At 42.9% G+C, this 71,645-nt stretch overlaps 1 protein-coding gene, 3 long non-coding RNA genes and 1 other non-coding gene across 6 annotated transcripts in view; 1 reads left to right on the top strand and 4 right to left on the bottom strand.

Moving 5' to 3' along the window:
• Positions 1-6,143, bottom strand: part of LOC134480054 (uncharacterized) — a 17,256-nt gene extending 11,113 nt beyond the window's left edge. The window contains exon 1 of the long non-coding RNA XR_010054187.1: positions 5,682-6,143. This is a non-coding gene — a long non-coding RNA (uncharacterized LOC134480054). The remainder of the gene's footprint in view (positions 1-5,681) is intronic.
• Positions 6,144-19,731: 13,588 nt separating this feature from the next.
• LOC134480169 (uncharacterized) lies at positions 19,732-23,275 on the bottom strand. Its single transcript, XR_010054390.1, has 2 exons — positions 20,497-23,275; positions 19,732-20,291 (listed from the first exon to the last, which is right to left on the bottom strand). It is a non-coding gene; the product is annotated as an uncharacterized LOC134480169 (long non-coding RNA).
• A 190-nt stretch (positions 23,276-23,465) lies between these two features.
• Tnfaip8l3 (TNF alpha induced protein 8 like 3) lies at positions 23,466-65,470 on the top strand. 2 transcript variants are annotated; one of them, NM_001399312.1, is made up of 2 exons: positions 23,466-23,614; positions 63,483-65,470. In NM_001399312.1, exons 1-2 carry the CDS (start codon positions 23,563-23,565, stop codon positions 64,043-64,045), a joined length of 615 nt encoding a protein of 204 aa, NP_001386241.1. In that variant the 5' UTR covers positions 23,466-23,562; the 3' UTR covers positions 64,046-65,470. The 2 variants fall into 2 exon arrangements, with proteins under 2 accessions (NP_001386241.1, XP_038938300.1); XM_039082372.2 differs by lacking the exon at positions 23,466-23,614 and adding an exon at positions 58,437-58,586.
• LOC120094479 (small nucleolar RNA SNORA48) lies at positions 49,824-49,964 on the bottom strand. Its single transcript, XR_005488788.1, has one exon. It is a non-coding gene; the product is annotated as a small nucleolar RNA SNORA48 (small nucleolar RNA).
• On the bottom strand, positions 54,828-58,436 carry LOC134480168 (uncharacterized). Its single transcript, XR_010054389.1, has 2 exons — positions 57,678-58,436; positions 54,828-55,070 (listed from the first exon to the last, which is right to left on the bottom strand). It is a non-coding gene; the product is annotated as an uncharacterized LOC134480168 (long non-coding RNA).
• Positions 65,471-71,645: the final 6,175 nt, after the last annotated feature.

The following is a 71,645-nucleotide window of genomic DNA, read 5'->3' as shown; positions in this document are numbered from 1 at the left end:
AATTGTCCTGGCAAACCTGTATGAGAACGAATATGGGTTATGTACAATGGATGATCTCTGTTTTGAATTACATGTTGTAGATGTATAAATAACAAAGTTGGCCAGAATCCAGTCTGGCATTACAGGGTAAGCTGAAGAAGGCATCAAGGTAAAGGGGGGCATGGAATTGGCAGCTGTGGGTGGCCAGAGCTGATTTGCCTTTGGCAGTTCTGTTAGTGATTACTTGGCCAAAGCTGCTTACTTTTGGCCATCTCTTTGCTATTCTGTGGCCAAAAGACAACTGACTTCTGGCAATTAACTTCTGCTGATAGCAGCAGGGGATTAAGGAAGAAAGGCTTAGTTACTTGGCTTTTTTCTCTCTGTCTCAATAGTCAGGTGAGAGGCTTGGAGTTCATTAACTCTACATGAACCAGAGAGACAAGAAAAGATAGACAGAAAAGAGAGAAAATTCAGGTATACACAATGTCATACATATTGGATTAAGCAGAGAAGGGCTGAATCACCTCTGTATTTTTGTTCTTAGTGTTTATACTTTCTCAGGATAATTGATCACATGGTTTTCTAAGCACTTTTACCTTTTACAAGTTCATAGTAAATTTAAGGCAAGTTCATGTCAGAGATTGACAATGAGTTACAGCAGAATTGTTTACATGTCTTTCCATTAAGACTAGTACCTGGCTAAACATTCATTCTCTGTTACTAGCTCCATAAGTTCATTATAAGTTTAAAGCAATAATTTTTATATTATAAATTATCAGTTTTGTCAAGAGACAAATCATCTGTCTAATGTCTCATTATTTTGGAATCTTGTATAGATAGACTACTCTATACTACTCTATACTATCTATACCTTCTACCTTTAGACTTTGTTTTATCTGAGACAAAGGCTCACTCCCTAGGAGCTGTGTAGATACCTTTTGAAGTGGCCAAGTCGGACCCAAAAATCTTGTGAAATTATTGTTACATCTGCCCTGGTATCCACTGTGCTTCAATCTCAATTCCATCTAATTGCATTTTCATATCATTTGTAGAAGCGTGCAAAAATATTTGTTTTCTAGTATCTTAAGAATCTCTTGTTCTATCCATCTGAGTAGCTAGTCTTAGAGCAGTACTCTGTCATATCAGGTATCAAATTATCTAGTTGTTCTCTAGAACAGTTTCCTTAGCTGACAGGGAAGAAATGGGTCGTGTTGTTTTCTGACAAGCCACAAGCAAAGCCCTTTAGGTTATTTTCTGATCGCAGGGAATTAACTCATACATGTCTGAATGCTCTACATTCATAATCCAATGTGGGCTCCTTCTGTATCTTTTACATATCCCAGGAATCCTTCTCTCTAGATTATAAGAAAATAATGGGTTGTAAGAAAATATCATGCTTAGTGACTGTTTGTCTAGAATCCTTTAGGAAATGACCTGGTTTCCCACAGCCAAATTATCTGACAATCTGAGCCCTCATAATTTTAGCAATTGTCTGTCCAATCATAAAGGAACTATAAAGATTGGATCAAATTAATATCATAGTTTTTAATTCATTCATAAATAGGCAAGGATCTTCCCTTTAAAGGTCTAATAGCCTTTTTACATTCAGCATTAGCTTTCTTGAAAGCTAAAGTCTCAATTACAATTTTTCTTGTATATGGGTCCAATATTATTTTATTCACAGCTGAAAAAAATCAGTAAATGATTCATCTGAGCCCGTTTATTTTTGTAAGTGATTCAGATAGTTTTCCCTGCTGTTCAACCTTGTCCGGAACATTTAAAGCCACTTTAAAGCAATAATGATATTGCTTTAAGGTGGCATCTATATTTGTAAATCAGCATAATGACCTTCACCTAACAACTGGTCCTTGACAGTATTAATACCTCTAGTTGTTCTATTGCATTGCTCCATAGCGAAGCCTCTTCTATCTATCATGTTAGTATCTGTAGTTGAGGGCCAGCCTAAGATAGCTGATATTAAATCTTTCCAATCTTTTAGGATTGTGTGGCCTGATCATTAAGTATTTGTTTCACATAAGGGGAACACATGCCATAAGTTACAATTGCTTCTTTAAACCTTTTGAGATCTAGCACGTCTATGGGCTCCCACCCAAGTTCTTCATAGTCTTGTGGGTTTCTCTCATCTGGAGCTAATTGCCTCACTGAATCAAGGGGAAATATTGTAGATCTTCTAATGGACCTGGACTACCTTTCTATAATCTCATCATAAGGTGGTGAAGTAGACTTTTGTGCCCTTAATTTTGCATGATTTTTTCCTCCTGAATATCTGGGCTGGACCTTTCAGCAAAGTTTATCTGACATATTTAATAGGATATTTCACCTGGCCTATGTGTCATTTCTTTTCAATTAGATCTTCGTCATGGTTCTGTGCCCTGGGTTCATCCTCTCAATTTTTCCACAGCTTGTTTGGCCTGACTCCCAGGATTTCCACCTAGCATTTTAGCTTCATTTTTTTATTTGAGAGTCTCACCCCACACTCTAGCCAGGAGCTTTCTACTAGCCTTCGTTCCCCACCTTCATTCTCATTGGTTTTACATGGTATTTTTTTCCCCTTTGGTTTTTGCCATAACCTTTCACATGGTAATTTTCACCTGGTATTTTAATCAGCGATTTTTCGCCTTAGTTCTTGCCCAGATTTCCTCATAGTCTTTTGTAATTTTATTTTTTTTTCCCCATATTTTTCTCCTGGATTTCCCTGACTTTTTTGCTCAACATTTTTACCTGGCATATTTACCAGAATCCACCTCTGCACAGTACACTTAGCCAAGATTCCCCCCGCCCCCATATTGTGCATATACATATTTGACTTGGATTAATTGCCTGAATTTGGGGGCCAACACTTTCACTCAGTAATTAAATTGACATTTTAACCAGGATATGGCACCCAGTCTTTCTGTTGTGATTTTGTTTAGAATTTACACAAATTATTGTTTCCATGATTTTCTCTCAGACTTTTCTCTTGGGTTATCGGCACTGAATTTATTCCCAGCATTTTTCTTCTGCAGTTTCAAAACAAGTCTTCATCAGCCTGTGCCCAGATCTGCCCAATAGCCCTTCCTCCTGTCTCTAGAGCCTGCATCTGTGTTCTGATATTTTCACCAAACCTCCTCACCCCACATTTTCCCCCATCGATTTTCACCAAGATGTTTGCTTTACTTTCTGCAAAGATTTTGCCCTCGATCTTTTGCCCATGATTTTACCCATGTTTAGGCCTGGATATCCACACAGGTTTTTTACACAGCACTTAATTAGCTCAGCATTTTGACTGTAGTTTTTGATCAAGTTTTAGAGCCGGGAGTTTTCTTCTAGCCTTTGGTCACTTTTGTGCCTATGTTTTATACCTGGATGTTTGTCCACTCAGCCTTTTCTGTCAGTATTTACCAGGAGGTTTCCCCTGCCTTTACTCTGGTCTTTAATGTAGATCAAGCTCCCAGGGATTTATTCATAGTTTTTGCCTGACCTTTTCTCCTAGATCATTGCCCCGCCCATTTTCCCATTTATTTTTAACCCACTATTTTCACCAGGATTTTCCACACATACGCTGTGTGCTGTTATTTCTCCTAGGATTTGGGCCTGAAATTGAGGCTTGGATTTTTTTTTCTCTGAATTTTTCTTCTGACATTTTCATATACTTTTTATTCCACATTTCTACCAGGATTGTTCACTGTGCTTTGTTGCCTGACTTTTTGCCGAGATTGTGCTCCCCAGATTTGGTACTTGTATTATTCTCTTCCCTGAGCTTTTATTCTAGATTGTTGACGCACTCTTTTCTACCACACTTTTCACACAGAATTATTATTCTGGGTTTACACCTGTTTTTCTTTTTCTAGACTTGTCTCTAAGACTTTGCATACAGATATTCTAAAGAGGCAGACAGACTCTGAGACAAGAATTCAAGTACAAGCAATTCGTCTGAGAGGTGACTCCTGGACAGTGTATAGGTATGGGGAGTGAGACAGGGAGAGGAAAGCAGAGAGTAAAGGGTTTTCTGTCACGCAGAAGTCGCTGGGTGTGTGAGTTCAATTCTGCTATGGTGCTCCAAGAGATGGTAGAGCATACATCATAGAGTTGTCCTAACATGGGGGCTGACTGATTTGAGGCTGTTGCTAGGAGTGATAACTCCCAGACATTTCCAGACTGTTCTCTGTGTGTGGTCTGAGGGTGTTCTGCTGGCTGACTGGATGTAGCACCTAGCTGCGGGTGGCAGGTGCTTACAGAGGGCAGCCTGCTGTTGTTACATCGAGCACAGAGGAACAGGGTGCTAGCAGCTGTGCCACCCTTGTGAGTGTATTCCTCTGCCTTTGCAACCCTTTCATTACTAATTCACTGTCCCAGAAATGGGAGGTAAAGCAAAATGGGAGGTAAAGTAAAAACTCTTGCTTGATTTTATAAACATGGCTTTGTCTAATCCCCAAAGCCCAATGGATAGTGTCTATTTATTGGCCTCTTAACGATTCTAAGATTTTCAGAATATATTAGACCAAAACATCTAACGGAAACTTTGTTACCCCAAATTTCCATATAATCACCAAGCAAAACTTGTAGGCACCAAGGTTCTAAAGCTACTAAGAACTACGAGAATTTAAGAGAGTATGAAACAGAAGTCTTCGAGATCTACACTTCATGTTCTTGTGCTTGCTTGTCTCCAGGAGGCTCTGGTGAATCAAGGTTCAGAACCTGCCAAGCTAAGTTGCAGGATGTTTGATTGCACCGTGAACCCTGAGATTGTCTTATTACTGGAAAAACCTGTTTCTATTTGTGGTGTGGCTTAGCCCTAGCACATGCTTTTAATCCAAGAGCTTTCTGTGTATTGAAAACAGGATTTCACACAGTCAACCATAGGCCAAGAGGAGGAGCACGTAACCAGATGACAGGGAGTGAATGAAATAACCATAGAGGGTAAGAGGAAGTCAGGAGGATGGACAGAGAGATACACAGGAAGTAAGAGAGGGACATTCTGTTTGAGGGGTTTGTGGGGTGGAGTAGAGAAGGAGACAGCATAGAGAAGGAGAGCTTGCTTTTTTTGGGGGGGTGGGGACATCAGCTGAGGAGGAAGGACAACTGGATCTTTCTCTGCCTCTCTGAGCTAGCAGGCTTTCACCCTAGCATCTGGCTCCTGTGTCTTTATTGATAATATTGAGTATTTGAGATTTGGTTTAAAAGCAGGATAGCTAGAGTGAAATTGCACAGGGCCCAGCCAGGTTGCAGATACTGTGAGGACTTACAAGTAGCCAGCCCCAATTCTCACCAGGTTTCTGTTTTATTTTTATCCTATTGAGAGAATATTCCTATCAGAGCCTCTGTTTCCCTCTATTCTTGTTGAAGAAAATAATTCATCCGTGCTTGTTAAAATGGTAAGGGAGAGTTTATTCAGGGCTGTGATAGGAGATTCAGGGAGGGCTCAACTCTAAACACAGGGACTGGTGGCAATTTATAGCCAAAGAGCTGAGGTGGGGCCTGGTGGACATGGAAAATTACTAAGAGGAAACATCAGTGGTCAGTAGACTCTTGCTAAGCCAACTCAACAGGATTTTTGCTGAAGGTAGGCCTGGGTGATCAGTCATCAAGGATAAAGTAATGTTTCTAGATCGACTAAAGCCTCCTTCTAGACTTGGCAAGGACAGACACAGACATGGAAGCCAGAGGCCCACACAATTAAAAGGAGGCTCAGAGGAACTCACGAGCAGTTTGGTCAAGGCGTCCTCATCCCGTGGCACAATGGTCCAGTCAGCACTGATAAAGCCACACACTTGGCTTTATTACCCTTCCGTCGACAACTTCAGAGTAAGCCCACCGACTTGGGGCTAAGAAGAGCTGAAAGAGACGCAGATCTCACGTGGTCCTTCTCCTAACTAGAACACCCTTCACATGCTTTCAGTCTCTTTGAGGCCTCTAAGAAGACACATTCACGATGAATACGCCAAGATGTGATTTGACAAAAAAAAAAAATTAAAAAAGCATTGTGATACAAAGGAAGAAGTGGGGGCAGACTCCCGCACTGGTTTCTATTTCTGTTGTGCTCTGCTTTTGTTTAGTAATAAGGGGGAGGAGACTGGACCACAGCACTCATGTGTAGCAAGAATTTCTAATTCCCAGGAACTAGAAAACAAAACAAGTTTAAATTCTTTTCAATTTTATTTCAGTTTTGCCCATGGACATCTGTGCTTTATGGGCTTGGAAACTACAATACATTGCTGGTTCTTTCCAATAATTTTCTTTTGAGAATTCCTCTGGTGGTGTGGAGGAAAGGGTCCGAAGCATGGTTTAAATCTCTTATGATAACACTTGCCCGAATCTGTGCGGCATACGGCTACTTCACTTTTTGTACTAAGATAACAGGAAGGAAAACCACTCCGATTTATCAGAAGGAAAGGCAGCTGCCAAAGCTTTAAAGGGGCGTAGGTTGCCCTGGTTCTGCTACCCACTGACCAACTGTGCAACAGAGGCAGTGACTTAACCTCTGAGCTTCTTGTTCCATGTTGCTAAGTACAACGCTTTGGTTTCTTGATCTTCATGGTCCTTTTATTTATTTTTTTATTGGATATTTTCTTTACTTACATTCCAAATGTTATCCCCTTCCCAATTTCTCCTCTGGAGTTCCCTATCCCTTCCCCCTCCCCCTGCTTCTCTGAGAGTGTTCCCACCCACCCATCCGCTCCCTCTCATCTCCCCGCCTTGGCTTTCCCCTACATGGGGGCATTGAGCCTTCACAGGGCCAAGAGCCTCTCCTCTCATTAATGCCCGCTAAGGCCATCCTCTGCTACATAGGCAGCTGGAGCCATGGGTCCCTCCATGTGTACTCATTAGTTTGGTGGTTTAGTCTCTGGGAGCTCTGGGGAATCTGGTTGGTTGATATTGTTTTTCTTCCTATGGGATTGCAAACCCCTTTCAGCTCCTTCAGTTCTTTCTCTAACTCCTCGATTAGGGACTCTGTTCTCAGTTCAGTGGTTGGCTGCGAGCACCTGCCTCTGTATTTGTCACTGGCAGAGCATGGTCCTTTTAAACCTTGAGTTTCTGGAGTCTGTCACAAAGTGGAGTCAGATGACTCTCATTATGTTCGCGCGCGCGCGTGCGCACACACACACACACACACACACACACACACACACACATATCCATCCATCCATTAGATAAACTTAACAGCTTCATGGCATCCCCTCACGAGTTTTTCTTCCTACACATTCCTTCTTTTGCCTTCTACATTTTCTTCACTACCTGAACTATGAAAAGAAAATAAACTCTTGGCTTTCCTCTGCCTGGCATTTCCGTTGCTCTGCACTGCTCCCTACCCTGTCTGTTGGGTTCCTCTTGGGACAGGGCCTCCTTCTTCCATTCCCAGGCCTCTTCCCCTGCTACTTTGTTTCCCTCCAACCAGACCCTTGACCTTCTCCTGAGTGCTCAAAACTCTTCTGTCCTTCCCAGTCCCTCCAGCTAAAATTCCCAGAGCAATGTCTGTCTTGCTGCTGCCACAGGCCCACTAAACCTTGAGATGCTCCGCCCCACATATTATATAGTACGGTGATTCTTAACCTTCCTAAGGCTGTGACCCTTTATTTCCCCATGTGACCCCACAACTATAAAATTATTTTCCTTGCAACCTTCTGACTGTAATCTTGCTACTGTTACAAGTCATAATGTGCTTTCTGACAGTCTTGGATAACCCCGTGAAAGAGTTGTTTAAACCCCCTAAAGGGATCGGGACCCACAGGCTGAGAACTGCTGTTAGAGTATGTCCAACCATAGCTTTCTCTTTAGACTCCCTGAAGGCTCATCCTGAGTCTGCCATCTGCCATGCTCACACTGTGTGCCCCATCTACCGGGTCAGGCACCGATCCGGACTCCCCGGTTCTCCTCTTTTCCAAACCCTCCCACTCCCAGGTAGCTGAGCTCTGGAATCCACTCTACGCTTCACTTCCTGTTCTCCTTTTTCAAGTCTGTCCCTAGATGATCTCACCTATCAGACTCCACAGCTTCCTCCAAACCTCTAGGCTTCCTCTTTCAGCTTGTCCGCCAACCTCTCCTGTCATGCTTTCACTTCCCTGCACATTTGTAATCCTGAGCCTGAATTCCTCGGTTCTCTGTTTTGTGTTTCGCAATCCTAGGTATTAAACCCATGACCTCGCACATGTCAGCAAAGTGTTCTGCTACTGATCCCCCCCCTTAAGTTCCCCACTATTTGGTCCTGCTATACGGAGATAACGAAGTAATAATGCCTTTGCCCAGTCCAGGTCTTCACTCGCTTAGAGGGCCAGCGAGATCTTCCTTCTTGGTTGAATTGTTCAGCTTTTCAAAGCAGCCCTCAGACTGACACCAGAGTTTTCTCTTCCTGAAATGTAGTTTGACAGTGTCACCTTCTGTCCCAAACCAACACCCACATTTCCCACGGGATGCTTCCTCCATTGGATTTTAATAGCTAATAGGGAAAAAAATTGAAAATTGATTTATCAAACACTGTGTTAAACAAAGTTCAGTGTGTTTCTTTACTGCAGATACCCAAGACAGGTTACCGACGTTTGAATGTCCACGGCATGTGAAGGTAGATTAGTTGTCGATTTCATTTACCCTTTAGAGCATTTGCACATTAGGAAAGATGCCAGACTAGCAGAGCTACTGACAGGAGCCAGGTCCCCAAATCACATGCAGAAGGGCTGTCCAGTATATATGATGCTCCAGTAAAAACACACGGACCATTAGACATGTGAGAATAAATTGTTGTGTTCAGACTGTAAGACTCAAAGTTATTGGTTATAGTATTTAGCCTATTTGTACAACCTAGAACGCATTCAGGTCAAGTTATGTGCCAAGAAATAAAAGACCATTTTCAGCCCAGCTCAGGGGTTTTAAGGATCGTGATAGGTCACATGGATGGCTGTAGTGAGAATTCTGGAATTTTGTTTTGTTTAAGAACACAGAAATATTATAAGAATTTGCTTTCATTTAAATCCCAGGTGAAAGGTATGGAGTGCTTCACATGATGATGATTTGCCTCGTCCTCAAGCAGGGGTGTGGTTTTGCCAGCTGCAGATAGTTTCTTCAGTTGTTTGATGTCTAGAATTCTGGAGACTTTTTAGAGGGCATATAAATTCTAGGGCCCCAAGGCAGTGTGGGTTGTTGGTGGGTTATTTGTTGGTTGTTGTTAATCATTGTCAGTTGTAGTTTGTTAAGTAGTTGTGTGCAAAGAAGAAACAAGGAGAAGAAGGAGGAGGAGGAGGAGAAGGAGGAGGAAGAGGAGGAGGAGAAGGAGAAGAGAAGGAGGAGAAGGAGAAGGAGAAGAGAAGGAGGAGGAGAAGAAGGAGAAGAGAAGGAGGAGGAGGAAGAGGAGAAGGAGGAGGAGGAGGAGGAGAAGAGAAGGAGGAGAAGGAGAAGGAGAAGAGAAGGAGGAGGAGAAGAAGGAGAAGAGAAGGAGGAGGAGGAAGAGGAGAAGGAGGAGGAGGAGGAGGAGGAGAAGAGAAGGAGGAGAAGGAGAAGAAGAAGAAGAAGAAGAAGAAGAAGAAGAAGAAGAAGAAGAAGAAGAAGAAGAAGAAGAAGAAGAAGAAGAAGAAGAAGAAGAAGAAGAAGATATCTGACAGCAAAGATCAAACTTGCCGCCAAGGAACTTGACAATGACACTCCTAATCAGCAGGAAGTAGTCTTAACAATTACTTTGCCCAATTTCTGACCCTTGACCTTATTCAGGGATCTTTTCCCCTTCCCCTCTATTCTTTCTTCTCTCCTATCTAGTGTTCGTGGATTGAAAGAGTGAGAGAAAGTGGGTGGAGAGGGGTAGAAGAAAGAAGAATGCACAAAGTACCTCTGTGATAAGCAGATGCTGTCTGATTTCGTTCTCATGGCCAGTAGGGTGTTACCACCGTCCCATTTCACATACAGAGAGAGTAAATCTTAGGAAGGCAAATAAGATACAGACAAGAGACTCAGAATTTGAATACAGGTCATTGGACTTCTGGGTCCTTGATATTAATCACATGAGGTTTCTATCTCCTACATCCAGGTAATATCATCAGAAAGGATGGGTTTCTGATACATGACTGATTATTATGTTAATAACATCTAGACAATTTACTTCCAGTGTTTTTATTTTGATAATTTTGGTTGTCAAAACTGGGAGGTAACTCTGGAATCTAGTAGTTGGCGACCAAATAGCCTATAGTACACTGGGTAACACCACAAGAAAAAGCTATCTGTTCACAATGCTATCATGCTGAGATTGAAATGCTTTGACTAAACATTTCATATATTTATGAGCTCCAATTATTAAAAAAAATCCACACTCTTGTTTAGAATAATAAGCATGCTTACTCATTTTATACTTTTTAAAATTTTAGTGCTTTATTTATACCTTTTACCCTGCTTTATACTTTAGTACCACCACCCCCACCCCCAAACAGGACAAAAAACACTAACCAGTGGCTTTGGTGATCAGAAGTGTCAAACCTTGGCCACTTCGGGAGGGAAACCAGCTCACAAGCATGGGCCACGGACAAAGAGCTTGGTTTGGCAGGACTTCAGAAACAGTATATGGTAGCAAAATAAATTCCCTTTAAATGAATGCCAGGGCTTTCTGGTTTCCTAGTAACATGATTTCCCTGAGATTTCTCCCATATTTGAATATTTAGCATCCTGACACGTATTTGACAGCAAAGCAACAAAAGAAATTTTTGGAAAAGACGTTAGAAGAGTTCTGTGGGGGGAGGAAAAGAAACCTAGAGAACATCTGGTCTGACATCTGCCCAGCCCTTCTGGTGTAGGACGCCCATATTCCAACATCATATGATGCAGAGATCCCACCATCTTGAGAGTCCAGAACGTTTCCCAAAATACCATTCTGTTCATCTTGTATTGACCTACAACTCCTGGGCACGGAGGCTGCTCTGAAATGTGGTTAGCATACCTAGTGAGGCTTCATTGGAGAAAATTAATTTTTCTTTGCCAACAAGTATCATCTACAAAGATCTTGGTTATTGGTGGGGCTTCCTCTTCTCAGTGCTGGGACGCTTCGGGCCTTGCCCATGCTGGCACAGTCTCTCATGTGCACATGTGCATTGGTTCTGCTGTGTCTGAAAGACGGTTTCCTTCGAGTCATCATCCACCACCGCTGGCTCTTAAATCTTCCCACCTCCTCTTCCACACGGAGCCCTGAGCGCTGAGGGTGGGTAGGATAAATATATCCCGTTTAGGATAGGCTGCTCCAAAGTCTCTCACTCTGCCCATTGTGGCTCTCTGCTTGAGTTCTCATCCATTGCAAGAAACACTTTGACGGTGGTTGAGTGTGGCACTGACCCGTGGGTATGGCAGGATGTCATTAGGAATCATTTCATTGCTGTGTTTCTTTAGTAAAACAATACCACTTAGTTTTCTGCGAGGCCTATGGCTTGACCAACTTACCAGTGTAGGGCATGGGTTCCATCTCATGGAGTGGACCTTAAATCTAATAAGAGAGTGACTTGTTGCTCTTGGGCACATTGGTGCCACTTATTGCAATAGCAATCTCTCAGACAGGTCACAGTTGTAGGTCAGTAGGGACATAGGCTGTAGTTAGGCACCAGCTCAACTTCTCCGTGTTCTGTCTTCAGCACTTTACCACCAGTTCACGGAGAATAACTGATAGTTTTGGCAGTAGCCTGAGATGTCTGAGTGTTTCTGTGGAACTGCCTTGGCCAACAATTCAACAAGATATAATCCCTTCCTGTTAATGGAGGTTTAGCTTGGTGGGGTAAGATGTGTAGATGGAGAATTGTCTCCCATTACCTTGTAATTCCATTTAGATTCTTCCTAAATGTATATATGTGAGGAGTCTTCTACAGTAGCAGGCTTCCATATTTCCCCTGAATAGCTCTCGGTGTTAGTTATCTATCTTCATATTCTCTTCCTCTATCTCCTTCTCCATTTAGTCCTCTTCTCCAGTTTTCCAGCCTCACCTCTTCATAAAAATATATTCCATTTTCCCTTGACGGACCCTCTCCTACCCTTTAGCCCCTGGGTAGGTACCTAACTTCTATTGTTATAAGGATTGTAGCGTGCACATTGAAGGCTTAAAAACTAGCATGTACCTATAAAAGAAAACGTGCAATATTTGTCTTTTGAGGTCTGGATTATCTTATTCGACTTGACATTTTTTTGTTCCAGCTCCATCCATTTTCCTGTGAATTTCATAGTTCCATTCTTCTGAACACAGCTCAATAATATTCCACTGTGTAAATGTACTGTATTTTCATTATCCAGTTATATGTTGATAGACTTCTAGGCTGTTTCCAATTTCTGACTATTATGAGTAGAGCAGCAATAAACATGGATGAACAAATGTCTCTGTAGCACAGAGTCTTTTGGGTTTGTGCCCAAGAGTGGTATAGCTTTGATCTGGGGGTAGATCTATTCCCAGCTTCCTGAGGAACTGACAGAATGATTTCCATACTGACTTTACAACTTTGCACTCCCACCGGCAATGGGTGTCCCCTTTCCCCACATCCTCACCAGCATGTGCTGTCAATTGTTTTATTGATCACCAGCCTGACAGGTGTAAAATGAAATTTTATAATAGTTCTGCTCAGTTTTTTTTTTCTTATGGATGACCTGTGGGATATTGAAGCCACCCACAATCACTCTGTAAGGGTCAATAGGTGATTTTAACTCTAGTAATGTTTATTTTATGAACTTGGGTGCCCTTGTGTTTGATACACAGATATTAAGAACTGCAATATTCTCTTGGTAGATTCCCCCCTGCTTTGGTAAATATGCAGTGTCCCTCCCTCTATCTCTTCTGATCAGTTTTGACTTGAAGTCTATTTTGTCAGGTATTAAAATGGCGTCGCCTGCTTGTTTCTTGGGTCCATTTATTTGGGATATCTTTCTCCATTTTTTTTTATCTTTAGGTGAGGGTTATCCTTGGTGGTAAGGTGTGTTTCTTGAGGAGTAGCGGAAGGTTAGATACTGTTTTCTAAAGTTCAATGGGTAGTAGAGAAGAATGGAAATAGTCTAGGAGGAAAGGCTGGTTCTTGGCTATAGTTCAAATTTTTTTTTGCAAGGAAACTAATAGTCTAATAATATTGAGAGTCACTCCAAAAGGGCCATATCAAAATAGCACAGACTAAGTGTCATAAACACCAAAACTTATTTTCTGGATGCCAGATTTCAAAATTAGAGAGCCAGAAGTCAGTTTGCTAGTCAAGCACCCCTTCTTTTAGCATGCGTATGGAAGGGAAGGCAGATATTGTTTGTCTCATTTATAAGTGCACGAATCCAGTCACAAGAGGTCCACTCTCACCAGGTATCATGGTGGGAATCAGCCGCATGGGAAGTCAAGGTAGGAGAGTCACTTGAGTCTGGGAGTTTAGACCAACCTGGGCCACATAGAAAGATATTCCTTCACGAGCACTGCTCCCAAAATTAACAAATGAAAACAATACCAGAATAAACTATTCTATTACACAGGAGCTAGAACTTCACATATACCTTGTTAGCGGAATATACAAATAATTAACCATAAGACTATGGCCATAGAGACGCCAGCATTCAGTGGGAAATGGTGTCGATCCCCAAATGTTTCCAAAATATCTGGAGTCTTTAATCAAATAGACAAATCGCCCATACATGTGATTTTCTCACTTTCTTTCCATTTTAATCTCGCGGCTAAAATTCTAGGCAGAGATTATGAAGTAGATATAAATAGACTGAGAGCATCATTATATGTAATTTGGAAAGTGTTTTGCTGGCACACATCTGCAAGCACTCCAGGAACACTTTCAAGCTGTGTTTACATGATATTAAACATCTGGATGAAAATTGAAAAAAATAATCAATTTGGATTGAAAACAAAACAGAAGTACAGATTTCAGTGTCCTGGCCCCTCGGATTGTGCATGCAGAGCAGATCTTCAAAGCCCAGTACTGAGATAATGGTGCCTAAGAAGGGCCACTGCAGTGGCCAAGGGGCAAAGGGGGCTTCCGAGGGGAAGCAGACTTTAAAAAGAGAAGTCTATTGTGCAGGCAAAGAAGGGATACAAGTGAAGGCTAATGTGAAGAACATGAGTCATAAAAATCCAAACTTCTGTTTAAATCTTGAAGGCAATGACTTCAATTGAACTGAAAATCCAGTAAATCCACAGTTTATTTTCACCCTTGCATGTAGAAAGCTTTCCTTAAAAAAAATATTTATTATAAAAAGTACACTATAGCTGTCCTCAGACACACCAGAAGAGGGCCTCAGATCTCATTACAGATGGTTGTGAGCCACCGTGTGGTTCCCTGGGATTTGAACTCAGGACCTCTGGAAGAGCAGTCAGCTCTCTTAATCACTGAGCCATCTCTCCAGCCCCTAGAAAGCTTTTCAAAACATGGAACTTTCTTTCAGTCCTCTTCTCTGGAGTAAATTTTACCTGGGTTGCTACTTTAGTTCAGTATGTCTCATACACTTGAGACTCAGTCGGCCTCTCTAATGAACTCAGACTGTTAATACACTTCTGTTACTACCTCTACTTGTCAAGGGCTCTCTTTTCCCTTTCTCCCATTCCTGGCTTTGTTCTTGTAACTTGTATTAGGATAGGCTCTGTTAGAAACAGGCAGTGAAATAAAGACCTGATAAGATGTTTCCTTCAGAGTTAATCCCAGTAGGTCCCAGTATGTTCTAGTATATTCCAGTATGCTCCAGTATGTCCCAGTACATCCTAGTATGCCCCAGTATGTCCCAGTACATCAGAGTATGCCCCAGTGTACCCAAGTACATCCCAGTATGTCAGAGTGTGACCCAGTATGTCCCAATACATCCCAGTATGTTGCAGCATGTCCCAGTACATTCCAGTGCAGGCTGCCATGGGCCAGGAAAGGGGAGGGCAGTAACCTTTCATGCACTAACAGAAGCCTTGTACTTTGAGGGCATCTGGAGCTCGTTGCCCTGGACTTTTATAAGACTCTGTAGAGTTGGACCTCACTGAGAGAGGACTCAAGTTTATTCCCCATCTTGCCCCGTGTTCTTTAAGAGGTCTTTCACTTCTACTTCCAGAGGCCTGAGGCTCCCTTCAGTAAGAAGAAAATCACCAAGGTTGCAGAAAGATGAGTGATAGGCCATGTAGGTGTGGGAAGGGATTATTATACCCAGCTCTGGTGCCCATCTACTCCCTTCTGTTCTCATGCCTAACAGTTTGGGAATAACGGAAGAAAACTAGACAATAAATGTGAGCTTCAGAGACTTATCAATGACATTTTTAAGGAGCTTAGGACCTTTTCTTCCTGATTTTCCTCTGGTTCTTGGCTATAGTTGCAATACATTTTGCAAGGAAACCAATAGTCCAAAAATATTGGGAGCCCCTCCAAAAAAGCCAATCAAAATAATTTTTTAAACAAAGTAAAAGGACACAAAATGGTACCTTATGTTAGGCAAGTTGTCCAGAAATTTGTATTGACTTCTTTCTGTTATTTCAGGTCATTGGAAATGGTAAGATATTCAAAGTATCAGAGTTTAGGTAGGTCTAAGTTTCCAAGAAAGATACACAAATGAAAGTGGTGAAACTGACTCATTGTCTTATGCTGGGACATGGCTCTCTGCTTGCAGAGCCTAACTGCGATCAGAGGATATATAAGGACCCAGGGTACAAAACATTCTGGGTTACAAACAAGATTGTATCCTCCCTCAATGTCTAGTGGAAGGGCATTTGATCAGAACTGACCCAGGATCATGTAGAGAATGTGGTCCTTAGAAATTTCATCTGAAGAAGTCTTGGACAGATAGGCAGCCTTTGAATTACATCCAATTCATGAAAAGTTAGAAGAAGACCAGGCTTTGGTTGGATGTCATGGGCTGGAATGAGACTGGTGGCAGTGATATTGGTGAAAAGGGGGATATTACAACTTGGCAATGTTTGTGCCTGTGGTCCCTGTCACTCAAGAGGCCAAGATGTGAGAATCATTTGAATCCAGTTAGGGTAACATGCAAGAATCCATCTTTTTAAAGTCAGGGTCAAGAGCTGTGAGGGGTTAGATAGAGGAAAGAAAAAGTAAACTTTAGAGACTCATGAAAGACTTAAAGTTAGAATTCAATAGATTGATATTAACAGCCAAAGGAGCAAATATAGGAATAATACAAACATAAGTGAACAAAGCTTATGCCACACATGTGGGAACTCAGAGCCTTCGGTCACAATGAGGATTTTTAAAAGGCAGATTGCTCAGACTGCAAGCCTGCAGCCTGTATCACACTGACCCTGCCCTCCACACGAGGGAAGAGGAAGACAACTGATTGTGCTCTTGGGTTTCCAGAGCTATCCTTTTTCTCTGCCTGTAATCCCCTTCCTTGGTAACTCTTGCTGACACACCACTGTATGAAGGGAGAAAGTGGGTGTCCTGTACACTTGTTTTCTGAGCAGACCCTTAATATTTGATCACTATATTAAATCAAATTTATCAAGAGGAATTGAAGTATGAATTACAGGAATGTGGAAGATGAACTGAGTTCCTAACTTCTCAACAATTATGTGCCTGAGACAAAATCCACACTAAGGAAAAGAACACAATTTGGAAGGCAAGAAGAACATGAGCCAACTGGAACTGTGGTGTCAAGCTTTGCTCTGGGGGAGGGCTAGTGCACTTGAACACGGTCACTGTGACTCAGATGTTATATTATACAATGCTATCCTGAAAAAGCCTTAATAAATCCTACCACTCATAAGTGTCTACATAACACAAAATTGGCAATGATCTAAAACCCAGCTAAGACTGATACTAACAGCCAAAGAAGCAAATTGCAGAAGCACCGAAAACCTGTATTCCATGGTTGTTACATATTTTGAAAAGCCTCTCTCTGTCTGTCTGTCTGTCTGTCTGTCTGTGTGTGTGTGTGTGTGTGTGTGTGTGTGTGTGAGAGAGAGAGAGAGAGAGAGAGAGAGAGAGAGAGAGAGAGAGAGAGAGAGAGAGGCTGTAGGTGCCTGTACAGGACAGAGAAAGGCATTGGTTCCCTTGGAGCTGAAGTTACAGGAGGTTGTGAGTCACCAGATAATGAATGCTGGGAACCAAATTCAGACGCTCTGCAGTACATGCACTTAACTCCTAACTCATCTCTCCAGTCCCAGATAATGTGCCGTAATGAAAATAAATGTGATATTCTTGGCTAAAGAAGGATTTTCCACGTTTGCTGTAGTGTTTGAGGCATGAAGATGTTCACATAGGCACCCAAGAAGCCAGGCAGTGTAGGGAGATTCTCAAGGGTCCTGCTCAAAGGTTATGATGTTAGCACGTGCCCTTTCTCAGAGTGATCAAAGGTTTATGGCAACCAGACATCGGACCCAGGTCTTAGACGATTCCTCCAGTAGGAGTATTCATGGGTTCGACCAGACACTTTGGCTTTGAATCAAAAGGGAGGGATCAAGGAAAGGACAATGCCAAAGGGAGACTTGAAGGAAAGTGTTGACTAGACTGAAGACAAGAATCGACAGTTCAAAAACCTGGGGAAAAGAGGAGAGGGAGGCGAGGAAGAGACAAGGAGATTGAAAAGAGGTTTTGGTTAACTCCTGCTTTTGGTGACAGGCTAACAGTTGAGGTGAACTGAGGGTAAAGATCAGTATTAGAGAAAGAGTTTTTGATATCAGCTGAAAGTTCATAGTAATACAAACAGGTAGAAGGACCACTAAGAAGAATATTATGGTGTGCCTTAAACCAGGTCAGGGACCTGGGTTCTAGTACCACCTGCCCCTAACTCTGGGCAAGGTCCTCTATACTTTCAGACATGATGGGGTTGGACTGAGTGGCCTCGAGCACCCTCTTTTCCTTTCTCCACCCCTATATCCAGCATAGACATTATGAAATGGGAGACTTACATAAATGAAGCCTTCCAGATTGGAACACGTATTTAGCTTTCCTAAGGATAAAATTTTTTTTTGAAGAGAAGAATAAAAGGTTCCACTCAACACTTGGCAAGCAACATTTGTTCTGTATAATAATTAGCAAGTAAGCATTATTTGTCATATAATTATAATAAAATTAAAAGGGAAATTTAGGGCACTCAGTTTTCCTTTCCATAGATCAGAGGGATGATTAACATAAACCACGGAGAACGGGTGCTGAAGGCGGATCCAGGGAGGGGATGCCAATTTCAGAAGAAGAGTTCTGCTCTAGAAAACCTCAGGAATTCTGAGTTCCGATCTCACCTGCCCCTCCAAGCACTTAGACATGCCGTTTCTCCTCTGCTTCAACTGGTATGAGTGCAGGGGACCAAATTCAGATCCCTCGTCAGAGCAATACATGTTTCTGGCCCCAGATAATATGTCTTCATGAAAATAAATGCGACATTCTTGGCTAGAAGAGGATTTTTCCACTTCTGTATTAGTGTTTGAAGTATGAATCCTACAGTAATTGCAGAAGAATCCTAAAGGTCTGGAACTGCAGCCTCCCACAGTATCCCTGCCTGTGACTATCCAGGAACCATTATTCTTATGTCTAGGTCCTAGTGAAGCCAAACCAGGAAACAATTTTATCTTCTTTAAAAGAAGGTAAAGGAATTCACGGAGCTGGTTACACAGGTAACAGAAGAGCGGAAGAGCGGAGAGGTTGTACAGAATTAGTGGGGCAACCTGAATGCTAGTTGCAGCAAGCAGCCGTTGCCACTCCGAGCTGGAAGGACATAAAACAGGGGATGCTCTGACAGCAGCCTAGGTGCTGAGGTCACTCAATAGAGATGGGGGTGGGGGGCTCACAGACAAGACATGGCTGCCATCAGTAAGCTGAGACTCAGGGACAGAGGGCTGGGAAGAGTGCCCTTGATACTCACTGCCCTGCCCCCACTCACTCCAAGTCTTCAACCAGCTAAAGCAAAACAAAACAAACAAAAATGAGAACCCACAAAAGCAGAATTCTGTATGGACAACAAAGGGAAAAATTTAAAAGACACGCCTTCTAGTTTGCTTTCGGTTACTGTGAGAAACACCACAGTTAAAAGCAGCGTGGGAGGAAAGGGTTACCTCATCTTATAGTCATGGCAGGAACTTCGGCAGGGCAGACACCTGAGGCAGAAACCATGGAAGAATCTGTGATTTCTGTCAGGCTCAAATCCAGCTACCAATCATGCACAGCCCTTGTCCCCTTACCCACTTTCCCAGGGATGGTACAACCCGGAGTGGACAAGTTAGCAGTCAAGAACATTCTCCACAGACATGCCCACAGGCCAATCTGTTGGAGGCTTCAATGGAAGCTTCTTTTTCTTATCTGCATAAAGATGCCAGCTAAGATCAGCATCACAGTGTACCAACTAGTAGAGTTATTGATGGGTTTTTAAATCTTCCTCCTTTGTACTTATATTTTCCCATTTTTCTATCATCAGAGTGCACCGCATTTGAAAAAAAGAAGTAGGAACCATAAAACCTTATATTTTGCTAGAAAGAAAGAAATGTGAAAAGCCCCTCCCTTCTTTCAAGGCCGTTTCCCAACCCCTTGTCCTGGTCGTTCAACACTGAACTACCTTTAAGCAGCCGCTCCTATGGAGTCATGATGGTTCTGAATGTCAGAAGCTGCCTTTCTGCCTACCTTGAAGTAAGTTATTAGTAATGAGGCTGTCGTGAACAGCCCCTCATCTTCTGGGTCAAAGCCACCTCAGCCCAGAGAAGAGCACACTTGAATCTGCAGTCAGAGCACTGCAAACCACCTTCCTCAAAGCCTCCCTCCCTTCTGCTGTCAAGAGGTTTGCAGACACTCCCTTTCCATCCCACAAGAGGAGACAGGCAAATGAATCATAGCTCTGGCTCAGACCAAAGGAGTATTATTTCCTTAGCAGAAATGAATCAATTTTATTTTCTGTTTCTTGACGCCTCACAGATAGATATACTTTGCCCAACAGATACACAATTTCTATAAAAACTTAAGAATGTTGTTTGCTGAAGTTAAAAAAAAAAGGCCAATGGAAGTTAGACATTCTCCTGTCGTAAGAGCTGCCAGCCTCCAACGATGTAGTGGAAACAGTGAGAAGGTGGTTTGTGAAGTTCTGACTCTAGACTCAAGTCTGCAGAGTAATGCTATTCTTCTCAAAATACACAAAGGCTCTGCTGGAACCCATTTTTCCTTTCAGTTCCCAAACATTTTTTTAAAAAGAAAAAAAAGTGCCAGGATGGATTTGTAAAGAGAGGACTCACCTTGGATTTCATTGTCTTCATGGGGTGATGGTCATGAGATATTGTTTTAAGGGCTTCCTTCTCTAACACTGGTTTCCCATCTGGAGGCACAGATAATGTGTATTCTATTAACATTTCTCTTTAGACGCCTATGCCTGCAATCAGTTTCCTTTGTCTTGTCCCGTGACAACAGATTGCATTCCATAGGAAGCTAGAATGGAGAGGTTATTTAGTTTGGATCTCTCCCTTCCATTGTTTAACTGCACATACACTATTCCACTCTACATCTGTCTCATTATGCAGAAACAGGAGCCTGGGAACAGCTAACTGAATGGGGATTGCTACTTAAAGCAATCTTGGGGACTTTTCAAGAAACTTTGATCGGTTCTTCCTTCTCTGCCCCCATGAACACTTACCTCTGAGCTCAAATAAGCTGGTATTCAGAAGAGGTCTGGTGATGGATGGACATGTGTGTGTTTGGAATATGTGTCCTCAGGACTGTTGATCTCAGCACAAGAAGGTTCCTGGTTAATTTTGTTGCTGTTAGACATTGATTGTATCAGCATAACACTCATAAAGCACCAGTCCTTGAAACTTAGACAAACAGAAACAAAAACACCAAGTATAAGAAAACAAAGTCTAAGGCACAGAAAACAACGTACATTGCTGTTGTTGAATTTAGATTAGGTATTTAGAGATGCAAGGGTTGTGTGTGAGAGGGGGTGGGGTGGGGGAAGAGAATGAGACAAGGGGGGGGCTCTGTGATGCTAGAGACTGACAGCATCTTAAACATGCTGGGCAGACAGTCTGTTACTAAGCCACATACTCCCCATCCTCAACGCCTTTCAGCCTAATGCACTCTGTCATGTGACATCATGATCATTGCCATTTTCCTCTGTGACATGGCTACAGCAAACTTTAAGAAATTATTTTCCCATTTATTTTTTTGAGGCAGGATCTCACCTTGCAGCACAGTCTGACCTGGAACTCACTATGCAGCCCATGCTGGCCTTGAACTTGTGGCCAGCAGACCTGTCTCAGCCTCCCCATGCTGGAATTGTGGGCATGAGCTTTCAGCTCTAACGCAGCAAACATTTTAAATGACACAGTTGTTTCTTTCCTGAACATTAACTTGCACCCAATTTTGCATTCTCTTTTCCTTTTTATTTTTTTTTAAATAGGGTTTTATTTTTATCCATTTGTTTCTAGATGAGATCTACTAGACCAAATGATTCATGTTTTTTTCCTTTTTCTTTTAAAGATTTATTTATTTATTTATATGAATACACTGTAGCTGTCTTCAGACACTCCAGAAGAGGGCATCAGATCCTATTACAGATGGTTGTGAACCGCCATGTAGTTGGGTTGTTGGGATTTGAACTGGAAGAGCAGTCAGTGCTCTTACCACTGAGCTATCTCTCCAGTCCTTTAAAAAAAAAAAACAAAAACAAAAAAAACAAACATTAACAATGTGCCTACATTGGGCAGATTGCTTCCATACTCACTACTTTTATTCTTTCACAGGGGACTGTGAGGGAGATGCTAACACAGGAGGAGAGAGAGGTTGGGCCATTTGCCCAAGAACACACATTTTATATAGGGTTTTGTTGTTGTCGTTGTTGTTTGTTTTTTGTTTGCTTGCTTTTTAGCATTTCTTCAAATAAAACTTTTATCGCCAAAGCCAATGAGTTTGGTCTTCCAGAAAGCTTTCTCCTAGAATAAAAAGAAAAGCTTTAATAATGTTCTGTGAGGTCTACATCTCACGGAACAAGGTAGCCATGAGCCAGATGAGGAGTCACAGCACTTCTGTAACACTGGACTAGAGCAGTTGTCCACTCTAGGCAGCTTCGATGTCTGTCCTCTCTCATGAACTTACTGACCTGAGCCCCAGATTCTGGCCTTGTGCAATGGGGTTAACCTTAGGCTGAATCTATACAGTAGCCACAGCTCAGCTATGTTTCCAACCTTCAAGACGCAGTTTCAAATGGTTCGACCTAACGCATCTCTGGGTCTTAGTTCAGACAAAATGAGTGCTCAGAGGATACACTGGGAATCTCACACCTTTAGGTGGGCGTTCTCTTCCTGATTTATTTTCTCTCAAGTCAATAGTTTGCGATTGCTGTGGGAAGTTTATAGTCATGAGAAGCAGGCTTGCGGCTACGTGAATTTTAAAGCTTCTAATAGAGGAATACAATGAAAGTCCATGCATACTCAGAAATCAACAGCGACTGATTTCCCGCTGGGTGCTTCTCCTTCCTGGATTGGCCCCTTGATTAGTTAATAAATTACTTTTGTAAAAAAGAAAATGAAAGAGGATGTTGAGAACCTTTAGTGCTTTGCATTTAGTCTCATCAGCAAGAAACGGTTCCTCTCCAGCTCCCAGGCCAGAGGAGGACATCAGATGTCCAGAATCCCTTACTCCCTTCTGATAGGACCTCTCATTGAACCTGGAGCTAGGCTGACAGCCAGCAGGTCCCAGAAATCCTCCTGTGGCTGCTCTGCACGGGGTTTGCAGGCACCTGTGGGGACCATGCAGAGCTTTTTAATTCAATTCCCCCATGCTGGAACACCAAGCGTTCTTACCCACTAAGCCATCTCCCCAGAAAAGAAAACGTTTTCAGAATCAATTCATGCCTCTCGAGCTGGAGGCAAAACTTGGCTCGGCAGCTTGATTGGCAGGGCGGGTCCAGCCTTCCAGTCCAAATCAGGCTGGGCGCTCACCCAGCTCTCAGAACCAGCTCCACAAGCCACGCCCACACGGAGAAGAGTCTGAACAGCGGGAGTTATCACTACCTGACTAGTTGTTTACTTCCTCACCAGGCGACAGGCCTGGTGCTTGTTCCCTCACGAGCGAACCGGCGTTATACTTCCCACAAAATTCCTGCAAGACTATTCGCTCCCCTCCCTACGCGAGGCAACAGACACAGATTTCTTTCAAGGCATCTAAGTGGTGAAGTTGAACTTGTACAGCCTCACAACCTTAAACCTAACAGTACACCTTGGTTTTTTTTTTCCCAGTGGGCAGAGAGGTGCACTTTCACTTAGGCAATCTTGCAAACTTTGCCACACCCAAAGAAGGGGCGTCCTGGCTTCCAAGACCAGCACCACCACACCAGGCTCCCCAGTCCAGGGCTCTGGGTATAGAGGAACCCAGGCTACTTATCCCCAGCCAGGAGCACTGGACACTCCTCCTCTCCCTCCCTCACACCCTACCCGCCACCAGCCCCAGCCCCCCCCCCGCTCCCCCCCACACCCGGGCTCTACCCTCGCGTGCAAGCACTGGCGGGCGGCGGGCGGGCCACTGGAGCGGGCTTGGCCTCTTCGGAGCCGCCCCCTGGCCCTAGTGTCTGGCCACACACTGCCCACTCTGCACCGCCCGGGCTCCAGACTCTTTGCAGCCCATACCGTGTGTGCCGCGTCCACCAGAGTCGGGAGCGCCCGGCAGGCGGGCGGTGGTGGATGCGCGGGTGGCAGCCCACAGTATGGATTCAGATTCTGGAGAGCAGAGCGAGGGCGAGCCCGGGACTGCTGCAGGTAGCGAGGGGGTAACCCTGCCGGGAGGGCTGGGGTTGGAGAGGAGGGGAGGCCAGCGCAGAGTATTTCTCAGAGCTGTGGGGCAGAAGGCCGGTCCCCAGATGCCCGAACCCTTCCACACCGAGACTGGGGACTGGTTTGGGGACGTCCTCCCACCCCTCTGCACTTAGGTGCGTCGGAGAGACAGGAGGGACATTTTGCCCAAGGATCGCACAGTGGCAGGGTCTCCAGCGGAGGCCTTGGGACGCACTGCAAGGTGGGGGTGGGGGAGAGGAGAGCTTGAGAGATCTGCGTCTTGTAATTTTCAGTGGAAAACGAACTGAAGTAACTTCCCATGTGTTGCCTAGTCTGCCATCCTGACAAACGCTTCAGAGTCGGTGGGAAGAAGACTCGTGGGTAGATCAGGGCTCCTGACTGAGCTCATGTCTGAGGTTCCCGGAAAGTGCTCCGCAAGGCAAGCCAGGGCAGAAGTGCTAACCCATCCCTGTGGTGTGGTTAGCGGAGGAGGGGTTCCAAAGTGACACGCAGAACTGGTCTTCCCCTTTAAGAGGTGCTACCGGCTTTCCATAATCAATAGTAATGGAAGCGATAGGATAAGAGGATGCTTATTTAGAGAAATGAATGTCCTTCTCTGCCACTCCCCGTACTGAGCAACAGGAGGAAGCTGCCACAACCACAACCCTAGGTCAAATTTCCTTCATGCTCAGCCCACCTCCACCAGCGCGCTTCGCCCTCAGGCCCCTCCCTGTGATCCAGGTTCCACTCACTTTCTATCTGCAATCATAGTTCTGTGCGCCCAGCACAGCCCTTAAAGTTTGCTTGCTACACAGACCGTGACTGTCTGCTGGGAGTCTCCTAGCACAAGCCGGTACACAGTCAGGTCTTCACATTTCCGAAGGGCACACCCGAGTGCCAACAGTGGGGACCAATTGATGATGGAAGATCTATTAGACTAGGTGCTGGTGTAGGGAACTCAAGTTCAAGAATTGGGGAAGGATATCATCTACCCAAATGGGTTTTGTTGGTGTTTGTTTTTACTTTACTTTAAAAAAAATCTCCATTTTGCAGAGGTCCAGACTCCCTGGGACTTAGCTCTCCCAGCTGCAGGCGGCTGTGGTCCTCACTTTGAGTGGGTAGGCTTCCTGGGGTAAGGTAGGCAGCAAGGGAGGTCCCTGTATGTGAGGACCTGTATGCGTGGCTCCTACTTGGTGTAGTGTGTGGGTGCAGATGCTCTTCATAACCACGGTCCTTTTGCATGCCTATGTGTTTCTGTGACTGTAAGGCACCAAGATTTCACTTCATGGGTGGCTTTCGGATCTTCTTTAGCCATGTAATCCAATAGGCGTCTCCAGTAGGTATCGGCGTGTATCCAAGTCTATCTCCAAAGCTTGGGGTAGATGGACACCAGACACATTGTCACTGACACTTTAGAAATCTCAGTTACATTGCCATGACTCACGGGCTTATTCTGTAGGTGAAGTCGAGGAAATTGAGGGGAAAGGGTAGAAAGGTAATGAGACTCCCTAAAAGGAGGTGGGAGCAGGAGAAATTCCGGGGTCCTCAGTACTTAAAGGCAAGAGGACAGAAGGAATATGTATACATATATCCAAGTGTGCCCACCCCACCCCCCAGCCTGCTTCAGCTCTGAATGTCACTGCCTGTCCAAGTGACTGACAGTCCGTGTGAGCCGCACAGCTCACAGCACAGCACACATTGTCACTCAGGTCAGGTGCGCCTGGAAGAGCAGGGCAGCCAGCGCTCACAAGCTGTCGCGTTTGTTTGCACCTTACTGTTGTCTGCAGTCATCCCTTCTTTCCTGTGTGCTCAAGTCTCACGACTTGAACATTTATTTTAATGTCATGAGCCATTATGCTAAGTGGCATTTAGTCTCACTCATTATTTTCAGTCGGAAAGTGTTCCCCTTAGTGGCGGAGCTTCAGAATTAGCGCCTGTCTCTCCATCTTGCTCGACTTGCATCCTGTCAAACGGAAGCTGTTGTTGCGGATGCAGAGACAATTTAAAAGGCAGACATTTATCCATAGAGGCTGTCCTTTGTCCTTACAAGAAACTCACATTCTTCTGCAGACCTGTACCTCCTCCAGGTGAGTGAGTCTGCCGCAGAGAAAGGCAGAGGAGTAAACACTCTGGGGCAGACACACTTGCTTGCTTTGTAAGGCCTGTACGTAGGATGGGCCTTCATAAGGCTAGGAAAATAAACTCTAGGACGAGGAGGACCTTCGTGTCTCATTCAGGGGCAGGTAACTTCACTTTCCAACCATAGCACTACCAAGACCAAGTAAATAACACCTGGAATGTGTTCTCGGTCATTTCAGTAAATGGAAGCTGTTACTATCACCTGAAATCTCTAGAAATATAACCTGGGTTTTCTTTAGGAATCCTAGGAAATAATGGGTCCTAGTGCTTTGTAGAGTAAAAATTGCAAGGCGTAAGGTGTTAGAAGTCAATATATATGTCATGATTACACTGAGTAGCAGGTGATGTCATGATTACACTGAGTAGCTGGTGAGATTTTTCAGTTGTCTCCCTTTCTGCTTACCTGGGAATGCCCAGAGTGAGTCTTAGTGTACATCGATTCTCAACTTCGTTGACCTTTGACCTCATCAAGATGGGGGCATCACAGCCTCCTGCTTCCCTCATCCTCTCCAAGGCTCTAGGGGAATTATGAAAGACACTGGACCCCTCAGCCAGTCCTCCTGCCAGTGTGGTAATGGGAGATCCCATGTGGAGTGCTACTCCACGTGGAAAAGAAGTGGCAGTCTCCTCCCAGTGCTGCTCCCAATCCTAAACTTCTTCCCACCATCCAGGAGGCAGGAGATGCTCCTGTCCCTTTTGTACTTGCCCATCATGGTCACCTGTTGGCAAGGAGTGGGGCAGTTCCCTTGATTTTTCCTGTTTTGAGAGACTCTGCCAATGGTCTTCCATTTTATGTGGATCTCTCATTGAGCAACCAGCACCCTGGGCAGGGGAGGGCTCTGGAGGAGAGGTTTGGGATGATATTTGTAGAAATCTTCTTGCTTTTCCTCCCGGGAGGCATGAGCTGATGCTTCTCTGTCATTCTGCTATCAGCATCTCACCTCCCTTTCTGTCATTTTATGGCTCCTTCTGTGGTTAGGAAAGCAGCAGAGTTTATGGAACACTGGATTCACTCCAGAGACCCAACTTGGCAGACTTCCACTTGGCAAATCTATCGTCCACCTCTTGGAAATCCTAGGGCTTGATATATTAATTCTAAAGTGAATGAGAAACGTTCCTAAGAAGCAACAGGGGATTAGCATTAGTTAGATCACTTTTTTTTCCTTTCTGACTTAGAAGACCAAGAGAGTCTGTCTACTCAGCTGAAGGCAAAAGATCTCCTTGAACCAACAGCTCTCTGGTCCAGGAAAGACAGGCTGACTGTAGCTGTGGAGGTGCTGCAGAAAAGCTCTTCTGGGTGATGGAGTTTGTGCATGAGGGAGTTGCTTCTAGAGAAAAGAAATGGTAGCCCTGACCGCCATTCCTGTTTCCTTGTATCCTAAGCTTGGTCCATCAAATAACTGATACCAGGAGGAGACAGACAGACACTCCAGAAGCTAGAGAGTTTGAGCAGAGGTACAGGTAAACTGGGGAGAGTACTCAGGAAATAAAAAGAGTCAATGTGGGGCAGGCTAACTATAAGAAGATCTTGAAAACTTGGGAAAGGGGTATCCCATGATTGTTGGACAGCAACAGAAAACCATCACCAGAAACCACATCCTGCAGAGACAAAGAAATGCAGAGATCACTGAGACTCAGAGCCCCTGCTTTCAGGGTGTGACCACAGCACTGAGGAGGCGGTGCACGAGTGCAGAGGAAGGGTGCAAATGACATTTCAGAGACAGAGGCAGAAGCTAGTTACAGATCGCACCAAGGCCATGGGAGGAGCAGGAAGGAAGGCAGCAGAGAGTGTGGAGCCAGAAGGAGACCAGAACAGCTGAGTGGAGCTGTCCAGGAGGCAGGGAAGCGCTGGGGACTGATCCCGGACCACACTCACGGTCTCAGAACTGTGTCCCTTCAGGCACCTGACACTGATGTTTTCTTTAATTATCTTTTCTTCACTGGCTCTGAGGGAAACATTTAGACTTCGCAGGTTTGTTTTGTGAGTTTTAGGGGTCTGCTGAGTCCCGTCGTTAGGTTGGGACTTGCTGATGGATTGATGATGGTGACCTGGCTGACTGAAGGTAGGAGTGGTCCGGGCAAGCCATACCATTTGGCTATTATTCAGGTTCCTTTCCTTCTTCCTGATTTGAAGCTTGAACTGGCTACTGTCCTGCCCATGCCATGAGCTGTAGCTGTTTGATGATCAGGAACTTGTCTTCTGGTTCTTCATCTTCTCGGACTCCATGGATGTAGCTTTAAATATAGACGTCCGAGCATCTGGAGGATCTCCCTGGGAACTTGACACTGATGGCCAGGTCAGGGGCCGAAGCCCACCCTATAAAGCAGAACTGGCAGGTGTGCTGTCTTCTGCTCTGTTTGCCATTTCTGACAATTTCTGCGCTGTCCTGGACTTGGTTAGAAATTATGAGGAATTGTGAAGAGAGATAACAGAGCCTGTTCTGTCCTCTAGGATTTGGCATTACACAGGGGGAGCAGGTTAGAGACAGTGCTAGCTATGGTGCACCAGGATGCTAGACCTCCCTTCTTGGGATGGCATCCCTGTCTCTTTTGTATTCTTCCTTAGCACTGGACACGATAGTCCGAATCTCATGATGGTTCTTATCCTGGGCTATTGCATTTGTGAGCTTCCTAAAGCTCATGTATATCATCCACCCCCACACCACTTATGTGCCTTACGCCCAGTGGCAGGTTGCTGGATGAGTGGGTAGATGGAGGTGTGTATGTATGTAGGGTAGATGGAGGTGTGTATGTAGGGTAGGTGGAGGTGTGTATGTAGGGTAGGTGGAGGTGTATATGTAGGGTAGATGGAGGTGTATATGCGAGCCTGGGCAGATAAGATGGTTCTCCAGGAAGCAGACTCTGAGGTAGAACTTGGCAGGAGGAGGATCACTCTGCTTTTGTTTTTGTGTTTGAACTTCTCTCAGGATCAATATCTGTAGAAGAAGAGGCACAGGGAAGGGCAGGAAGCAGCTGTTTGCAGTCATGTCAGGTAGAGGAAACACTTGCTGCAAGCTGAATCTGAAACTGGGCAACCTCAGCAGTATGTAGTGTGGGATTTGGAACGTGGGACAACACTGTTGGCTCTCGTGGGAAGGTTCTGAAACAGTGTCTGTGACCATGCACATATAACATTTCCTGCATTATTGTTCTCTTTAAGAAAATATAGTACTTGGGCTGGAGAGATGGCTCAGTGTTAAGAGCACTGACTGCTCTTCCAGAGGACCTGAGTTCAATTCCCAGCAACCACATGGTGGCTCACAATCATCTGTAATGGGATCTGATGCCCTCTTCTGGTGTGTCTGAAGACAGTGACAGTGTACTCATATATAATAAATAAATAAATCTTAAACAAAAATTATTAAAGAAAAAGAAAATATAGTACCTGGTTTTATCATTTACCAGTCAAATGTAATTATTGTCACCTTCTCCATTAGTGCTGTCTCTAATGGGTTCATTCTCTGACATAGCTACCACTAACTTCCACTTTAATCCACATTTAAATCTCTCTCTCTCTCTCTCTCTCTCTCTCTCTCTCTCTGTGTGTGTGTGTGTGTGTGTGTGTGTGTGTGTGTGTGTGTGTGTGTTTGGAGACAGGGTTTCTTCGTGTGTCCTTGGCTGTTTAGATCTCTAGAAAGATACTCTATAAATAATTTTGTTTAGTTTTTCAGTTACTTGGCCTCTAATTTATATAAAATGTCTGGGTAGGTGGGTGTTTTCAGTGTATTCTGTGTAAGTATATAAAAAAAAAACAGGGTTGCGGGTGTATCGAGGTGGTAGAGTGCTTTCCTAGCATGGATAAATACCTGAGTTTGATTCCCAACAGCATAAAGAAGAAAGAAGAGAAAGGGAGGTAGAGAAGGAAAAGAAAAAGGAGAGAATTTAAAGAATAAACTTCACATAACAACCCCTCCGTGGACAAAAAAAAAAAAAAAAAAAAAAAAACCATATAAGATGAACCCTCCCCCCCATTTATGTTGAGGCATAAAAAAATGCTACTTTCATTTTACATCAGAAATGTTCTTTTTGGTTAAATGCTTACTGGGTTTCTTAGACATCATTACTTGGAAATAAATTTGAGCGTGTTCATGGAAAATCTACCCATGTGCAGACTGTAAAACTGGAAGGTTTGGCAGCACAGAGAGTGCTGGACACACCCTAATAGAAACCAGGACTTCGTAATTCAGTTCTCTGGGAAGAAAAAGAGACACTTTGGTGGTGTCCAATATTGCTTAAACTAGAGAAACCACAGAGGCAGCCACTGGCTGCTAGATTCTGTTTCAACAGTAAAATACGTTTTCTGTGAACCATTCTAGCCCTCAAAGAAGAATTTTAGTAATGATACACAGCTTTGGGGAGACCTCCAGCTTATTTTTCTTCATGTGATAGAGACATCCACTTTATGTATGAGACAGAAACTGCTTTTCATGGCGGGTTCATGCGCGTGTTCTGTGCTCCCTAACTTGGGGCCTACAGTTCAACTGGAAATAGGGCGTAGAGGAAGGGAAGGTGGTAGCGGGCTGTTTCTGCACCAGTTCTTTGCTGATACCTTTGGATCTTGCTTCCTTGGTTTCTAGTGGATAAAATTAAGAAAGGCAGTGAGGAAAGACTGGGATTAGAGACTCTATGTTAAGAGAAACAAGGGCCTTAAGTGGTAAAGCAAAAGGGGAGACGGTTAGATGTTTGTTTTGATCACCCAAAGTTCAGCCCTAAGAATGGTACTTCATTTTTAAAATTTTACATTAAGTCCTTATAATGTCTTAACGTTAGTTATTCCCATGGCATTGAATGTTTTATTAACCATGCTTCTGGGTTAAATGCTGGAAATAGCCTAATTTTCTAGGCAAGGAAATAGAGACACAGAACATAAGTAACTTCCTCAAGATAGTGCATCTTGTGAGTGAGCAGAAATGGAGTCAGCCTAAGTCTAAAACCTGTTCTCTTGTACAGGTAAACCATGTGTTAGGTTGATGGATGTCACTAGGCTGCTTTGCATATCCCACTCGATTCCCTTGGTTCTCAGAACCCTGACAACTAGACTTCCCCTGTCAGTTAGGGCACCATTTGTGTGTGCTTGTTTCGAGGAAGTAATCTCCAGACGATTTCACCTTAACGACGTTGCTGTCAGATTAGTGACAGATCGTTTTTAAGCCTAGCTAACCGGCACTGATTGTCACAGTAAAGCAAAGGTTCCACTTCAGTGGTGATGGCCTCTTGTTAATCACATCTGATTCTTCAGTCTCTGCTGACAAGAAACCACAGGCTTCCAATTCACAGTTATCCTAGGAACAGCCCTGGTAGTCTTTGCTTCCCTCTCAGACATCGCAGCCCAGGCCTCCATTGTCTGCTGCTCTGCTCTCTGCATTCTCCTCCAAGTTCCCACAGCAGGTCGCCAAGCTCTGAGAACTCCCAGCCCAGAGTTCCAAGTACTTAAAGAGCATCTTAGTCAGGTCTTTCGTGACAATACCCTACATTCCGGATAGCAACATCTACTCTAGTTTGCTCTCTGACGCTGTGATCAACACCATAATTAAGAGAAACTTATGGAAGAGAGGTTTGGTTGTAGCTTATAGGTTAGTGTTTGTCCTTGAGGGAAGCCAAGACAGGAGCTGGAGGCAGGAGTTTGAAGAGAAGCCACCGAGGAATGCTGCTTACTGGTTTGCTTCCAAGCTCATTTTGGTTACCTTTGGGCCCACATGCCCAGAGATAGTACCACTCACAGTAGGAAGGGCCCTCCCACATCAATTAGCAATCAAGAAAATTCTCAATAGTCTTGCCTGCAGGCCGGTCTGATGAGAATTCTTCAAGGGTGATTCTTGAAAAACTAACCCCGCCCCTTCCCTTTCCTCTATTGGGTTTTCTATTCCAGGCATATCTGCAGAAGACTGACAACCCTAGCCCACACCTACACTTTGTTGAGCATCTTCTTCCTCTGAGTCAGGCTCATTCCCCCTTCTCACTTAGGGGCACCCTACATGTAACCCTTGGATTATTACGTTTTTATTTCTTGAGGAGTATTATCATCCAGTGACATGGTTGTCACAAAGGTTAATTAGCTTTGAGCTTCAATAGCTGTCAGCTTCAAGAGAAAACAATTTAGCATCCCCTAGTTCTCCAGTTATGTCTTCCCTTTCTTGAGATTGATTTTTTTTTAAAGAATTAAATTTGTTGTAAGGAAACTGGGAAATGAGTTCCCTTATGTTAGACGTCTCTGTCTTTGGGATTTAGCTTCATACTTTACTGAATCAAGCCCATCAAGAAGGCAGGGAGAGTTACTTTACTTTATACAAGGCCAACTTTTAGAGAGCCCAGAGTGGTATGTGGTAGAAATTAAACCTCAAGCGCCTTAACTCTCTGACTAAATCTTCTGTGATCCAGATCCTCCTGCACCCTTCCTTAATTGTTAGCATTGTTTTCCTTTTGATGCCCCTTTCCTGCCCATGTCCCCCAGGGCACGGCTGTTGCTTCGCTCTTTTGACAAAACCCTTCCCTTTAGGAAGTCCCACTCAGTCATATAGCACAAAGCTACAACCGTGTTGTTTACAGTCAACAGACACTGTCAGGATGGTTACAGTATCCAGAGCACAAATTGTGCAGCATAATCGGACGACCCCAAAGAAAGAACATGGGAGACAAAACTCAAATAGCCAACCAAAACAAACAGCTTCAACATTCAGTCCAACGATTACTGAATTTTTGAGTACACGGTGAGTACACAGGACCCACGCAACAGCTACACATCAAACACTTGATGATTACACATGGTGCAACACTCTTCAGCTCTCTTTTTCCTGACAGTTTAATTCTTTTTTATTAATTAGCTTATTCATACATTATTCACCTCTCAAGAAAAATTAGTCTGAAGAATATTTAATGATATAGAGAAGAATCTACATTATTGCACTTCTCGAAGAAAGTTGAATAATCTACGACCTCAGTTTTGCTGTGTTCATAGCATGTGTGAACATACAGGCATATGCACACATCTATAGACGCAGCCATTCGTGAGATGAGTGAGATACAGAGCAGCCCACTCACATACACTTAAACAGCTTTTTAAACACAAAAACAAACAAACCATTATATGCGATTACATTTATCATAAATCTTTCTTTTAGGTACACTTCCTGTGGATTTTCCCTCGCTAAATCCATGTAACTTTCCACAGGAGTTGTTCTTGAAAAGCAACAACTGGGAGCTGGCGGTGACGAAGCTCAGAACAGCACTTCTGTGACCCAAATGTGACCCACCACCCCCTTACGTGGCTCTTCCTTCTCACTTTCCCACAATCTTGTTCCTTCCTGCTTCCTCCCTGGACTCTGACGTCTTCCTGTTTCTTCCCTCTCAGTATTTCTCAGTGATCACTGGTTGGAGTGAACCCACCCCTGCCCTCAGCCCTCTTCCTCCCACAGTTTCCCAGCTGGGCTCTGGACCGTGATAGGACCTGCTGGGACCCCACTCACTTGGCTTTCTTGAAGCACAACCTTGCAGTATTTTGCTGGCCAGCAGTGTAGACATCTGGCATCCCTGACTCCCATTCCCCACCCCACCCCCGCCTTACTCTTTCTGTATATTTGACTTCTACCCTAATTATGATTGACTTTTATCTTTAATCTTTTGGTTTACGTGTTTTGCTTTTGTATTTTATTACTTCTAAAATGAGGGGAGAAAAAAGAACGCTTAAAATTCAGTATTACGGGGTTGGGGATTTAGTTCAGCGGTAGAGCGCTTGCCTAGCGAGCGCAAGGCCCTGGGTTCGGTCCCCAGCCCCAAAAAAAAAAAAAAAAGAAAAAAAAAAATTCAGTATTACAAGATCACATTAGCTTCTTGGCTTGTCACCCCCACCATTCATCTATCGTTCTAATGACAAATTCAGCATGGAGGTGTTGCGTGGCAGTGAGTATAGAAATAGTATCTGTTTCTGAAGCAGTTAGATGGAAATCTGATTGAGGGGTTTCTTGTGCCTCTGAAGCTTGAGAAGAAGAGGCCACATGGTAGGCCCACATTCTTTATTCCTTCTGTCTCCTCACCTGACTGCAGCCTACCAAACCTATCAGGCAGCTGATAGGAAAAAGCAATACTCACACTTCCCAGCATCGTTAAAACAGCTTTAAATTTCTCTCAATCCCTGTTGAGGATTAGTATTCATTATTTGCCAAGATCTTTGGCTATACTTAATTTGTTGGTTTATGTTACAAAAATGGCTTATTCTGTGCATATTCAAATACAAAATTATAATGGACAACATACAGAACTATCTTCTCCACACAGAGAAACTCATTTAGTTTGCAAGTGGAAAGCCAACACATTCCATTACTTAGTTCCCTGCTTAATAAGAAGCTGACTTGGGGGGGTTGGGGATTTAGCTCAGTGGTAGAGTGCTTTCCTAGCTGGCACAAGGCCCTGGGTTTGGTCCCCAGCTCCGAATAAAAGAAAAAAGAAAAAAAAAAAGAAGCTGACTTGGGACTGGGATGTAGCCCATGAATAAGAATACTTGCTTAGTATTGGTTGGTTAGCCCCGGGTAGAATCCCCAGTTGTTATTTGAGAAGATGTTTCCTGAGGAGACTCAACACACATTCCTACTAACCTCAAATAGGGAGCCATGATTGATAATACTAAAGTTCAACTTGGTAAACCTATGATCTTTATTGGGGTTACTTACAGGATATGGATGAGGGGTAACTTGCAGGGGCAGAAATGACTCAAAGACAGCTGCGTCACCAGAGCCCACCCCAGCACAGGTGACAGGTCATAAAAGCTGGGACCTTGGAGCACACTGCACAGCTGAAGGCAGCTCAGCAGATTGGAGACTGTCCTTTCCAGGTGCATCAGTTGGTCTGAGCTTCTTCTGGGAACTTTAGCTGGTCTTTTTCAGAATGCTTGCCTAGTCTCAGAAGCTTTGCACTGTGAATTGCCTGAGAGTGACTTACAACAGCTATTTTATTCCCGGAAGGGAGGGGATCTAGTGAACCTGGTCAGTTTTAGGGACTTCCTGAGCTATTTTGAGTTGTTTAATTTCTGGCTTAAGGAGCTTCCCTTCAGGTTGAAATGTTTGGATCCTGAAGGAAACTGCTTCACAACCCCAGTGCATGCATACATACAACAACATCAATAATAACAATAACAATAATAATCAGGAGTAATTATTTTGCTATTTGTAAGTGACTATAACCAACATGACTTTTTAAAGCAAGAGATCAGAAAATATAAGGGAAAAAATGACTGAGATGAATGTAAAACTCCTACAGAAGAAGTTGTCGTGCTGAGAATAACACACAGCTCCTCCTGAGAGCAGCAGCATGTAAATTCACAACTATTCCCGAACACCTCCACTTCAGGCTTTCTTCTCTTTCCCTTGTTGCAGGATAGGCTAAGGTTCGCAGGTGGGCATAGAGATTTGTGTCCAATCATTCTTGGTGTTTTGTTTTGCTATTAAGAAGAAACTCTCTGGGCTGAGGATAGAGCTTACATGTAGAGAATTACCTACTATGCATGAAGTCCATGATTAAAAAGAAAAGCAGAGAGAGAGAGAGAGAGAGAGAGAGAGAGAGAGAGAGAGAGAGAGAGAAAGGGAAGGAGGAGGGAGGGAGGGAAGGAAGGATGGAGGGAGGGAAAACTCTAATAATGATCTCTGGGAATGAATTTTTAGCTAAACCACTGAAAACAGGCAACTGTGAGTGTTCATCTACGGGTAGGACAGCTATAGCAGCCTCTCCCCAAGATTCAGGGAACACTGAGGAAGAGCAGACAGAGACTGTAAAAGCTAGACAATAGGAGGGGTGCTGGGAACTGCTGTCCCCTGGATATGACAGGGATGGTACACACACGAACTCACAGCAGTGGGCATCTTGTGTTAGAACAAGCGAGGTAAAGATTCCAGCATGGTCAGAGGAAACCTCCTGATGCCCCACCCTTACCTGAAAAGATGCTGACAGTTGATGACTGCTGGGGGTGGAAGAGTCACTTTTCTTTAGGAATATGGCCACTGGCAGGTTCCTATGTCGCAGTGGAGAACTTCATCACTGACTCAGAGAGGTTTTTATTTTTAAAGGACATACCATTGAGAGGATGCTATGGGGGTGTTTGTGCTAGCACTTAGGAGGCTGTAACAGGAGAATATCTTGAGTCCAGGAGTTTAAAATCAACCTGGACGATACAGTAAGAAACTATCTAAATAAGAAGGATTCTTAAGGGATTGAGGATATGGCTGTTAGAAGATTTGCTTAGATGGCTCAGTGGTTTAGAGCACTGATTGCTCTTCCAGAGGTTCTGAGTTCAATTCCCAGCAACCACATGGTGGCTCACAACCATCTGTAATGAGATCTGGTGCCCTCTTCTGGTGTGTCTGAAGATAGCTATATGTACTTATAGAAATAAAAATTAATAAAAATTTTAAAAAACGCATCCCCCACTCTCCCTCTCCTAAAAAAAAAAAAAGATTTGCTTAGTGTGTGCAAACCTCCTCTGTCTGTGCCTCTCATATACTCATAGCTGTCAGTTCTTCATAATCTGGTGAGAATGGTGGAAATGTGGGTAAAATCAAGGCTGGAAAAAGACTGAGTATGTGCTTCTATAGTTGTGAAGTTGGGGGTATGTGGTAGCGGATGGAGGATTCCTACAGGGCTCATTCTCCTTAGGGTCACTTGGCCTACAGCCTGTGTGCTAGTTGCTGACAGTTTCTTAGTTCCTTTCACTTAATGGATATCTATTTACCAAGTCTAAAACTTGCTGAAAAGTTTCCACTCACTTATATCTCCCTGGTCCCAGTCTTCTGCTCCATTCCATCTCTTCTCTCTCTCTCTCTCTCTCTCTCTCTCTCTCTCTCTCTCTCTCTCTCTCTCTCTCCCTCTCTCTCCCTCTCTCTTTCTGTGTGTGTGTCCCTTCCTCTATTTTCTTCTGCTTCTTCTCCTTCTCTTCCTCCTCCTTTTCCTTCTTCTCTTCTCCCCTCCTACCTTTCTTTCTTTCCTCTCACTTTGTCTTTTTCGCATTTAGTGTGTGTGTGTGTGTGTGTGTGTGTGTGTGTGTGTGCTTGTACATGCTATGACACACATATGGAAGTCAGAGGACAACTTCACAGAAGTTGGTTCTTTCCTTCCACCACGTGAGTTCCAGTAGTTGAACTCAGGTAATCAGGCTTGACAACAAATGCTGTTACCAAATGAACCATCTGGTCACCCCTCCGCACTTCATCACCTACCCCACCACCACCACCACCACCCCCACACTCACACACACACACTTCCTTTTCTCTTTCTTATTTGCACTGCTCCTCCATTCTCTTCAGAAAAAGGGGGGCTTCCCATGGCTATCAACCAGCCCTGGCATATCAAGTTGCATCAAGACTAGGCACATGCTCTCCTACTGAGGCTAGCCTAGGCAGCCAAGTAGGAGGAAAGGGTCCCAAAGGCAGGCAACAGAGTCAGAGACAGCCCTGGCTCCCACTGTTAGAAGTCTCACTTGAAGACCAAGCTACACATCCATAACACATGTGCAGAGGGCCTAGGTCATGCAGGCTCCCTGGTTGGTGGTTCAGTCTCTGTGAGCACCTAAGGGCCCAGGTTAGTTGATTCTGTAAGTTTTCTTGTGGTGTTCTTGACTCCTCTGGTTCATACACTCCTTCTACAGGATTCCCCCAAGCTCCGCCTAATGTTTGCTGTGGGTCTCTGCATCTGTTTCCATCAGTTGCTTGGTGAAGCCTCTCTGATGATAATTACAGTAGGCTCCTATCTGCAAGTATAGCAGAATGCCATTAGCATGTGTGGGGTGGGCTCCTTCTCTTGGTATAGGTCTCAAACTGGACCAATTATTTTTGGTCACTCCCTCAGTTTCTGCTCTATCTCTTTACCCCTGTACATCTTGTAGGCAGGAGAAATTGTAGGTTGAAGGTTTTAGGTCTAGGTTTTATGGCTGGGTTGATGTCCTTCGTGGTGAAGAGAATCTCGTTATGTCTTCTAGGCTGGCTGGCTTTCTTTTTTTTTTTTTTTTTTTTGTTTTGTTTTGTTTTTTTTTTTTTTTTTGGTTCTTTTTTTCGGGGCTGGGGACTGAACCCAGGGCCTTGCGCTTCCTAGGTAAGCGCTCTACCACTGAGCTAAATCCCCAGCCCCGGCTGGCTGGCTTTCAAGTTGTGATCCTTTACACACTTGAGATAGCTAAATTTGATAGAGTTCTGGACCCAGTTAAGTCATTCATCCAATGTGAAGTTGGAATAAAGTCATTGTGTTAGATCTCAGAAACAAAGGAATTTTCCATGGTAGCTTCATGTGGAGCTACCAGATCTTAGGGATCAACCAACTGGGTCCATAGGCCCCTAAAATTTCTACCTCTTTTGTGTTTTTAAATTTAAATGGTTACAGTTTAAATGCTTGTTTAAAAACATGCTTATATTTGATATTCTACCTTTTGATGCTTTATTCTATGGCATTTGACAGTGTTTGTTAATGTCTATCCTGAACTAAGTGCCTATCGTGCTTTGAAAGCAATACAACTCCCACAGGCTCGTGGACTGAATGTTTGGTCTGGAGCTGGTAGCCCTATTTTGGGGGATTCTGGAAATGTTAGGAGGTGAGACACACCATCAAGGTTGGGTCCTTGGGTTTATCTTGTTTTGTCCCTTTCTTTCCTGTTCATTTCCTCTCTGCACTTAGATGAACAGCCTGTTTCTTTACCCTGTGCACACTTCCTGCTGCCATGATATTCTTCCCACGTTCATGGGGTTAAGCAACTGTGGACTAATCCTCTGAGCATCCTTGGGTTTTCTCTGACAGGGATTTTGTCACAGATGAAAAAAAGTAACAAATGCAGCACTCTACTGGATCAGGAAGTAAATTAAAAAAGAGAAGCCATGAATCCAAGAACTAAGGCACAGAGTCAAGAAGAGGTGAAGGAGGAGGGAAACATCAGGCATGAAGGAAAGTGTGCTCAGAACTTAGCAGTAGAGGGATATTCAAGAGAATAGTAGAAGTGGTCAAGTAGTTGATTTATATAACCTACTGAGAAAGAGTTTGTATCTCTCAGTAACTGGGGGAGTGTTTTAGCTCTAGCTTGATACGGAATTAAACAAAAATAGACAAGCTATCTTAACTCCTTGGGAAAACAGATGAGTAAGAAAGGAAATGCAGTCATAGAAATCATAGAGCATCCTGAACAAGCTATGAATGTTATCTATCATAATAACACAGCTGCCAAAGTATGATTAACCAAATACTGACAGAGAACCAAACTAGAAGGTAGACGGAAAAACAAATGGGGAAGACAATGGAATTTCCACCCTCTGTACTAGGAGGTTAAAATGAAATAAAACCAAAAACTAAAAGTATAAGCATATAAATAGTGGAGGCCATTAGTCATGAAAACAGCAGAAACAGCTTGAACTGTTTTGTCTCTAAGGAGCCAGCATCAGAGATGGGTGAGAAGATATTTCATTTTTGTTATAAGTTTTATAGATAGGTTTGATTTTGAAATGATGAACTTGCATTACTTTGAAATAAAAAAACCAACATAGCTTATTAGCCTAGGGAATAGTGTGGCAGCCACAACCCGTACACTGGATAGGGGCACAAAGCAGGGACTTTAGACCTCTGGAGGAGGAAGTAGATTTTAGTATCTCGAGTGTATGCTAGCTCCAGGTTATCATTGGCATTCTTAGCATGAATTCTAATACATTTCAGAATTGAGAGACACTCATTCATCTAACGGTAGTTTTCTATATTTCAAGTCCAGACTGTGACTGTTGTGTCTCAAGATTTCTGGTCTCAAGGAGTTTAGATTGGTAGGAGTAAAAGTTGTTCATCTAGGTGGCTGATTATTAATGATGATTAATGCCTAAAAGGTACCAAGAGTATGCTTAAAGGCAGAGAACTGGAAGAAAAGGTTTTCTCTGGAGTCTGAAGTCCTTCAAGCAGAGCCCTTGAGGTTGAAGAGGAATTGGTCTGAGAAGGCGGTAAGGTGTCCTAAAACAGGCGACAGATTGAGCAGAGTCATAGAGGGGGGCTTTGGTATGAAAGATCATGGTATAGCTGAGACGGGTGTAATGTCAGCCCAAAATAACAAAACATTGGCAAGAATGTGGGAAATTATGAATTCTCATATACTGACAGTGGGGACGTAAATTACTATAGACACTACGGAAAAGTTTATGGGCATTCCTTTAAAAATAAAAAAAGAAAGGAGGTGGAGAAATGGCTTATGGGTTAAGAACATTGACTTCTCTTCCAGAAGACCAGCATTCATTTCTAGTACCCACATGGTAGCTCAAAACTGTCTATAATTCCAGCTCCAAGGAATCCCAACACTGTATACTTTATGCATAGGCATACATCCAGGCAAGACACCCAAACATAAAAAATAGTCTAAAAGCAGATCCACCACCTGATCCAGCTATCTAACTTCTACATATAGATCCAAATGAAATGAAGTCAGCACCCCCAAAATACCTGGATGCTCATGGTTTTTACAACAGTGAGATAAGAGTCAGCATAGGTGCCCATCCTTCAACTGCTTAAAGAAGAAAATGCTCTCTCTCTGTGTCTCTCTGTCTCTCTGTCTCTGTCTCTCTGTCTCTCTCTCACATGTGTATGAATATGTATGTGTTATATGATGTATATGTAGTAATTTCCAGCCATAGAGAACAATAGAACCCCGTCACAAGCAGCAGAAGAGATGGAACTGGAGCACATCATGTGAAGTGAAATAAGCTACAAAAGGCGAGGCCACCTGCCGTGTCTCGCACGTGGATATCGGGTCTCCCTGAATGTAGACTGTTGATTGCTAGAAGCTGTGAGGCAGAGTCTGGATGAAACAAGCTTGAATTTGATCAGCACATGCTGTACATATGTACTAAACCACCACCCTGACTACCATCAAATGCACAATTAATAAAAAAAGAAAGAAAAACAGAAAACTGGCTATAGCAATTGCGCTGTATTTGACAATTTTATTTTTAAAAGGCCATTAGTAGCACTGGTTAGAGCAATTACCATTGAATTTGGATTGAAAGTGAGGAAATACAAGACCACTCCTCTGTGGGTGTCTTCCTGTGCTGGTCCAGCCACTATGTAATTTTTGAGGTTTAAGTTTATTAAATGTTTTCCATGTGTCAAGGATACCCCTCTTGAAACTGCCCGGGAACAAAGGCCAGTGGGAATTCTCTGACTAGGCCTTGTGCAGAGTAATTTGTTCAGGGGAGTGTGCAAGAGGGTACCCGGACTTGGGCAGACCTGTGAGAAGATGCACAGTGTGGTTGTGACGAGTCTGGAGAAAACAGGAATTTGCATTTAGGGAAGATAGGTATGCATCATCTAATGGGGAGCAGGAGGAACTGGAGCTGAAGTTTCTACAGAGCCCTGTGGACAGGCTGGCACAGTGGTAGTCTGTGGCTGAGTCTGCGGGTACTGAGGCTGACACAGGAAGGGGCTTTCGGACAGATCCTGCCAACTTCTTCTTCTTCTTCTTCTTCTTCTTCTTCTGTGGTTGGCATACACAGAGGTCTGCTGGGGAAGTCAAGAGCCTCAGAAAATAAACAGAAGAAGGCCTTCTGTAGAGACGCCAGAGAAGAGACACGGCTCTCAGAGAAGAAGGCTCTGAGATAAATCTCCCGGGGTTTTTTAAGGAGGGGCAACATCCCATTTCTAAAGACAGCAAGAAAAGGGAGAATCTGGACAGCATTGAGTGAAGGATGACTGTGACCCACTCCACAGGTGACACTCATCCTTAGTGTATGTCCATTGGTGGGTTTTGTGGATGACATTTTCAATTTCTGCTTCTAAAGGGGATCTCTATTAAACTGAGAACACCAATCACAAGTCTGCTCCCTTATTTAACCGACTAAAAAACCATGGAGATGAGGAGATTGTCACCCAGGAGAATTCGGGAGACTTGACAGAAGGACAGGAAGCCAGCTCTCCTTTCTTTCCTGACACTGCTCCTGAGTCAGATCAAGTCTCTGTTTTCCCCATGTTTGAGGAGTGACACTCCTGGCATTGTGACCCACAGGACAGTTGATCTGTGTCCTGGAAAGATGACCTGGTAATTCAGCTTGCATTCCTTTCAGTGGTCCAACTTTGTGTTTCTTTAAAGTATGCATATTATATTCTGGACCATTTACTGTCCTAGATACAAATGGAGGGAGGGTTTGGATTAGAGAGGCAGCCTCAAAGGATGGATACTTCTGATGAACTTCCAGGAAGACAGGCCTCTACCAGCACAGAAGTATGAGTGGACGAGCCCTTGTTCAAGTATACAAAGCCCAGGATCACAACCTCGGACCCCACAGTGTCCACTGTGAACTGTGCTCCCCACCCCCTGTGCTGTTAATCCACAAGCCCGATGTTCACTGTGGTGATCCTGAATATTCCAATGTGGCTTGACTCCCGGTTCCAATTTTATTACATCATATTCATGAAGGGTCTCATAAGCAATATGTCACCAGTGTCCCTTTCCTGCTCCATAGTCAGTTTTTGGTGGAAACAAAATTCTTAAAAAAACAAGCAAACAAACAAAAACAAAACAAAACTAGATAGAACATTAAGAAAGACGCATTGCTCTCTGCCAAATGGTCTCCCTTCTGGCTTTTCCTTTGGGTGCCTCAACTTCTCTAGCTCATTTTACAGGTGTGTGTGTGTGTGTGTGTGTGTGTGTGTGTGTGTTTATATGTTGCTGAATTAATCAGATTACAGTGCCTTTCAGGATCTTCAATTCTATAAACCTAAATTCCCACCACCTCAGGCTATACCTTACTTTCTCTGGAGTTGGTTCCAGAAAAATGTCAAATACTAAGTTTACTAACAAAATCCGTAAGCATATTGTGAATTTACTGGTAATACTCATAAGCATGAGAGCGGGTAAGGCTTCTCATGGGAACGCAAATATATTTATGTTTAAAACTGCTGTGATTGTTGTGTATTATGAGATCAACAGACACGCAGAAAGTGCTTGCTGAAAGTGGGTGCGCAATTTTACTTAAAAAGCACAAAACCTTGGAAATAAGGAGCAGAATGAAGATTCTTTTTCCTGGTGTTGTCTATCAGACACCCAACGAGGGGAACATGGAATTGGGGGGTAACCCAGAGCCATCCATGGTCACTCAAAATGGCTCCAGAATAAACTCATGTTCCCTTTAAAACCAGAGCTGTGTTCTGTGTGTCCCTGATTGTGGTGGCGCACACAGGACTTGAGAATCATCCACTTTTCCCTGGAGGAACCAACTGAACGGAAGATGGGTGTCTGCACGGACCCGTTCACTCCAGACCACCCAGTGTCATTTCCTCAAGTGGACTGGTGATGAACTCCTTCCCGGGCTTAGAGAGTTCTTGGTTTGGGTGAAGTTCCATCGGTTTATTCCGAGCTGATTATCAAGGACTCTACTTTAACAAGTACTTTCTTGGTCTGTTGCTAACATATTTGGTTTATGAAATCTGTTTTGTTTGCTTTTAAAACATTTTGGTGTAGGCATTTGGTTTGGTTTGGTTTGATTTGGTTTGATTGCTTGCTTTAAAAGCATTTTTATCTCTAAAAGCATTTTTATCAGTATTTTATTTGCTTTTGGAACTTCGAAGGCATTTTGATGTTTGCGTTGTTTGTCTTGGTTTTCATTGTCTTTCAAAAGTTTTGATGTATTATCCTTTAACCTTGCCTCCCTACATTCCTCCTCAAACGCCTAATTCTGCTTTTTTTTTTTTTTTTTATTGCTTCTCTTCTGACTTTGCTGAGCTTTTAGCCCAGGAGTTTTATGACACCTGATAATAAAGTCTCAAAAGAGAAGAGGCCCCTGTTCCTTCTACCCAAAGGTGTTCCATTATCAGGGGTAGCACCCCATGATATACCACAGACTCATAGGGAAACCCAACTAACATACTACATTCCTGAGTTTGAAGGAACTGTATAGCTTGCCCGGGAAGACACCTATGTCACCATTGTCTTGAGCCCCTCATGTTTGTGTACCCAAGAAGGACATTGGAACAGGAAGCCCGTTTTTTCTGAGGTGTCCACACAAGTGGCGATTCCTCAGTAGGGAATGGAGAAACAAGGGTCTTTTAGATCTTCACAGTCTTTTTCCAAATTATTAGGTATGGTCTAAGCAACAATTGTTGTCTTGTGGAAAACCCTTGTATGCAAATCAGTCCTAAAAGGCCCTTCAGGCTTAAAGCCAAAAATCAGTTTGGTGTGCACTGAGGTCCCTACAGTTTAGGGAACTCCTCAGACTGTTAAAGATAATGAAATGAATCTCTGTCTGTGTCACCTCAACAATATTCATGGAGTTTTGTCCTCAGTCCTACCTTCGGTGTGTTCCCCTCTGTTCATTGACTGGTGGATCCTGCTAAATGTGAGTTCTGTATCCCCTTGCTTCTGCTGTTCTACAAGAAAACCGCTTAACATCTGAGAGACACTGACACCACAGTTAGGTAAATCCTAGACCCATCCATACTCTGCCCTTGGGTCATACATAGTAACCCATGCCTTTTCTGAAGAGCAGCTTCATAAAGCCTGATTTCCACTCAGTTCACTTTTATAAGGAGCCCAAAGAGACCATTGTCATTGTGTCTGCCAAACTATCAGACTGTTAAAAGAATGGGCCCTAAAGATTGGCGTGTTTCTCCAGAACTGCATTCTGGGAACAGGAAAGAGCGCAGTCAGAGGGATGACATGTCTTTCTGAAGAAGATTCTAAACCATTCTAACATTCTAAGTTAGGAAACTTAGTATTTGGTGGAAACAAAATTCTTAAAAAAAACAAACAAACAAAAAACAAACAAACAAAAAAAACAAAAACAAAAACAAAAAGCGAAACAAAACAAAACTAGGTAGAACATTAATTGCTCTCTGCCAAGTGGTCTCCTCCTGGCTTTTCCTTTGCGTGCCTCAACTTCTCCAGCTCATTTTACAGGTGTGTGTGTGTGTGTGTGTGTGTGTGTGTGTGTGTGTGTGTGTAACTGTGGTTGCTGAATTAATCAGATTACAGTGCCTTTCAGGACCTTCAGTTCTATGAGCTTAAATTCCCACCACCTATACCTTACTTGTTACAAGCGGCTTGTTAGACCACCTCACTGGTGAGACTAAAATCCAGGTATCAATGAGTCAATGATGGGTATAAATGTTCCTTGACAAGGAATGCTCGAATGGGCATATCCTCCGACCTCTATTTAAACTTTTTCTTACTTCAGGGCCTTAAGGGTAGACTTGAGAAAGGTTTGCTGGATCATTGTGACTCTTTCTCAATGTGATCACATTGAGTAAATCTTTTTCTCCTGCTACTATTAATTTTTCTCTTTTAATTGGCATTTAGTGGAAAAGTGGCCAGATCTGCTTGGCACAAGTTGTGATCTCCAAATTATCTGCTAGAAATCTGATTGTGGCACAATTAAAATAAAAAACTACTCCCCCTCCTAAGCTAAAGAAGGAGTTTACCTTAAGGCTATAGACAAACTTCACCTTTCAGTCTCCTCTGTTACTAAGCCTTTCTCACATCTTAAAAAAAATAAGATAAACTTTCTGTTTCTTTTTCTAAAATTGGTATATCTGATTTCATGTAATTGTGTCATGTGTCTGTGATAATTGTTTTAGTATATTTTGGATTGTTTTCATATATTGTTTGTATCAAACAGTTTTTATTGAATATTTTTCTATTTACATTTTAAATGTTATCCCCTTTCCTGGTTTCCCATCCACAAACCCCTTATCCCATTCCCCCTCTCCCTTCTTCTCTGAGGGTGTTCCTCAACCCATCCACCCACCCCTTCCTGCCTCCCCACCCTGACATTCCCCTACACTGAGGGATCAAGCCTTGGCAGGGCTTCTCCTCCCACTGGTGCTCAACAAGGCCATCCTCTGCTACATATGCAGCTGGAGCCATGAGTCTGTTCACGTGTACTCTTTAGATGGTGGTTTAGTCCCTGGAAGCTCTGGTTGGTTGGCATTGTTGTTCTTATGGGGTTTCAAACCCTTTCAGCTCCTTCAGTCCTTTCTCTAACTCCTCCAATGGGGACCCCATTCTCAGTTCAATAGTTGGCTGCGACCATCCACCTCTGTGTTTGTCATGCTCTGGCAGAGCCTCTTAGGAGACAGCTCTATCAGGCTCCTGTCGCATGCACTTCTTGGCATTAGCAATAGTGTCTGGGATTGGTGGCTGTATGTGTATGGGCTGGATCCCCAGGTCATCTCTGGATGGTCTTTCCTTCAGTCTCTGCTCCAAACTTTGTCTCTGTGTTTCCTTCTATGAATATTTTTGTTCCCTTTTCTAAGAAGGACTAAAGCATCCACACTTTGGTCATTCTTCTTCTTGAGCTTCATGTGGTCTGTGGATTGAATCTTGGGTAATCCGAGCTTTAGGGCTAATACCCACTTATCAATGAGTGCATACCATGTGTGTTTTTCTGTGATTGGGTTACCTCACTCAGGATGATATTTTCTAGTTCCATCCATTTGCCTATTAATTTCATAAAGTCATTGTTTTTAATAGCTGAGTAATATTCCATTGTGTAGATGTACCACATTTTCTGTATCCATTCCTCTGTTGAAGGACATCTGGGTTCTTTCCAGCTTCTGGCTATTATAAATAAGGCTGCTATGAACATAGTGGAGCATGTGTCCTTGTTATATGTTGGAGCATCTTTTAAGTATATACCCAAGAGAGGTACAGTTGGGTCCTCAGGTAGTACTATGTCCAATTTTCTGAGGAATCTCCAGACTGATTTCCAGAGTGGTTGTACCAGTTTGCATTCCCACCAACAATGGAAGAGTGTTCCTCTTTCTTCACATCCTTGCCAGCATCTGTTGTCACCTGAGTTTTTGATCTTAGCCATTTTGACTGGTGTGAGGTGGAATCTCAGGGTTGTTTTGATTTGCATTTCCCTTATGACTAAAGATGTTGAACATTTCTTTAGGTGCTTCTCAGCCATTCGATAATCCTCAGCTGAGAACTCTTTGGTTAGCTCTGTACCCCATTTTTAATAGGATTATTTGACTCTCTGGAATCTAGCTTCTTGAGTTCTTTGTATATATTGGATATTAGCCCTCTATCAGTTGTAGGATTGGTAAAGATCTTTTCCCAATCTGTTGGTTGCTGTTTTGTCCTATTGACAGTGTCCTTTTTCTTACAGAAGCTTTGCAATTTTATGAGGTCCCATTTGTCGATTCTTGATCTTAGAGCATAAGCCATTGGTGTTCTGTTCAGGAAATTTTTCCCAGTGCCATGTGTTTGAGGCTCTTCCCCACTTTTTCTTCTATTAGTTTGAGTGTATCTGTTTTTATGTGGAGGTCCTTAATCCCCTTGGACTTGAGTTTTGTACAGGGTGATAAGAATGGATCAATTTGCATTCTTCTATATGCTGACCCCCAATTGAACCAGCAATTTGTAAATTCATTTGGAATAACAAAAAACCCAAGATAGGGAAAACTATCCTCAACAATAAAAGAACTTCTGGGGGAATCGCCATCCCTGACCTCAAGCAGTATTACAGAGCAATAGTGATAAACAATGTATGGTATTGGTACAGAGACAGACAGATAGACCAAATGGAATAGAATTGAAGACCCAGATAAACCCACACACTTATGGTTACTGGATCTTTGACAAAGGAGCTAAAACCATCCAGTGGGAAAAATATAGCATTATCAACAAAGTTTCTTTTATTTTTTAAACACTGTGGACACTTCGGTTCTCTTCTTAAATTCATTTTTGTTATGTGCTAAAATTATTTTTGGTATGCCCAACTAAAATGCACATGCATGCAGTTTCAAATTTCAATACTATGATTATGTATTAGGAGCTGATAAATACACACTATTTGTACATTTGAGTACTCTAAATATCTTAAAATTGATTAAAATAATACTTTTGGAATCTTAAATAACATATATATATGGAGTTCCTTCCAAAACAGATCTTTGCTTTGTTTCTATAATGGTATATAGTTTTTAAATTTTTTAAAACTTTTTATAGATTCCTTGTGAGTTTTGCATCATGTACCCCAGTCCTGTTCATCTCTCTATCCCCTCATATCCACCTTTTGCCCTTGCAATCTAGCCCCAAAAATAAAACACCCAGAAATAAACAAATGACAAACAAAATTCAAGCATAAAAATAAATCTCGGGGCTGGGGATTTAGCTCAGTGGTTAGAGCGCTTACCTAGGAAGCGCAAGGCCCTGGGTTCGGTCCCCAGCTCCGAAAAAAAAAAAAAAAAAGAACCAAAAAAAAAAATAAATCTCATGGTGGAAGTTGTAGTGTGTCACAGTGTGTCCCACAGCCTATCCCTCTGTCCACACATCATCACTTGCAAATGTTCATGGCCGTGAGGCATCAGTGTGGCCCCAGATCTCTGGCTTTGTGACACCATCAAGATTGTATCTTCACGGGACTCCTCCAGGTCATCTCATTGCTGCCCTGTGTCAGAGAGAGCCTGCAGCCCTGGATCAGCAGGACTGGCCCCTTCGTGCATTCCAACTATTCGCAGATGACACAGATGTTGGAGGAGGCCATCTTAGAGCCCTGGACCCAGGCCTGGGTGGCATCTGAGCTAGGCAATGTGCGGAATTTCCAGCGTTGCCCCAGGTGGGCCACCCAATGCCACCGTCTGCGGGAGGCACAGTCAGCTCTTTTGCTTTCATGACCTTGGAGCCTGCTTGCCTGCACCCATGCCTCCAGAGCCCGCTCCACTGTGCTGCCCAATCAAGGTGCGGGACCAGCGAGGGGCTGGGCAGGTCTCCAGCTCTTACATCCCAAGGGCTGGCTCACCACTAGGCCAGCTCCACTGCACTGACCAGGCGAGGCGCAGGACCTATTTTCCATTGTGCTACAACCAGTGAAGGGCAGGACCAGCTCTCCAGGTTTTATGACCCTCGGGCCAACTCTCCAGGCTACTGCAGGTGGTGAGGAGGGGGAGGGGGAGAACAACACTCTCCAACCCCACCCGCACCCATGCCACCTCACCCAACAAGTGATGGGGCCGGCTCTCTAGTGCCCTCACCCTTGGGGCTGATTCACTCACTTGTGTCCACTCCACCAGGGCCAGCCTTACTGCGCTGCCCAGACAAGGTATAGGGCCCACTCTCGTAAGTCCAGCAACTGGCTGTTGCTCACCCGTCCTCATGACCCTGGGCCAGTTCTCTCGACTGCTTCAGGTGGTGGTGGGTGGGAGGAGAACATTCTCCCCACATCCACACCACCTCACAGCAGAGGAGTGACAGGGCTAGCTCTCCCACGTTCTTTCCCTTGGGGTTGGCTCACTTGATGGCCTCCACCATCAAGGTCTGGTGTGCTGTCCAGTCGAGATGCAGGGCCCACTCTTCCAAGTGTTGGAGCTGGTGAGGGGCAAGACTAGCTCTCCTGAGCTCATGACAGAAGTGGGGACATCACCTCTGTGCCTGTGCCACCCCACAGCAGATGACTGGTGGAGCAACTCTCCCATGTTCAGGCCACTAGGCTGGCTCACCCATTCCCCTGGCACCAGGGTCAGCTCCTCTGTGCTGCCTGGACCAGGCACAGGGCAGGCTCTCCTGAGTGCTGCCAGCAGTGAGAGATGGGGCCAGCTCTCCAGGGTGCCACATTCAGACTGATAGAGTGAGCAAGGGGTGAGCTAAGCATAGCCCCTGGATATCCCCATGGGATATCAGGGAGTGTCCACATCCTCTAGAGGTTACTATAAGCCACAGATATCAACACTGATCCTGGCCACTGACCCAGACACAGCCTTCATCTGGGGCTGGGACAGGTTGGCCACTCACAAGGGTGACTACCCTCGAGTCTCCAGTTCCAACTTTCTTCATAAAGCTGAAGGTTTTCCACTTCTCTTTCTCTCCCATCTGACCACCGTATACTTGTGCATTGTGGTGGCTCCTGCTGTATGCAGGCTGGGTACAAAGTTGGTGGGTCCCTGGGTGACATTCTCCATCCGTGCTGTACGGCTTGGCAGCACATGGGTGCCTATGGCCCGCCTGTGTGCCGTGTGCAGGAGGGCAGGTCTGTGAGTGGCACTGCGGTTGGCAGCCTCTGTCTTCCTCCTCTTACACTACGCTGCCTGTATTTGATTTGATTTGATTTGATTTGATTTGGTTGATTTCGTTTTCTGAGTCCTAGACATAAGACAGCTTTGGCCACCAAGCCAGGCATCAGGCTAGGATGAACGAAGGATGCTATCCGCTCTGCCGTCCCCTGACTGACAGAAGAACAACACCAAGGTGTCTCTTTGCCCATTGCCAGGGGTAAAAGAATTCTTAACATACAACTTAAATGTAAGGTTTTCATTATTATTGGTCTATATATAAATTAGTAGAGATACATGTTTACTGAAGATCTCTGTGCTTTATCCTTTTTACAAGGAACATCAGAAAAGTTCTAGCACAATTATGATAAAATATTGGCTTATTAAAACATATCTTATGCAATATGTACTGTCTCCATTTGGTTGTTTTCTTTTTACATAATGTATATATTGCCAAATTGGCTTATAAGTAAGTGCTTATGTAAGCTAACTCGGTTCAGCTTCAGTTTGGCTCGCAGTAAACTAAAATTAAAAAAAATAATATAATAATGAGACAAGACAAACATATATTTAATCAATGTGACATATAGGTAAAACAAATAAAGGTGGATGGTCCTCAGCCAATTAGCTTTTAATGGCAAGATGTACACAATCTTACAATTCTGGTCAAGATGTTCCCCTTGACCTTTATCCCAATTCTGGTTCTACAACAATGGTCCCTATTGACTGAGGGTATAAATTAATCTTAAGAGGTGATTAATCCTACTACGGGATATGTTTTTCCTATTAGATAATTGTCCTCCCTTGAGATACTAAAGTCTTTATTACAAAAATTAAGAAATGTAGCTTATGTCTGCACACACACACACACACACACACACACACACACACACACATGCACACACGCATGTTTTAGGAACTTTAAGGATTTTTTTTTCAGGAACTGGTATTTATTATCAAAGTCATATTCGATGTCAACAAGATGTCCAACTACAAAAAAAAAAATTGCGCACATTGCAATCTCAATGCAAACAATCAAATGGAACCCCAATCATTAAAACATTAATTCAAATTACCTCAAAAAGCAACTGAATTTTAAAAACATCTTTATATAGCCAGCCAACAAATTAAAATAGTTAACAAGAAAAAAATACAAATCAGAAGTCTGGTATTGATGTTTAAAAAAGGCAACTGCGTAAGCGTTTCTATCATTCGAACATCAGTCTCTAATCCCCTGAGCTTCTTGCCATTCATCACCCCCGCAGGCTCTCTCAGCCACCCGGGAGACTCAAGCTTGAGCACACCCCACCCCTTGGACACGTGGCCACATTAGTTGAATTAGCCTTTAGCATCTACCATGTAAAAATCAAATGGGAGATTCTCACAAATATCTGGCAGGCCGTCCTGGCTACACCAGGTGCACGTCCTCCAGCTCTGGCCAAAGGAACCCACGAAGCTTCCTCCAAAGGTTCAGGTTCCATTTCAATGGCTCCGTCAAAACCAGCACCGCCAGCACCCATGGCCAGGCGCATTCGCTCAATGCTGGGCCCACGGCAGGGCTCAGATATTCCAGGCTGTTGGCGCCCATTCGTTCCAGGACTGTGTGCTCCAGACTGTTGGCTCCCATGCACTCAAGACCCATGCGCTCCAGGTTGTTGGTGCCCACGCGCTCCAGGCCGGTGGCAGTCAGTGCTCTTAACCGCTGAGCCATCTCTCCAGCCCCAAGCTTTTATAACTTACATCTTTAGCAAGTAACTAATTTAAATTTGTTTAAGAAAACAAGAACTATTTATGTGCTTTACCTGTGTTTATAATTAGTATATAGCTAAGATGTCATACTTTTCATGTTTCAGATATAGCCTCCTGACCTTTCATTTAAGATTACCTCATTAAAATTGTTTTCTAAATTTTGTAATAATAATGTTAAGGTTAAAGTATGCTGTAATCAGTTGTGTGAAAATAAAGATTGTTATAACTAAGCTAAAAATAATGTGAAGACTATAAAATTTCTGAAGGTTAATTCAATACTCTGAGATAAAATTAATGCTTGCTTTTTTACGATAGTCTTTTTTAAGTAACAAATTGTTCCTAGTCTCTTTTTACTAAATGAACATTTAAGAGTTGTTATTAAATATGTTTTCTTAATGAACAAAGCTGTTGATGTGTGTGTGTATGTACAGACATATGCATATGCAGATATATGCAGATATATATACATTTGTAAAATCCATTTGTTAGATTTTGTCTATTAAATAAGCCAATAACACATAGTGTTTGTTATAAAGGACTTTTAACTATGATAACTAGTGTTTAAATTAGTTGTAGAGACTTATTCCAAATATAAAAATCAGATGATTTAATCATCTATAAAAAAGAACATCACTTCAAAGACTCCTTTCTGATTTAAAGACAAGGACTGTGCCCCACACGCTAACCCACCCCTGCAGGCTATAAACTTTGCTCTATCACCTCAGAGCACACTCTGTGCACTTGGGAAATGCTGGCTGCGCTCACCTCCGGCACCGCAGACAGCCGAGGACTAAACAATGCCTCACCATTTCTGTTTCTGAAGTAGTTTTATAATTAGATTTTTAAAAATTGTTCATGGCATCCAATATTCCACCTGGTTTATTTCTAATTGATAAAATGCTAGTCCTGGCTTTAGCGATGCTACAAATGCAAATGTCATGTCCTTTCATCAAAGCTTTTCTCCATGGCTGTTTGCTCACCCTAAACCCCACTATGCTATACGAAACAAATGTTTGAAAGATTCGAGGTTTTTCACTGTCTTTATATTTCGGTATAACTTGGGTAAAACAAAGAGTCTAGCTATTAAGTTAAACTTTAACTCCATTTACTCCAGCTAGAGATACCCAAAGAGTTCGGTTAATTTCTGTTCAATATTATTAGACTAACATCAATGTCTAGTCTAATAATATTCATGATGTTTTATACCTTATGTACTAGTGTTTCTTGATTTTAATTAGTATCTAGTATGTTTTATAATATAATTATCCTGGCTTAAAAATTAATTAAATATTTTTTATTTAAGTAATAAAAGACAATACTACAGTGACCTCTTCAAAAGTTCTCATTTCTAGCCCTTTAGATATAAGTAAGAGTGATTACAAGTAACTGTAACTATAGGGCTATGTAATAGTCAATCTCATTGCAAATATACACATTTTGGGATTTTTTTAGACCTTTGGTTTATCTGTGGACTTCATCCCATTGTGCTAAACTGTGTTCTTGACTGCTTAGACTTAGGTATGGTAATCTGTCAGTGTTATGTCAGATACAGAGGATATGAAAATAATTCATCTCTAAATCCTCATGGTCCAAGGGTTTCTTTCTTAATGGCGTTTACCAGCTATGCTCTCCCCTGAAGGCTGCTGTCCTGCCCACAACTCAGCCTCACCAACTTCGCATTCTAGGGATGAGCTTCCAGCTATGAGACTTATAATATCAAATAAATAAAATGTAGCCCCTGAGTGCATAAAGGGCACTGTCCAACAAGGGGAACTATGAACAAATTCTCCTAAAAAGGAGCTGTGTCTGCATAGAATGGCTGAGTAGAACGTCAGTTCTGTGGAGAGACTGAAATGTTGTAGATCCAAAGACTAGTTAGCTTAGCTTGGGTTCATTTTAACCCTCCAGAACAGCCATTCCTGACCCACCTCTGGGTTATAACTGAATTTGTGATTAATAGATTAAGACCTTTTATAAAAGGTCTACTAGCTTCCATAAATCCAAAAGTTAAGGATGCCATCGGACAGCATCTTGGGCCCATAGGAAAGGTTTCCTCATCTTGCTAGACACCAGTCTGTCTGATGTACCCACCAATGTATTTCAAACTTGTCTTGATTTATGACTTATTTTGCTCCTAAAGGCTATAAAAACTCTTACAACAACCACGGCAGGCATCATAGTTGATGGAAAAGGTTTAGAGGTAATCCTTTTGAAGTTAGGAGTGAGACAGAAATGCCAAATAATTATTTCCCAAGATTGCACTAGGTAGTCCCACCATTGTAAAAACACAAAAACAATAAAACAACAAACAAACAAGGAAACGTGAGGTAGGGGACGACGAATGTGCATAGGTAAATCAGCTACCTTACGATACCGAGGAGATGCCACAGAAAATCGACTAGAGCTGTCAGCAGAGCCCAGCAAGCCTAATAACTGGGAGGAGTGGGGTAGAGGAGTGGGGTGGACTCATGCCTTTGATGTGGAAACTTCATATCCATTATTTTCTTACCATTTGGCCAGATTTTCTCTGTCGTCTGATCATGCTTATAAAACATTTGCACATTTTTTTCTCTTTGATACAACTTACAGTTCACTTCTTGACTCTTCTGTGTGAGTCGGTGCACGTGTGCAGAGGCAGAGAACAACTTCCTAGTTCTCATCCCCCACGTGGCTTCTGGAGGACGAAACTCCGGCCATTAGTGTGCACAGCTCATTGACCCTTCCTTGCAGTTACTAAATGGCTGTTGATGACTGGGTTCTTCTGTACTCATCACCTCTGTAATTAGCTCTAATAGATTCTATGCATTTGAGCAAGTGATTTGAAAGTTCATACTGGAGAGGAAAAGAATGGCCAAGAGAGTTTCTAAGCAGAATAAAATAGAATAATTACCCACGGTATTAGCGATTGAGATGTGGTGTTGTTATTGAAATGGACGAACAGACTAAAGGGTAAATTAAAAAAAATTCAGAAGTATATCCATTAAATGTGGAAGTTTGATATGGAAACAAAAAAGAGGCCTGAGAGGTCAGTAACAGAAAGGATGTGCTATTTAGCCAATAAATAAATAAATAAATAAATAAATAAATAAATAAATAGTGTAGAGGAAAGTTATCCAAACCTCATATAATATGCACATATATTTTCCAGATGGGTTGAAGACCTAAATGTGAAAAGCAACGTTCTCAAAAATATGAGACTTTTGTTACACCATGGGAGGGAAGAATTTTTTAAATTCAGATTTAAAAAGCTCAAGGAAATTACTGGCCAATGTATGTTAAAGTTTAAACCTTCTGTATACCGCAATGAGAGAATGGTAAAGCTGTCCGCTGAGAGCAATGCGTGTTGAAACAAAACACCATTGTTTTTTACCATTCAGATGGACAAGAAAATTAAATGTGGGCTATTGATGAGGAAGCTTAACCCCAGGAACTCACTACTGCTGGGAGTGAAAATTGGTGCAGTTTCCTTGGAGACCAGTTGGCAGCACTTCCACTGGGACTTGGCGGGCATGTTCTAGATGTCGAATCTGGCAGGCTGCTGTGTGTCCACAGGAAACGTGATGAATTTCAATGTCCGGCACTAGGAATGATGTAGATATGTTCATACTAGGCAAATCTTGAAAGCATGGTGTTGAATGAAATGCTTCTGACAGGTTTATGTGACACCTTTTGTGAAAAGTTTAAAATCACTCATCTATAAAAACCAGAGATCAGATAAACACATCAGCATCTGAAGTCAATTAGATTAGAGAAGAGAGAAGCAGGAGGGAAGTTGAACAACGAGAATGTCACCTCCCTCTGTCTTGGAGGGCAAAAAATTAAGAACTGCTCCCGAGCTGGTTACGCTTGCCTTACAACCTGATGACCGGAGTACAGTCCCCAGAACTCATGAAACAGAGTGACAGAGGACAAACTACACAGAGTTGTCCTCTGACTTCCATATGTAGGCTTTGGCACATGTACATACCCACACCTACACATCAAATGCACAATAACAATACATTTAAAAAAATTTAAAAAAATTTTTTTCTGGGTATTGGCCATATAGGTGTGATATTTTCTTCTACTTTATCTAATGCTTGAAATGCTTTATTGGTTTTTTTGTAGTGTGTGTGCGCTTGTGAGTGTGAGTGTGTGTGCACGCATGTGAGTGTGAGTGTGTACATATCTGCATGCCTGTAGGAGAGTATACATGTGCCCAGGGAGGCCAGGAAAGGGTGTCTGTCTAGCCCATTGGAACTGGAGTTACAGGCATTTCTGAGCACCCGAGTGGGGATCTGAACTCTGGCCCACATGATAGAGCAGTAAGTGCTCTTAGCCAGGGAGCCATCTCTCCAGCACTTTTGTAAAAAGGAAATTCTTCTGAGGGAGAGGAAAACAATCTTCATTTTAAAATTGGCAGTAATTAAAGAAAACATTTAAACTAATCGGTTTGTCATTCAAGTTTAGTATGTATTGAAATAGTGTATACTTAGTTTGGGGCAAAGCACAGGATGATGGGGTGGACTGCAGAATCTAATGCTGTTACTTCCTGCATGGTGGATTTAGAGAAGTAATCTCTCTCTCTCTCTCTCTCTCTCTCTCTCTCTCTCTCTCTCTCTCTCTCTCTCCCTGTCTCTCTCTCTCTGCAGCAGTATGAGCAGTTATATGTATCAAGTACTTCAATGATCAAGACTACCCCTTAAGGAAACTTTTGTTATTTTTACCTGATGAGAACCTACATTTAAAGGGATACCAGTTACTAGAGGCAAGGATGGGGATTGACTAGGCTTTGTTTAAAGTATTTAAATAGATGTCGACTTTCCTGATGGCTGCTCTTCTGTGGTATGAAAGTCTCTCTCAGATCATCAGAATTAACCTGTCAAGTTGGAGGTGACTCACTCTCTAGTAATTTCACAAATTTCTGCTTCAGATAGTTCTGGTAAAGAAAAGTGATCAAATACTGATTTACTTTTCACTGTTAGCTATAAAATTAATAAGGAAAAAATCTACATAACTTTAAAATGGACATAATTCTGCTTCAAAACAAAAACTGTACCCATTATCTATTCTCATCTTCTGGTAAGTGTGGCATTATTCAATCATAATGCTGTCCTTATTATTTTTTTTTTTTTGGTGTTAAATGACAAGTATTAACTTTCCTAGCTTGATGGGGATTTAAATTGAAGTCCCTTTTATGTTTCACTTAAGTAAAAAGTACGAATCATTAAGGAGCGTTTTAAGTTATTGTTCTATTTCTGTGAAGAGACACTATGACAGAAGCAACCTACAAAAGCCTTTTAACTGGAGACTTGCTTACAGTTTCAGAGGTGAGTCTGTGACAGGTAACATGCTGATACAGCACTCCTTGCTCTGTGAACGTAGCCTCATAATTTAGTCTTTTCTTACGTTGCCCTTCACGCCACCCTGAGTCACTCAGATCTGCCTTTCCTCCCTTGCATAGTCAAAAAAAACACCCATTCCCTTGGTGGGTGATTAGGGGGGTTAGGTGTTAATCCAAGATGGATCCAGCACGGCTCCAGAGGAAATAAGACAATCTTGTTTAGCAGGACAAACATCTGCATTTCGAAGAAGGAGCCAGCTTATCTTTCAGGATGGTTGACTGTTTCAGGCAGTCCATGTTCTCATTCTTGTTAGAGAACAACAGGAACGTTTGGGAAATATAGGGAGTTCAGGGTCAGATACGTGAGATGTGGGGTGCTCTGTTACTTACTTAACTTTATCTCCACCTTCATGCCAATACCCACAAGCACCCGGGACTAAGGGCTGAGAAAGGGGGTGGGGTAGGAGGACATGAAAGCATCACCAGCTGAGACCAGAAAAGCCAGTGTAGGGAGAATACAAGACACAGCGTCACTTTTAACTTCTCTCTCCCTCCAAAGCAACTGATGTGGCTGCTTCTCTCTCTCTCTCTCTCTCTCTCTCTCTCTCTCTCTCTCTCTCTCTCTCTCTCTCTCTCTCTCTCTCCCCCCCCCCCCCCAAAGGACAAGACCAAAACCAAAATCTATGTGACTCTACCCAGTTACCACGGTTTGCCACTGCCTTTTGGAAATACCTCAAAGCAAGTGACAATGCTGAAATACGATCTGTATTTTGTATATAATTTTATTAAGTTTTGAAACTTTTATGGGCAACTTTCATTGTGAAGATATGCTAGTATCTTAGTATCTATGTAGTTCAGTCTTACCTCAAGCTCACATCGATCCTACTGTCTCAGCCTCCCAGCGCTAAAGTTACTGGTGTGTGCCGTCACGCCTGGCTTTACGGCTAATCTCATCAGATCGCGCTAGATCGTTGCTTTTACCTTAAAAATATGTCTGTGGAAGAGATCTTGCCAAGAGGAGGACAGTCACTGACTCTGCCATCTCCTCTCTGTTCATATGTGCTTGACGCAGAGAACGTAGTCTCCAGTCTTTGGTTTTGTGTCTCGCCAACCGGCGCTCTTTGAAGTCACGGTGGAAGGAAGTTAGAATTGTTTGTGAGCCTGTCCTGCTCAGAATGCCTTGAAGTTCTCTCTGTTCCTTGGACTGAGTCATAAGCGACTGGGAGCCACAACCACGAGGTCTCAGCTCCTTGGCCTGAGCTTTTCTTTCTCTGTGGCCTTGACGTTGCCACTTTCCTTGTACACGTGATTCCTGGCCTGGACAGATGGCCTCATAAACAACATCCATTGCTTCCGTCTGGGCACCAGCCCACTTGTAACGTCTACGTAACATGTTGCAGATAATCCTCTTTCCTGCTGCCATTTTGAACTGCCGATAGAAACGAAGCGGTGCTGTTTGCTTGCTGTTGTGAACCATTCTCTGCTGCAAAGTTGGAATGTGTCTCTCTGTCCTTAATGATGCAAGGTTTCCATGCTCCTTTTGGGGAGGTGACAAAGGTAGAGAGGCAGAGTCCTGTGAGGAGGAAGGCGGAAGAGTTGTGCTCTGGCCCTTGCACCTCCACATCCTGGCAATGCTTGGGTGCACTCTCCCAGGCTCGGTGACAGCTCGTGTCTGATGCCTTTTATGGCCATCGGTTACTTGTCTCTACCGAAGGTTATTACCTTATTCCCACTGGGCTCCCCTGCCTCTTCCCTGCCCACTCACCAAGCCTGGTAAGACGTCCCTGCTGCTCGTCACTGTAAGCATGACATTTCGCCATCTGGCAGAGCTTTGTGTTTTCTGGAAATAAGGAAGCATAACTTGTGTGCTGGCTGAACACTCATTTTTAAAGCAGCCACTCAGTGCGGTCCCAGGCCTTTTCCATGCACTGAGGTATGCACTTAGAGCAATTCTGGTTCTCTCTCTCTCTCTCTCTCTCTCTCTCTCTCTCTCTCTCTCTCTCTCTCTCTCTCTCTCTCTCTCTCTCCCTTCCTCTCAAGACTACTTGATTCCCACTGTCAGACTACAGTCAGAAATTCTGAGGTGTCATAAATTACTCCTTACCCTTCATGCCTAGATAGTGAGAACTTTTGTTCAGAAATAAAGAAATATCCCCAACAAAAATCACTTTCTGAGGTTTGTATATAGGAATAAAAACTAAAGTTTCAACATCTAGTCTGGATATTTTGGTGTTTCCCACTAGTCACAGTGAAGGTTATTTTTCAAATCACCTTACCCTTGTCCTTGGTTCCTGTGATGGTTTGTATGTGCTTGGCCCAGGGAGTGACACTATTTGGAGGTGTGGACTTGTTGGAATAGGTGTGTCACTATGGGTATGGGCTTTAATATCCTTGTCATAGCTGCCTGGAAGTCAGTATTCTATTTGCCTTCAGATGAAGATATAGAACTCTCAGCTCCTCCTGCTCCATGCCTGTCCAGACAATGCCATGGTCCCACCTTGATGATAATGGACTAAACCTCTGAACCTGTAAGCCAGCCCCAATTAAATGCTGTTCTTTATAAGCATTGCCTTGGTCATAGTTCACAGCAGTAAAGCCTTAACTAAGACAGTTTCCAGACTTAAGTCACATTCTTCCTTCAAGCCTACAGTTTTTTCCTGGTATGTTATCAACATGGTTCCTCTGCTAATACAGAAAAGTATGAATAGAAAAATCCCAGAATTTTCATGTGCAAAATTATCTCTGAATAGGACCATACTCTCAGGGTGCACACTCTCTTAAATCATTCCTAATATTGTGTATTCCCTCCTCTGTAGATCTCTGTAAAACTGTGCTGTCAATCAGGTTGTCTTGATTTTACTTCTATTAATCCTTTCCACTGTTTCTAATAATGCATACCACAGGATGTGTTTTACAAATTTATATGTATATGCATTGTGTGTGTGTGTGTGTGTGTGTGTGTGTGTGTGTGTGTGTGTGTGTGTGTGTGTACCTAGTAAGTTTGTGGCTGGGTGACTAAACAAAACCACGGGGTCATGTGCACTGCAGGACTTCTTAAAGCCTTGACAATACCTGATGTGGGAGACCATCAAGAGCCTTCTTTCCCAGGGCATCCAATAGGATGGGTTGTATGTGGCATCTGTGTTGGGATAAACTCATAATCATTTAGAATGCTAAGATCTTTGGTCATGTGGGAATCTACTTGGCGATGTGGGGGAGAGGGTTTGTTTTGTTTTGTTTTTTCCTTAAAGACTTCCTGGTAGTTTTAGTGGTCTATAGGCTCAGCTTCTTCTGCTCAAGACTCAGCATTTAAGTCTTTGTAGATGTTCATATTCTGAGTTCTGAGAATAGAAGTTTGTAAATCCTGCTTATTTGCAGATAAGTAATTTTTATTCCAGAGAGATGGTCAGAAGCATTAGGGAAACCACCTAGGAGCTTGGTATTATAGTAAAAGATGCAAGATCTCATCCTACCCACCTCAGTTAACTTACGGTCACCACAACAGTGCAATGTAGAGGCTTAAACTGCTGTTAGTCTGTCTTTGTGTTTCTGGAACTCAGAAATCTGAAGTAGGTTCCCGGGGGTTCGGGTGGTGTAGGGAAGAATGCTTCACCTGGTATTCTTAGCCTCCACAGGCCACTCAGAGTCCTCGGCTCGTGTCCTCACCCTTCATCTGCAAAGCTAGCAGACATGTCACCCCCTGCCTTCCGTTCTCACACTCCTTTTCTCTTGCTCCCTTCTACCCCCACTTTTCCCTTACAACATGTCATTCCATGGGCCTGTGCATAGAACAATATAATCCTTCTCCTTCAAGACCCCTAACCACATCTGCTTTGTCATGTGAGATGGCATTGGTTCCAAGCACTGGTGCAAGGACATCAGGGTGGGATCAGGTGGGTTTTTTCTACCAATCATCTCCTCCTTCTCTTGGAATTGATAGAGCACCTTAATGTATTTAGGAAGCCTCACAGAAAATAATCTATTTCATTTTGTATAACAGCCAGTGTTCTTCATATTTATTTAATTAAGGGACTCTTTTTTTTTCTTCACAGGGCACACATTTTGTCTAAAACAAAAAGCAGGTTTATTTTATTTTAGATTATCTGTCTGTCTGTCCATCCGTCTATCTGCATGTGTATATATGCACATGAGTGCAGGTGCCCACAAGGGCCAGAGGAGACCATCCTCTGGAGACAGAGTTCCAGGTAGCTGTGAGCTGCCTGGAATGGGTCCTGGGAACTGAACTCAGGCCCTCTGCAGGAGCAGTCATTCCGTGCTGGTAACTGCTGAGCCATGTCCAAGCCCGACTTCCTGTCTTGGTTTGAAGCTTCTCAACGCTGATCTCAAACTCAGCTTCTTCTCAGCACAAACATGCACCACCTACCCAGCTCCAGAGAGTTTTGAAGGAACCATCTTCCAGATACAAATGCTCTTTCTGATTTCTACTCATCCTCTCTCTGCAGACTTTAAACAAATTCTTTTACCTAGGGAGATATGTGGAGCCAAAGCACGGTGATCTTTCTTCTTTCCTCTGTCCAATCACAGTGTTTCCTCCCAGGGAGAACTTTACAGGGCTCTGTAGCTCTGGGATGGAGAACCTTTCCAGACAAAATGCCTGTCTAAATTCACATTGATGACATGTCTTTTAATCAAAGTACTTTAACCCACTATTCCACATGCCATTTAGAAATGTGTTTCTAATAAAACTTTTATCTTTTTAAAGATTAATAAATATCCAACCCAGGCTAGTCTTGGTATGAGCATTATGTCTGCTAAAAAGAAAATTATCAATCCTTAGGGGTTTAGTGCCACAAGAATTGTCCTTAAGTCTCAATTAACCTGCACACTTTAGTTGTAGATAATTAATGTGTGTTAATCAAGTATCTTAAAGCAATAAGAACCTACATGAAATTAAAATTCTGCAGGTGAGCCAAGTATTATGGCCCATTCCTATAATTCCAATACCAAAGAGGTAGGCATATGAGTATTGAAAGATCAAAGCCAACCTGGGCTACATAGACCATTCGTAGACTTTGTAGAATATTTCAATAAATTCAGGATAGGCTTATATAGACATTTAAAAAACAAAAACCACACGTGCTCTCCTTTAGTCACAAGGTGGATAGGAACAAAACAAGTTGGCTGTGGTTTTTCTAAGTTTCATCAGTGTGCTAGTCATACAAGGCATGTTCAATCTGTCATTTGTTGACCTTCCTACGTTCCACACAGTTTATGCCCTCAAGAACTGTGGTGACCTGGGCATAGTGATACATACCTGTAACCCAACTCTTGAGAGGCAGAGGCAGGAGGATCTTAAGTTCAAGTCTAGCTTATGCCACGTAAGATGTTCCAGACCAGCCTGTGCTACATAGCAAGACCCTGTGTCTTTGTGTGTGTGTGTGTGTGTGTGTGTGTGTGTGTGTGTGTGTTTCAAGATGGACCATGCCCAGAGCCTTGTGCTTTCTAAGGAAGTGCTCTCCCAATAAGCTAAGTCCCCACCCCCTGTGAGACTCCCATTTCAAAAATAAAAATAGACAAATAAGTAAATAAATAATAAACAAGTAAGCATTTGTTAGTAACATTTCTTTTTTTTTCTTTTTTTCGGAACTGGGGACCAAACCCAGGGCCTTGCACTTTCTAGGCAAGCTCTCTACCACTGAGCTAAATCCCCAACCCCTGTTAGTAACATTTCTTAGCAGAGTTCTTTTGACTTTCTCTCCAATTTCTGATATCTATGGTGAAAGTTGTACATACGGGTAATGATAACCACAACACAACACTGCCTGGCATCTTTAACATACCACAATTTCCAATTATCTTGAAAGTGAAAATAATATATCTTAGACTCAATAAAGTGGATCCTGAGACTCGGTTTAAGAAAGTAGTTTCATGACCAACTGTCCCTATGTCTCTGGAAAGGAGATTAATTACATTCTGGTCACTACGTAATAATTCTCTGGTGTAAGTTGCAAAACTGAATAGTTCCCATGGTACCAGAAGCTACGGGGAAATGTTTGGTAAGTAGTCAAGTCGGAGAGGCCGTATGCATGGAGGAGGTCTAAGATGGCACGATTTGGTCTGGATGAGAGGAAGACACTGCCACTGAGGAGTGAGCATGGGTGCCATTTAAAGTTCTCAGGATGGAAGGCATATGTGAAGAGGCCAAAGCAGATGGTGGTTTGGCATTGTTGGTGTCTGTGTCCCCAGTTTTTCCTTATGCTGTCAAGAACAGTGGTGAGGGCTATCGAGAGTGATTCAGTTATTATGACGAACTGAGTTTAATCCTTGGGACCCACATGGTGGAAGGAGAGAGCCGAATCCCACAAACACACACATGACCGTAACACCCATGCCCACACCATTGCACAGAATGAATAAATGGATAAAGAAAGAAAGAAAGAGAGAGAGAGGGGGAGAGAGAGAGAGAGAGAGAGAGAGAGAAAGAGTGTAATCTAAAGTTAACAAAAACATTGGTGACTAGGGTATGGTGACACTTGGGAAGATCTGGGGTACAGTTTAGTTAGTGTAGTTGTGGATGTAGGCATGAGGTTTTGCTCTAAGGATAGAAGTTCAACTTAATGTGTGTTATTTGCAAACAAACAAACAAACAAACAAACAAACACCAAAGTAACAGTTCTCACGTTCCTGCATGTATCTCTTTACCCATAGGTCCTCATGTGTTTAGCTCCAAGAGTCTCGCCCTTCAAGCCCAGAAGAAGATCCTGAGCAAGATAGCCAGCAAAACTGTGGCCAACATGCTGATCGATGACACCAGCAGCGAGATCTTTGATGAGCTGTACAAAGTCACCGAAGAACACACCCACAACAAGAAGGAGGCCCACAAGATCATGAAGGATGTAATAAAGGTGGCGATCAAAATTGGTATTCTCTACCGGAACAAACAGTTCAGTCAAGAGGAGGTTGTGATTGTGGAGAAACTCCGGAAGAAACTGAACCAGACCGCCATGACCATGGTCAGCTTCTACGAAGTGGAGTATACCTTTGATACGAATGTGCTCTCTAAACTTCTGCATGAGTGCAAGGACCTGGTCCATGAACTGGTACAGCGACACTTGACGCCCAGAACCCACGGACGCATAAACCATGTCTTCAACCACTTCGCTGATGTGGAATTCCTTTCCACTCTCTACAGTCCGCACGGAAACTGCAGGCCCAATCTCAAGAGGATTTGCGAAGGAATCAATAAATTGTTAGATGACAAAATCCTCTGAATAGCTTCTCCTCTCGTGGACTTTGCTGCTTCGAAGTCAGAATATTCAACCTCCTCGCCCAGTGAGAATCAAGCAGCAACCCTTGCTCAAGATGTTCTTGTGTCTCCTTTATCACTCTGATGCTGATTCTAACCCAGGCTTGGGTGCGTTTACCCCCTGAGCACAGGCATGAGCTCCCAAGTCTAAATGAACTGTGTTTGCAAAGAACAGACGACTGGTCTGAGCACGAAGGCTGCTTTGCTCCATTCATCTCGTAGTGGAAGGCGCCCTGCGTTAGGATACAGAAGACATGGGTGTGGAGAGCAGCCCTGCCGCTGTTAGGGAAATCTGTGTTCTGGAGCTCCATGCCTCCTGACTACCTCACAGGGCTGTGGCAAGGACTGAACAGGAAACCTCGCACTCAGTTTTGTGAAACAGAGACCAGTGACTATATATAATAAACGGATGCGGCATAATATTTCGTAATTAGTGGGTTTGTTCGTGGCCAGTTGTCAGAGCATATTTAGTGATCACAGTACCAGAGAGGCTGAGCTAAAAGAATTATGACCAGGGGCGGGGATAGTGTGGACTGCAGACTGAGGCTCAGACAGAAAACTCTCAGGAAAGAAATAGAAGAAAAGGAAGAAAGAGTTCCTCGCCTCCTTTAAGAGAAACAAGAGTCAAGGTGACACTGCTCCCTTTACTCCGCATGTGACTTGAAGACACCCATTCAAGGCTGCAGCAATGACTCTCAGTTTAGGTAGAGCAATGCTCTTGTCGTCGTCTGGTTCTCTCTGGCTTCTCGGACTCTCCAGTGTCATCTACTCATCAGCCACCCTATGTCACGGCCTGCGTTGACTCGCTCTCTTTGTCTCCTCCATTCCTTTCTTCTTCCACAGACGTGTTCTGTTTGGATGAATAGGTTTTAATTTCCTTAATGAGATGGTAAATTCCGTCTTGTAGGGGGTGGGGTTGCTGCCCTTAAATCTTATTTATAACTGATCTGTAATCATTTTAAGTATTCGTCGCAGTATAAAGCTTCAGTAGATGTATATATTGCATTATCAAATCAGTGTAATTAGCAGATCTATCACAAATATTTATTTTTTCCGGCAGGAATATTCAGAATCCCTCCCTCTAGCTATTTAGTACTACATAGCACATTATTGTTAGCTATGACTGCCCTACTATGAAACAGAATAGCATAATTCTCCTATGTTAATGTGACTGTCCACCCCTCCCGGTCTCTTTCCCTCTCCACTTCTCAAATAACTGATGTTCGGCTCTTCATTTCTTAGATAGCAACTTTTGAATTATTTCCTGTCTGTGAATTGCCCGGTGTTTGTTCAATGTCTGTCTCATTTCACTTAACATAAAGTTTTGTAATTTTATCCACATGGCTGCAAATGTCAGAATTTTTTTTTTACAATAAAAAAAAAAAACCCATTCCATTCTGTTCAAATGTCACTTTCTCTTCGGATGCTCATCTGTTGATGGGTGTGTCGAGCCCGTGTATTAGCTATTCAAATATTGCTACAGTAAACATGGGAGTCCCTGTACCTGTCTTCAACACGGTGACTTCATTTACTTGGCATATGGAGCCCGTAATGCCGTTTCTGGGTCAGGGGGTAGTTTTACTCTTTATTTCATAGGAAGCGTCCGTTCTGTTTTCTGCAATGGCTGTTCCGCTGTGTATCTAAGCAACATCATATAAAGCTCCCGTTTCTTCCACATTCCTATTAATACGTGTCAGCCTTTGTCTCTTTTATATTATCCTTGTATCCTCAGAGAAGTGAAATCTCACTGTGATTTCAATGTGTGTTTTCCTAATAATTGATTAATTTAATAATCTTTACAAATATTTTGGCTATCAGTATGCCTCTTTTTGAGAAATTTCTCCTCTTGCCTTTTCCCATTTAAAATTCGGGTTGTGTTTTAATAAGCTGTTGAGATCTTTGGTTATATAATAGTAATGTATTATCAGAGTTAGTGACTAGGGCTATGTATTCTGTACATGGCTGAGCCCGAGAAGTAGAGCTGCCCAGGCCAAGATCTGAGTCAATTCCAGATGTGGGACCTTGAGCTACAGGATTTAATTTCCACTGTTAAACATTGGTTCTGCTTTGATTTATTGCGACTGTCCCTGGTTCTTCCCTCTTAGAATAAGAAATATGTAACTTGTCTGTGATTTTAAAGGAGCCCAATCTTTGGAATTTTAGAGAGACTTTGGGTACTTTAGAGAGGCTGAGCCTTTAAACACTGTGTGACTTCAAAAGCTATAGTGTGTCTTATATCGTGACATTGATCTTAGGATAAACAAAAAAGGAAAGGTTATGCACTAATAATAATGTTCTATCAGTGTCGAGCATGACAAGGGGTCCACTGACTTGGTTGAATGTTTGTCAACTTGACATAAGCTAGAGTTTTCTGGGAAGAAGGATATCTATTGAGAAAACACATACATCTGATTGTAGGCAAAAGTCTAGAGTATTTTCTTGATCAATGACTGATGTGAAAGGACCTAGCTTGATGGAAATGATACCACCCCTGGGTGGGTGATCCAAGACTATGTAAGGAATCAGGGCTGAGCAAACCAGGGGAACCAAGCCAGGAAGTAGCATGCATCCATGGCCTCTACTTTACTTCCTGCCTTCAGGCTCCTACTATGAATTTGTGCACTTAATTCCTTTCATAAAGATGTTAGTCTGTGAGAAGACGTAAATTCTTTCCTTCTCAAGTTGCTTTTGGTCAAGATGTTTTATCACGCCAGTAGAAAGCAAACCAAGGAATACGATAGTCCTTTAAGTATATATCCTGAGTACAACTTGAAGTCTGGGATGGTGGTCCTTCCAGCCCTCTTTTCACTGCTTAGGGGTTTGATTGTTGTCTTTTGTGCTTTCTTGTAACATTCAAGGGTTTTTTTCTGTAAAGAATTGCATTTGAATTTTGAGTCAATAGGAACGGCATTAAATCTGTAAATTGTTTTTTTGTAAAATGGCTGTTTTTACAGTGTTAATCCTGCCAACCCTTGAGCTCGAGAGCTCATCTCTTGGTAGAATCTTCCATGTCTTTTTTTCAGTGTCTTAAAGTTTTTATTATGGATTTATCCCATGATTTTTAAAGGCTGTTGTAAACTCGATTGTTTCCCTGATTTTTTTTTTTCTTGGCAAGCTTGTCATTTGTATTCAGAAAGACTATGGAGTTTTTCAGTGTTAAATTTGAATCCTGCTGCTTTTCTGAATGTGTTAATCAGGTGTGAACTCTTCAGGGTCTTCTCTGTATAGAAGAATATCATCTACAGACAAGGAGATTTGACTCCTTTGCATCTTCTCTATCGCCTTCACTTGTCCGATTGAGCTAGCTAAGACTTCCGGCACTGTAGTAAACATGGTGAGAAGGTGGGCGCACCTGATTTGTCCCTAATTTTAAAGAAAATGCCTTCAGTTTCTCTTTGCCCCCCACCCTTTTTTTTTAAGAACTAATTAACTTTGATTGAATTAGTTTTTCAGCTTAGCCATAACTTCTGTAGAAAGTTGGGAACAGCAAGTTCACCTATCGCAAGTTAATTTAAATAAGCCTCAAAACACCACAAACTTTCAAGTATCACCAGGTAGCAACCGCAAAACCAGAGATCCAAGGTTAGAACTATTTTCCAAAAAAATTACACAAGAAGAGGTCCCAAGGACATGAGTGCTGACCACTTAGAAAGAGACTTCTCTTTTATCTACTGCTGAGGTCTGAGTTTCCCAGAAGAGACTCTGTGGGACCAAGGGTAGATCTGTTAGCAGAGGGATCAATGCCAACTGCCTGGTGCCGGAGACACTTAGAGGCTATGATAAAGCTGGTCCATAAATATTAGAACAAGTATAAACTAGATTCAGCTGTTGCTGCTGAAGTAGAGAGGTGTTGCTATGGTGATACTGGAGCAAACAACACAAGCAGAACGTCTCCTCCCCCACTTCAGCCCAGCAAACTCCAGAACTGCAGAGCCCAGCAGGAATCCTGACAACGCAGAAATGTGGTCTGGAGGTCTAGTTCCAGTATCACACAACAAATATTGAACAGTGGCCTTTGAACTCAAAACTAAGGAACGGAATGACATAGATACCTAGGTATATAAAGTCACTTTGAGTAATTAATAAACGGAAGACAACTGTGGATCGCTAACTAATATAAATGAAGTTAAAAGCTGAGTCCCATGTATTGTGTTCTGAGTTTCTCTGTGTATTATTTATGATTCCACAGGATCAAGAAATTTCCCCCTTTTGATCTTATATTTTTAGCTTATATATTAATAGATTAGTTTGCACATTTTTATTTATGATAACACTTTTGCAAAAATCATCAACATAATTTTGCTTCTTAGAAGCAAATAAATAAGAATGAAAATAAATAAGAATTTTGTTGAATGAAAGTAGATAGATTATCAATGTTAAAAGAGCTGCCATGTTGTAAGTCTCCAATATAGTCACAAAATTACATCAAGACTCAGTAGGGGGAAAAGGCTCATGAGAATCAAATTTTTCAAATTTATGAACATGATTTAGTTTTTCCCTTTAAAATATCTAGGAAAAAAGTATTACAGGAAGGCAGAAAAACAGAACTGAAGGAAGGGAGGAATCCAGGTATATTTCCCACGTATCACTGATCAGATGGAAAAGAACAATAAATGAAGCATTAAATTCACACTACAGACATCAAATGACACACATGTATGTGTATGCATGCACACGCACACATAAGCATCACAGACACACATACACACATATAACACAGACATCCACTAACACACATGCATACACATGTAGCACAGGTGCATATACATATAATACAGCAATCCACTGACACACACACACACACAGAGAAAGAGAGAGAAACACATAACACAGACACACACATATAAAACACAGATATCCACTAACACACACATATACCTACATAACATATACAAAGAGGTCCACACACACAGAGATACATAACACAGATGCACAAATACACATACATTTAATACGTACACACACAAATATATGCACATAGAAACACACAGACACGTATACACAGAGACACACCCACACTTGAACGAACAAATACTTTGTAGAGAGAAGATAACTGTTTGTATCTAACTTAGATGTCCTTTGTGGTAATTTCATTAGTGCATTTACCATTAAGAAATAAAAAGGCTGTCAAAAAATAAAAAAGCTGTTATGACTTACTCATGCTTACAAAGTACACTGCTTCAGAAATATTAAAAGTTCAAGACCTGGCCTATGTCGGATTGAAGGGGGTAAAACCTAAGGCATTACTTTCACTTAGTAATGAGTAACAGTAAGAAGTTAGAGTGAGTTACAGAATTATGTCAGGACCAGGATCAACATAATCTAGCCTATGGAGTTGTTATAACCAAAGGCATGCTTCTGAGGAAAGGACCTTACAAAGGGTCCATCCATGAATTACATTATACTTTGCAAGCCTGAGACCATGGAAAGAATTGCCCAGCAAGAGGCAAAAATCTTTGTCAATAATTGAGGTTCACCAGGGTCCAGAAGAATTGTATCCAGACCTTGTGACCCAACTCTTACGAGGGCACCTTACACATGGTCCTGAGACAGAAAAGGTGCTCATAAAACAGATGATTTTTAAAAATGCTCACAAGACAGGTAAGGAGTCACTTGGGGGTTTATATGAGCTCTTACATTTATAAGAGACGATGAGATAATGTACACACATAGGTCCTAGACACCGTCAAGGTGTTGCTCTCGAAGCAGCCCTTAAGGAAGTTATATGCTTTGTGGGGGATGGGGCACCTGTTATACATGCAGAAAACCTTATTTTGCTTGTGACTATTACCACAGGATTTACAATTTAAAAACAAGCAGGCCCCAGTGCCATCTGGACAATCATCATGACCCCTGTTTGTGCCCACAATGTCAGAGAAGAATCTACTAGGTCAGTGATTCCTACTGGCATACAGATATACAGGACAATCTCTGGCAGGGCTGGGAAATGGAAAACGGAGTCTGCCCCATCAAACTACAAGGGCTATCTATCACCTTGTGAGTCCCCTAAGCCAAGAGGGCTGACAAATGACCCTCAGCCACCCAAGTACAGCACCAATCAGCTGTCAGGTAACCTCAGGCGGTGGAGGATTGGACCTCATTTCTACCACATGTCTTACACTAACCTCTACATGGGACTCCAAGTCATCCCTACTGGCACAGTAGGACTTATTTTAGGAAAAATCAATCAGATTCTGTGGTTACTACAGATTTTTCTAGGCATAATAGATGAAGATTATACAGGGGAAATAATAAAGTTCTGACTCAGTTTCCCCAAATTAATTTGATATTATACAGGAATTAAAAATAGTTCAACTAGTGATATTCTCCAACATTAAAAGAGGAGATGTGCCCATGGTTCATCCCCATCTGCCTGCTCATTGCTTCCAATAGAAAGTTCTTCTCCAGGCTATGAAATACAGTCCTACAATGCACCAGGAGTCTGTTGAGACTATCAAGCCTGTGTATAACAACAACCCTAAGCTTGTATCATTACTGTATGGATGGTATTCTAATCCACCATCTTGACTCCTAAATTGGCAGCTAGCTGTCTTTGTCCACCTCAAAAACAACTTTTAGGTCCATAGGCTTCAAATTATTCCAGAAACAAGCAAAGAGGTTCTCTAAACATCTCTAGTCCAACATCTAAGTATAGTTAGAGAGGAATATACTCTCTGCCTTCAAAATCTAGAAATCTGTAAAGATGATCTCAAAACTCTTAACTATTCTAAAAACCTGCTGGGAGATCATTATTGGCTCAGACTCTTCCTTAAGCTTACGACCCAGGAACTTTCTACACTTTTTCCAATTTTTAAAAAGGAGGTGGATCCCTTTTATTTCTGAGGCCGGGATGGCTTTAGCCAAAGTGGAATAGGCTGTGACCCTACTGGGCTGTAAGGCACTTTGGAATAGTTGTATTTGGAACAATGTGCCTCCAGGATTCTAAACCTTACTATGGTTGGTGGGAAAATCAATCTTAAGGGGGTGCAAATGTGCTATGGAAATGCTGGGTAAAAAGACAAACGTAATTATCATCCCATATTTAGAAGATCAACGTCAGTTCTGCCAACAGCCCACTACCTGGCAATGCTCTTTGGCTACTCACACTGCCCAGCTTGAGTCTCATTTTCCGCCATTCAGGTTGTTACATTTTGTATCTACTCACGGGTTTATTTTTGCCAAGATAGCACAGTCTCAACCCCCTCCTTTGGCTAAACTGTCTTTATGGACACCTCCGGCAATGACTTGCTGCCCGCACTCTTCCTCGAGTTCTGAAGTATGATGCATTCTGCACTTCAGCTCAACAAGCAGAACTCTTGCAGTCAGCATGATTTTAGAGATGTCTGCTTTTCCCATCAATATTTGCAGTGACAGCTCCTATGTAACAGGAGCCAATATTGGTTGAACCGCAGATCAAGAGTTGTACCATTGCCAGGTGTGGTCCCACACTCTGCCTTGCTGCTGTGATGTGAGACTGATACCTTGAGAAGGTGAAACAGAAGTGCTAGATTACATTTACCCTATGCTGCCATTGGGTGCTGGGCTTGTGGGACATGCCAATGAGC

The sequence above is a fragment of the Rattus norvegicus genome, chromosome 8 (genome assembly GCF_036323735.1).
Source record: "Rattus norvegicus strain BN/NHsdMcwi chromosome 8, GRCr8, whole genome shotgun sequence".
In the NCBI taxonomy this organism is placed as follows: Eukaryota; Metazoa; Chordata; class Mammalia; order Rodentia; family Muridae; genus Rattus; species Rattus norvegicus.
The sequence above is the reverse complement of the archived record's forward strand: the minus strand, read 5'-3'. Positions and strand labels throughout refer to the sequence as shown.

Excerpts from the sequence above, each read along its gene's own strand:
- Tnfaip8l3 (NM_001399312.1), top strand. The coding sequence starts at position 23,563 with ATGGATTCAGATTCTGGAGAGCAGAGCGAGGGCGAGCCCGGGACTGCT. Across the intron at positions 23,615-63,482 it reads CGAGCCCGGGACTGCTGCAG|GTCCTCATGTGTTTAGCTCC; the intron begins GTAGCGAGGGGG and ends CTTTACCCATAG.